Consider the following 72,089-nt stretch of genomic DNA (forward strand, 5'->3'; position numbering starts at 1 on the left):
AGTTCTCAAATTTGACATTCCCTTTTTCTTGATTTATTTAAGATTGATGGTTGTTGTATCAAATTTCTCTTTTTCTATATAATTTTGTTCGGTTTTATTAGTTGTATTGTGTTTATGTTAAAATTTCCTGTATATAAGTAAAGTTGTTGAATTTTAACCCATTCTCTTATATCAAAGAGTTTTATTAATGTTTCATTTGGATCCGAATATCTTCACTCAGATAGAAAAACAACTTTTTTTTTTTTTTTTTTATATTTGGATTGATTCAAATACAAAGACAGAAAAACAAAGATTTAAAGATTTGTGGGAGAGAAATAAGATCACCCCTATAAACACGGAAGAAAAGTTAAGAAAATTTTACATATTATAGTCAAAATTATTCTTATATTTTATACACATATAAAATAACACTTTATATATATTAAAATAAAAAATAAATAAAAATAAAATAATTAATTATAAACTTTATAATATATAATCAATTACGTTGTAATTTATTAGATATATAATATATTATAAATTTTATAAGATAATCAATGGATTGTAAATCATTCACTAATTTTTTTTTCTTAAAAAGATAATTTTTTTTAAGTTAAAAGAAATAATTATTTTATTAAGTTTATTTTCATGTTTCTGTTTTGTTCTCAGACTTCTTGTATAAAAGTCATTAATTTAAAGAGGTAAAAAATACTTAGAGAAGGAAACACAAAGATGAAGATGGAAACAAAAGTGTTTATTTATTTATTTATTTTCATCGACTCTTCTAAAGGAAGGAAAGAGATATTTATGAAAGATGATGCAATCATATATTTGTATTTGTTCAGATGTAACATTATTAGTGACACTAAAATTATTAAAATATTATTTCTCATTTGTCTATTTTATTAGACAAATTGATGAATTTAATTTTAATAAATCTTATTAAATATATAATAGATACATATAACCTCTTTTATTCAATTTTTAATATTAAACATAACTATATATAAATAATAAAATAAAGAATGAAATGCCATACAACTTTTTACTTTTAAGTAATTATTTTTATAAATTTAAATAATTACTATAATAAAAAATATCTATACAATAAAATAAAATATTTTTTTACAATTAATTTTAAAGAAATTCTTTTTATAATTTAATAATATATTTTTTATTTTAAATATTATACATTATATTGTATTATTTTGAATTAATTAATTAATAATTATACAAGTAATTATTTTTAATTAATTACTTGGGCATAGTATTTGAATGGTGTATGCAGACCAATACTCTTCATTTTCAGTTCCATCAAATAGTCTTTTGTAACATGAAAGATCTGTTGCAATGTTGTTGTTTTTATTTTCTATATTTATTTATTTTTACATTTTTCTTCTTCTCATTTTTAAGCATTAAGTGTAGCAATTGCATTAGTTTTTTTTTTAGGATTTTGCATTTAGGGTAGATAGATACTTCAATATTATTTGTGCGTTCAATATTAATTAATACTAATTGACTTTGATTTTTTTATAATTATGTCCTCTATTTTTTACTTGAAATTAACATGATTACATCATCAATAATAATAAAAATAAATACTAATTTATGTTTATAGATTCAACTTTTATGTTATTGTAGAGTTTAATTTTTTTTTCTTCATTTAAAAAAAAATTTAAACTAAACATTTTTAATTTATTACTTTTTTTTATTTTTATTTTGTAAAAAATTATTTATTTATTTATTCATTAATTATATTTCTAACTATTTTAAACATTAAAAATACTTATTTTTTAATGTATTCAAAAATTAAAATTATTAAATAAAATAAATTATTTATTTATTTATTTTTTGAAATGGTGTTAGATAGGGAAATAAAAAATAAAAGGGTGCTAGATAGGGAAATAAAAAATAAAAGGGTGCTAGATAGGGAAATAAAAACAAAAGAGTGCTAGATAGGAAAATAAAAACAAAAGGGTGCTAGATAGGAAAATAAAAGTGTAAATGATGCTAGATAGGGAATTGAACCTATTTGTATATGTATTTTCGCTAGAATTATATAAAAAATACAACTTTTTACTTTTAAGTAATAATTTTTATAAATTTAAATAATTACTATAATAAAAAATTATCTATACAATAAAAAATATTTACAATAAAATAAAATATTTTTTTTACAATTAATTTTAAAGAAATTATTTTTATAATTTAATAATATATTTTTTATTTTAAATATTATACATTATATTGTATTATTTTTAATTAATTACTTATAAAAATAATAAAATTATATATATATATATTAATATAAAATATGAATAGAAATGCATTTGTTTTGGTAAGACTAGAGAAAACATTGTACTAGTGTCATTTAAGAGAAGTATTGAATCATGTGTGTAAGTCCTCACTTATCCTCTTCCTGCAACTCTCTTCTCATTGGTTTTCTGTATTCTCTGCCTCATCCTATAACTCCAACTTTCCTTTTCCTAATTCATTCCCAATCCCATTTTTCAAGCATCACCACAAATTCTCTAAAATCATCGAATCAATCTAAAGTTAGAGGGCGCCAAAACCTTCAATCGATCATTCTAGGCGTTATATACAGCAATCAATGGCTTCTTCAATCCCTAAGCCGCCCTCCGCCTTGAATTGCCAGAGCTATGTTGGTCTCCGACCGCCGCAGAGGACCTTCAACTTTTGCCTTCCTCAAGCTGCCACAAAGTCGTTCCCTTCGCGCCTTTTCGTCGTGAGAGCCAGCGATTCCGATTTCGAAGCCGCCGTTGTCGCCGGAAAAATTCCGCAGGCGCCTCCCGTGCCGCCTAAACCTGCGGCTCCAGTTGGAACTCCAGTGGTCCCTTCGCTTGTGAGTGTATTCATTTTTTTTTGCGTTACTGAAACTAACTCCGCATTGCTTCGCAATGGTTTGATTGATTTGTTGGATTTTGTATCAGCCACTTCACCGGCGTCCTCGTCGGAACCGGAAGTCGCCTGCGATGCGGTCGGCTTTTCAGGAAACGAGTATTTCGCCTGCGAATTTTGTGTATCCGCTCTTCATTCACGAAGGTTGGTCTCTTTGCACAAGGTGATTTTTTATAACTTAGGACTTAATTGCTTATAAGCTATAAGCATTTTGCGTAATCACTGTTCTAGTTTCATTTCATTGTTCACATTCATTTGTACTAAAAATACTATAAAGGAACTGAGTTTTATAAATCAGAGACTAAATGAGAATTTTAATAAGTCAAGGACCGATGATTTTGCAAAAGCTTATTTTTTTATTTGTTTGTTTTTCGTTTTTCACTGTCATTTTTTGCTACAAATACTATTTTTTCATTTTGTATGTATTGGGTTCTAACATAGACTAGTATTCTCTTGATTATTTGAGTTTGGATCATGAGAACGTTTGAGTTTGAACATGCAGGCGAAGAAGATACTCCAATCGGAGCTATGCCTGGATGCTACAGGCTTGGGTGGAGGCATGGACTTGTAGAAGAGGTTGTATCTGCTACTGTTTATGTGTCTCTCACTGTTATGCATGACTTAAAATGAATCCCTTGTTTGCCTCAAGTTTTTTTATTTTATTTTTACGTTCCTCAATTTTAGTGCTGAAAGTCATAAAGTGAGTGGAATTTTAGGGATGTATTAGAGTGAATTACAGGTTAACAAAATCAAACCATTCACAATTAATAATGAGTCGGGGGTTAGAGATATCTCTCTACTTCTGTTTTAAAACCGGACTGGCTAATCAAAGCAGAAATCCGGTGAACCAGTCCATTAACCGGTTCAAATTAACTGCAAAGCCAGCCCCTAGAGAAACTGGTTAAAGAACCCAAAAACCCTGGTAAAAAAATAAGCAATTAAAAACCAACCTAAAATATGCCATTTAAAATAATTATTAAAAAAATAAAGACCAACCTAAAATATTTGTTATATTTTTATTCTGTCTAAACATTATTAATAAAGATTGATGTCTATCACTGAAATTTCAATTTAAGTATGATAACTTGTATTATTTGAAGTTTTATATACATTTTAAAGGTTGAGAACCTATAAATTTATGTTTTATTTTACTTTTTAGCATCAGAAAATTATGATCTTATGTTTTTTTAACATTGTTTTACATATTATTTAACTACTATAATAATTTTATTGATACTAGTCAATTTCTATTCAACTACGGTTGAATGTCTAAGTTGGTTCAGTGACCGGTTTTAAAGATATAATTTTCTACTTCTATGAGATGAGCATATTTAATTGGAGATTTATTAGACTTTCTTTTGATCGCACAAGTCTCAGAATTTTTCCTTTGCTTTAATGTCACTTCTATGATAATCAAGATAAAAATATTCTTTTGTACTCTACTACTTCTACGATTTAGAACTATAGGTCAACCCATTAAGAGCGATATCGAGGTAAATGGTCTGTCTTTGTACTTGATTAACGACAAATCTACAACATTGGTTGATCTATGTAGCCAACCCACCACGTGGGAAGAGACTTTGTTGTTGTGGTTGTGTATATGCTTATAGATCTGCTTCATTGTTTTGAGTACTGTTTTAGGTACTTTTTAGAAGTTCGAAGTTCTTTCAATTTGATCAAGGAGTTTTACTAGATTTTATTGTTCCTTTAAGTATCCGACCTATTTGAATAATGCCTTTCTGGGGAAGCTGGCAGATTTTGCTTGGGTACTTTTCTTATATAGTACTAACGGAAACACAAACGTTATTGCACCTGTTTGTCCACATTTTTTTTATTATATTATCATATTTTAGTTAAAACAATGTTGGAGAAGCAATATAGATTGCAGATTTGCATGAAAGAGGAAGAAAAAAAGACATAATTGTATTGTAGAGCAATGTTATATGCGGTTATTTTAAGTGGATGAATAGTTTATCCCTAGTATTTTTTCTTTTCTTTTTCTTTATTGTTGTACGCTGAACATAATAATAGTTGAGGTTCACAATATTGAAATTTAAACTATACTTAAGGGCAAATTAGGAATATGAAATGTATATACAAAATGGGGGTATCTCCATTATATATTGTTATAGATTTTAACTAAGGAGTAGAGACACACATGAACCCTTTTTGTTGTTTATATTCCTAAACTATGTGGGTGATGTTATTTTGACTATATCTTGTATAACTCATTAAAGTTTAGTAATTTTCAGTGGGCATTTTGTTCTTTAGGTTGCAAAAGCACGGGATGTTGGTGTTAATAGTATTGTGCTCTTCCCAAAAATTCCAGATGCTTTGAAGGTTTTATTCTCTCTCCTATAAACTATAGGTTTTCAGCAGGATAACTAGCACAATCTAATATAACAGCTTTCCCCCTTTAGTCTCCCACAGGAGATGAAGCATACAATGAAAATGGTTTAGTGCCTCGGACAATACGTTTGCTCAAGGATAAGTACCCAGACCTTGTAAGTGAACATGATTTCCATAGTTTGAAGATATATTTAGTGGTTCATGTAGAAAGTTAAGCCAATGACATTTCTCCTTCAATCTTTCTTCAGATTATCTATACAGATGTTGCATTAGATCCTTATTCATCAGATGGGCATGATGGCATAGTTAGAGAAGATGGTATGCAATCAAATTTGTCTTTTATACTCATAGTTGGAAACCTCTTGAGAAAAATGCAGAAAAGTATAGGTTTTTTAGTTGGTTCTCTTTATATTTGTATCAATTGTATCAATGTTGTTATTTCCCACACCATGTGGACCTAAAAAACATGGAGCATAATGGAATGCAGATCAAATAACAGAGACAATCAGCAAGAAAATGGATATCTCCTTTAGGATTCCTGAATCAGGTAACTAATACCGTGTATCTCAGCAGGAAAAATAAGGAAATCACAATCTAACAGTAATTGGTAGCAAGCTACCAATCCAGAGCCACAGGGCCTCTACAATTCACGTTTACAGTGAATCCACTTCTAACAGAATCCTCGATACTCTCTCTCTCCTCTAACCACCTATATATATTACTAATGCTTATACCCCTTATATCCTCCATACATATCAAGCCTGATTCAGGGCCACGTCATTCCTCTTAACCCCTCTCTTATTCTTCTTCTCATACACTCTCCAAATCTTGGGCTTAGGACCATATTCCTGGCCCAGTTGTACCTCAGCATTTCTATCAATGCCACCCACATCAGAAATGACCTTGTCCTCAAGGTTAAATTCTGGAAATTGACCCCTCAACACAGCATTGTCCTCCCATGTGACATCATCAATAGATTTATTCTTCCATTGGATCAAACTTTGAGGAATGGAAACTCCTTCCTGAACTGTTACTCTGAAGCCCAAAACCTTTACTGGATATATCTCTTCTTCAGCAACAACCTCTAATTCTTTAGACAATTCTCCCAGGATATGGTAGTTCCCAACTGCCTTCTTTAATAAGGATATGTGAAAAACGGGATGGATTTTGGAGTAGTCAGGTAGTTGAAGCTTATAAGCAACTTCTCCAACCTTCTCAATGATCTTGAAAGGACCATAAAAACGTGCTGCAAGTTTCTGATTTATCCTTCGGACAACTGATTGTTGCCTATGGGGCCTCAATTTTAAAAACACCCATTCACCAATCTCGAACTGCAAATCCCTCCTCTTCTTATTGGCATACACTGTCATTTGCTGCTGGGCTTTGAACAAGTGCTTCTTAAGTTGATCCAAAGCCTCATCTCTGTCTTTTAACTCCAAAGCAACTGCAGCTACCTTTGTTTCATTGCTCAAGTATCGCAGCAATTTAGGAGGTTGTCTCCCGTACACAACTTCAAAAGGGGACTTACCTATAGACACATGATAAGTAGTGTTGTACCAATATTCAGCCCATGGCACCCAATAGGCCCAAGTCTTGGGTTGATCAGCCGCAAAACACCGAAGATAGCTTTCAAGACACCTATTGATAACCTCGGTTTGCCCATCTGTTTCGGGATGATAGGCGGAGCTCATTTTGAGTGTCGTACCCTGCAATTTGAACAATTCCCTCCAGAAATGGCTCACAAACAAAGGATCTCTATCACTTACAATGGAACTAGGAATTCCATGAAGTCGCACCACCTCCTTAACAAAGACTTCTGCCACAGACTTGGCAGTATAAGGATGCTTCAATAAGATAAAATGACTATACTTGGATAGTCTGTCTACCACCACAAAAACCGCTTCAAAACCTCTGGATTTAGGCAAGCCAGTCACAAAGTCCATGGAAATATCCTCCCATACAGCATTGGGAATAGGTAGAGGTTGTAAAAAACCCCCTGGAGTAGTTGCATCATATTTCTGTCTTTGGCACACATCACATGCTCGTACATAATCCCGGATGGATTTCTGCATTCCCACCCAGTAAAGATTCTCTGCAATACGCCTATAAGTCCTCAAAAATCCAGAATGGCCGCCCATAGGAGTTTCATGAAATTCTTTCAACAATGAAGGAATAGAGGGAGATTTAGCACCCAATACCAAACGACCCTGGTACAATAAAACCCCTTGCTGCACACTATAACCCGGTTTAGCCATAGGATCTTTTATCACCTCCGCCATTACCTTCTGAACAGATTCATCATTCCTCACTTCTTGTAGTAGCAGATTACTCCCTAACCATATAGGAGTGTGCACCAGTGCAGAAAATGCACCCTCATCATAGCAACGAGACAAGGCATCAGCAACTTTGTTTTCGAAACCCGGTTTATAACGCACTTCAAATTGATAGCCTAACAACTTTGCCAACTAGCACTGTTGGTCAGGAGAGGAAATCCGCTGCTGTAAAAAATGCTTCAAACTCCTATGATCAGTGTACACAACAAACTCCTTGCCCAATAAATAATGCCTCCAATGTTGAATGGCAAGGACTAAAGCCATCAACTCCTTTTCATAAGCAGTTTTCATCAAGTTGTTGTCAGACAAAGCTTTGCTAAAATAAGCAATTGGTTGTCTGTTTTGCATCAACACAACACCTACTCCTCTCCCTGCAGCATCGCATTCAATTTCAAAGGGCACAGAGAAATTAGGCAGCAAAAGAACAGGAGATGTTGTCATAATTTTCTTTAACCTCTCAAAAGCTTCCTTAGCAGCCATACCCCAATTGAAACCATCTTTCTTTGTCAATTCGGTCAGAGGTTTGGCAATCTTGCCATAATCCTTGACGAACTTCCTGTAGTATCCAGTCAAACCCAAAAACCCACGCACTCCTTTAACATTCTTAGGTTCAGGCCACTCCAAGATGCATCTAACCTTTTCTGGATTCACAGAAACCCCTGCACCAGACCCAAGTAATCTACTTGCAAACATCCAAATTTACACTTAGCCATGTTAGCAACAAAACACTGATCCACTAACACCTGTAGCACTTGTTGAAGTTGCTGTATGTGCTCCTTTTCATCCTTGCTGTACACCAATATGTCATCGAAAAATACCAACACAAACTTTCTAAGAAATGGCCTAAAAATGTCGTTCATTGTGGCCTGAAAAGTGGCTGGTGCGTTCATCAATCCGAAAGGCATCACAAGATATTCGTAATGACCATTGTGAGTCCTAAACGCAGTTTTGTGCACATCATTCTCATGCACACGTATCTGATGATACCCTGATTTTAAATCAATCTTCGAAAAAATTGTTGACCCATGTAATTCATCCAACAATTCATCCACAATGGGTATAGGGTATTTATCCGGGATAGTTACTTTATTGAGAGCTCTATAATCCACACACATCCGCCATGTTTGATCCTTCTTCTTGACCAAAATGACTGGGCTAGAGAAAGCGCTCATATTGGGCTGAACAACCCCTGCCTGCAACAGCTCCGCTACTTGTCTCTCAATTTCAGATTTTTGGTGGTGAGGGTATTTGTATGGCCGCACATTGACTGGACCACAATTAGGTAACAAATTGATTCTATGCACCTGATCTCTTACTGGAGGTAGTGTTAACTTGTCTGTAAACACTGCAGGAAACCGCTCCAATACTTCCCGCACATTGTTTTGACCCAATTCCATTGCATGCTGCTTCTCTTCCAATTGAGTCCACCACCCTTCACCATTCCAGTCCCGCTCTTGGCCTGTCAAGAAGGAATTGAGACAGCCATGTCGAACCTGTCCTTTTCCTTGACCCTGTAATGTTACCAGCTCCCCATTATGCCAAAACTGCATAGATAAATTTTTCCAGTCCATTACCACTTTCCCCAATGTGCTCAACCATGATATACCGAGAACCACATCTAACCCTCCTAATTCCAACACCAGAGCATCTATTACAAAGAGCCTAGACCCCAGAAAAAGCTTAATTCCTTTACACGTGCCTTCGGACATAACCCGATGGCCATCCCCAAGCTTGATTCTCTTAACAGTAGTAGGGCTTACTGGTAGTCCCAAGGCGGAGGTCAATTCAGGTGAAATAAAATTGTGGCTAGCTCCACTATCGACCAACACCTCCACAACCACATCAGCTAATTGTGCCTCCAACTTCATGGTATTATATTCTCCCATCTTTCCCAGAACCCCAATAATTTTGCACTCCGCCTCTGGTTCTTCCTCCTCCTCGGCATCTTCTACCTCCAACGCTACTATTTCTCCATCTTCATTCACTGTTTCTCCTTCCCCCAATATCAACACACGTAGGGAGCGTTCAGGACATTTGTGCAAGGTTGGGTGATACTTACCACCGCACTTAAACAAAGCCCCTTTGCTCGCTGTTCCTCCATCTCCTCACTTCGCACTCCCCGCCACCGTTCCGAAGCTCTACCGCGGCGGTCGCCGTCGCTCTTCCGTCCCGTCGAGCTCAGCGATGAAGTTGGGTTCGCGTTCGACCCAAAAGAGCTCCCTGTTTTTGCCGGGTTGGGCCAACTTAAGTTTCCGGGTCTATTCATGTCCTTCTGGGTCGGGTTAAACCCACTACTGAACTTAAGCCCACTTTCTTCTCTTCGGCCCACAAACCTTTTCCCCACAGCTTTTTCACCCTCGGCCTCGTCTTCCTTAATCTCCTCCTCAACATCCTTAGCCATCCTCATCATCTGCATCCGATTAGAAGGATTCAGAGTTCTCACCCTTCGCCGGATCGGAGGTTTCAACCCACTCATGAAGTATCCTAAGTATTGCTCCTCCGGCAATCGACCCACCTGCGAGGAAAGCAATTCAAATGCTTCAACAAACTCTTCAACTCTTCCAGTTTGACGGAGCGTGGATAATTCTTCAAACGGGTTTTCCAATCTCCGGCCACCGTAACGTGCGATCAATGCCCTTTTGAGTTTTTCCCATGATAGCTGATCTTCCGTCTCCATCAGTAAATTGAACCAATGGATCGTGGGACCTTCCATGCTCAAACGTGAAAGCTTCACCCGCATATCCTCCGGTGTGTTCTGGACATCGAAATATATTTCCGCACGAGTTATCCAAGCCACTGGATCTTCGCCATCGAACAGTGGAAGCTTCGCCTTCTTCCCGGCGAGTCGAGACTCACTCGAAGGCAAATCACCACCCGAGTTTCCACTCGATGCCTCTCCTTCTCTATTTCCCTCCTTCAGTTTGCTTAGTTTCGCGAGAACTAGACTCTGCTGCTGCATCTGTTCGGACTGGAGCTGCATCTGTCGAACCAATGCGTCGAGCGTGGAGGTAACATGTCCCACTTGGGTCTCCAAAGCGTCAATCCGATCACCCATCTTAGGCATAGGTGGCTTCCTTGGCATCGACGGTCTTCTCCGGGCTGGGTCTTTATCCGGCAGGTCGGACCATTTAATGGAATGCAGATCAAATAACAGAGACAATCAGCAAGAAAATGGATATCTCCTTTAGGATTCCTGAATCAGGTAACTAATACCGTGTATCTCAGCAGGAAAAATAAGGAAATCACAATCTAACAGTAATTGGTAGCAAGCTACCAATCCAGAGCCACAGGGCCTCTACAATTCACGTTTACAGTGAATCCACTTCTAACAGAATCCTCGATACTCTCTCTCTCCTCTAACCACCTATATATATTACTAATGCTTATACCCCTTATATCCTCCATACATATCAAGCCTGATTCAGGGCCACGTCATTCCTCTTAACCCCTCTCTTATTCTTCCTCTCATACACTCTCCAAATCTTGGGCTTAGGACCATATTCTTGGCCCAGTTGTACCTCAACATTTCTATCAGAGCATGTGTCATATGGAGATATAAGTTTGGTTCGGTGGTAAAAGTTGAAGAGAGGAAAAGAAAGGGCATGGGTTCGAGGTCTTCTCACTAACCGAAACTAACATTTGTCAATAAAATATAATGTAATACTGAACATGATTTCTTGACTTAATTCATGAGAATTCTGTGAATTTGAGGCGTGCCTGCTAACTAAGAATATTCTTCAGAGATGATCTTGCTTTATGATGAGAAGTGGTCCTGAAAAAGTATCAAATTGCTCCCAATATTGTTACACTTATTCCTCTTGCTTCAAACCTATATAGATTTTGTAAGGATGTTGGATCACGAATTGCTCCAATTGCCTAACTACAACACACCTAAACATTGACCAAATTAGGTGTAGTGCCAGATTTCACCCATTTAAACCATGACAAAGCAGATCCCTCCTTGCCTTTGTAACTGCCTGTATCCTCTCCCTAACTGAATCCCCTTCAACTGACAATGCTTCCCATCCTTGTTAACTAGTTGTAGTAGGCATGTACTTCAGCAAACAGAGGAATATCTATTGTCTCTTGGGTCAACTTGCCTGTCTGCCTAAGGCCCATTTTTGAGTCTTCCATTTTCTGACTCCTGGTGATGCATTTCTCCCAAGTCCCAACCATACGTTTATTGAAGAAGCGGATAAGATTTTCAAGAAGGTGTTCAATCTTTTTCATTCTCGCTTTGTGTAGCTCACTGCAAGATTTCAAACTACTTCAAAGTTTCTAAACATCTCTCCCAAGAAATCTCTTGCTTTCATTCTTGTACAAAACGTGTACTGCTGTCCCTTGATCTTTTATTACTTTTGATAGAAACCTGGTTTCTTTTTACAAAGAATAAGGTAATCTCCCCTAATTATAGCGCTGCAGAACTTTGAGGGTCTGCACCTCCTCATACCCAAAGGCCCCAATTCTCTCACTAATTACAAAATGATATTTTTTTCTTAACTCTATTTATGTATGGCTACAAGTGATACCCTTCGCTGACTGAAAATAACTATGACTATGTTTTGTTTTTGTTTCGTTCTGGGTTAGCAGATAATTAGGATCACAAGAAGAGAATAGGTTTCTACTTTGGTATTTGAATCACCATCATATGTGTACCGTAAGTTTTATGGTAGAATGTCTACCTCCTTATAAGCTAACCTTAAGGTATTTTGGGATCACAAAATGAAATTATTTGGAATTGAAATGTGAATAGAATTAGGAAGGAACGGAGTTGCTTGGAATGGTAAGTATGTGCAATGAAAATATATATATCAATATAAATAAAGTTAGGCTATTCCAACATGGAATTATATACAAAATACAAGGTAAGAAAATCAGCATTGATTCATTTCATTTTGCAACAAATGGTTATTTGTGATTCTGTGGAATCAAGACTCGAGATTTTTTTCCCATACTACCCATGAAAAAGACGAATGGAATGTAGTGGTGACTTCTACTTTTAGTTTTGTACTTGTTGAATTTTTTTAGTATGTTTTTCCTTTATTCCAATAGTATTATTATTCAAGAAGAAAATATTCTTTCTTTAGAAATAATTGCTGTCGATCTAATGTGTGTAGTCTGTGGCTGTATTTGTTTCCTTGAATCAACTTTAGTATGTGACTTCTTCATTAATTAAATTATATATGCTTGATATCCTGTAGGAGTTATTATGAACGACGAAACAGTTCATCAGTTATGTAAACAAGCTGTAGCCCAGGTAATGACTGTGTCTTCTATGTTCTTTTTCAACTGTAAGCTGATACTAATTATTTTTTTTCAGATTTCCTAAGCACATGATATTATGTTCATTTACTTCCAAATAAGTGTCATTTGTTTCATCTATGGATGTGATATTGATTCTTGTAATTAATGTTCAACATGGTGGTGTCGAGATTATAAGAATAAAATAAAATAGGAAGGAACCAATGCTCTATGGATATTAATGGTTGATTATACTGAAAAGATCATCATATGCTTTTATGCTCCCAATCTCGATGGTTTCCTGACTACATTTCTCTATCACTTCACTAACATCATGTTTGTCTCTTTGTTTTTAATTTACTAAAAGGCCCAAGCTGGAGCAGATGTTGTCAGTCCTAGTGATATGATGGACGGTCGGGTAGGAGCACTGCGTGCAGCTCTTGATGCTGAAGGCTTTCAGCATGTTTCTATAATGTCCTATACGGCAAAGTAATTTTTACTTGCCATTTATTTTTCTCATCTCATTTTCTGTTTATACAAGCTTGCACTGGAAATTACTGAAAGCCTAGTCAGCAATGGAGATGTATAGATGCATCCAAATTAGAAATAACTCCAATGAAAATAAAAAAGATAATTTGAAAATTGAACTAAAAAATAACTAAAGATGTAGTATTGTATTTCATTGATCCATTATAACTTAGAAGAATGAGTTTATGGAGAATCTAGGGCTAGTATCAAACGATATCTATTATCTAGCATAGGTTATTCAAGAGATCCAAAATGTGTGGGATATTGATTCACCTTTTTATGTGAAACAGTCCATTTTGAACAAGCTGGTTTCTTTCTCATCCAACTTATAAGCAATTTTATCATTCTTACTGTAATGACCTATCTCACTATTTTTGCTAATTGTTAGAGTTTATTCATTGACAAACAGGTAAGAATATAAATTATACTTGACAAGATGGATTGGTAGAGGTTGTTATTGGCTTCATCCACCTCCTTTTTGTGTCTGGTACATAATTTGGTCTAAAACAATGCCATTTATCTATTGCCAACAGGTATGCAAGTTCTTTCTATGGTCCATTTAGAGAGGCACTTGACTCCAATCCCCGGTTCGGAGACAAGAAAACGTATGTATCATCTTGAAATTGAACTTACCATTCTATATCAATATTACATTACTGACTCCTGGTTTGTTCATAAATATGGCCTGGCTGAACAAAAGTTATCAGATGAACCCAGCTAATTACAGAGAAGCTCTGACTGAGATGCGGGAGGATGAATCTGAAGGAGCTGACATTCTCTTGGTTGGTTCTCTTTTTTTTGTGTGCACTTGGGCGCAATTTATGCTCACTTTTACAGATACTAACTTTACAAACATGAACAAATTGATTTGCAGGTGAAGCCGGGTCTTCCTTACTTGGATATTATAAGGTTGCTCAGGGATAATTCTCCTTTGCCAATTGCAGCATACCAGGTTCTTTTCTTTACCCATTCTAGCACTAAGCAAAATATTCTGATTAAAAGATTGATCAAATATTTAATAAATTTTATCCGGTGAATTCTGCATTAAGCTTGCTGCAAGCGACAGAAGACTATCTATATAGTAGACAAATATAAACGCCAATTAATCAAGCTGAGGCACAAGTTTCTGGGTGATTTAACAGCTATTTCTCTTTGGCCGATATGCTATTAGATGGCATCAAATTCTAAAAAAATGTTTGAATGGAAATTTGTTTCTATAATAGTATTATATCCGTGGCCTTTAATTCTGGCAATTTTGAAAATATGAAATCCTTGCCCTGTTAATTAAATTTTTAACTATCAACTAATGAAATGCTGGAAAATTAAGTTGAAGAAGAAATTTGTTTGATATGCTAGTTTATTGGCAGTTTATTTTCAACACTTATTAATTATAAATTACTCAGTCTACGTGTTCTGAAACGATTGTCCAACTTTTACTTGCTCTTCCCTGATCCCTCTGTGAGGTCTGGAACGTTGTTTGGACAGTGGAAAATGTATGAAAAGAAGATAAAATACAAAAAGCAGTTGGTGAAGAATGGAAGCTAGTGCAAACAGAATATGAATATTGTTCATCAAAGATTTAATGGATGCAGTTATTCTTGATAGTGATATCCTAAATTATCATGCCTTTAAAGCTGGGAATAAAAGGAAACCTCTGCATACTTTAATGTGAACGAAATGATTAGTTCTGAATAGTTTTAAAACAAGTTTGTTTTGCTTTATCATTTTCACCACCCTTTTTTCTTATAATTCTTAATTAATGAAACAGGTTTCTGGTGAATACGCAATGATAAAGGCTGCTGGTGCTCTCAAAATGATAGACGAAGAAAAAGTTATGATGGAGTCACTGATGTGCCTCCGAAGGGCCGGCGCGGATATCATCCTCACATATTCTGCTCTGCAAGCTGCCAGATGTTTATGTGGAGAGAAGAGGTGAGAAATTCTCCAATCATGTTAGGCATTGTTCACGGAGAGACAGATGAGATTCTCTAATTATGTAGAAGGCTGAAGGGACTCCCTAATAACAGCATGTTAAGCTGGAATTTTGTCAATAATGACTTTGGGGTATGCGTATAGCGCGATAGAGAGACATGTTCGTAATAAAATATTAATGATGTGGTTTGATTTATGTATTTAATAATCCAATTGGAATTTGTAGTAAAAGATAGCTGATAACACCATTAAGGTGGTTTTCTGAGATGCGGATGAACATTGCTTTTAAGAATTTAAATGCAATGTTGCACAAGCCTCTACAGTAAGATGTTCTTGGAAAGTACCGAGAAAGAAATCTATTTATAGAAAGTAAAGACTTAATTTACATGACGTAAATGTCAGAGACTTGGATCTCTTTATCACATACCCGAACGCCCTCTTTGTTTAGGGGGTGAGTCTTGTCTTGTATGCGATGAGGGATTTCTGGCTGACATTTGTGTTTAGATCAGGTGATCCGTAGGAAACAACCAAATTAACCTACCTGTAGTTGAAGAAAAGGTTATTGATTATATATTGATTATAATATGATAATAATAATAATAATATATAATAACATAAATTCATATAACAATAATGAAAAAAATTAATAATATTAGCAATAAAAATTAGCAATAATATCAATAAAATTATAAATAATAATCAAAATAAAATTATAAAATAATTCTAATAAAATTTTAAAATAGTAATAATAATCATCAAAATACATTTCTAAAATTATAACAATATTATTAATAATATTAATTTAATTTTAATTTTAATTATATTTTATTATTTTTTATATATTTTTAGATGTATTGAGAGTGGGAAATAATTTGTAGTTTGTTTCCATTGAGTTCATGAATTATGAGAGTACTATTTTGACCAAACTTCGTCATATCATTGTCTTTAAGTCATCATGTCATTGTCTTTATTCTCATTAGTTACTGTAATTTAGTCATCTTTCTTCATTATATAACATTGCATAATTCTATGTTTAATATTAACTAGTTCGATGTTGAATTTTTAAAATAATCTCAATTTATTTTATTGTTTTACAAAATTTTCACGATTATTTTTATTTTAATTTTATTTAGTTTGATCAAAATTTATTTTCAAAAGCATGTATTAACAATGTTAGATATTTTGTATCTTTTTCAACTAAGTTCACTGATCATGTTGTAATTACAAATTTTCATAAATTTTTTTTTTTTATTTTTTTATTTTTCACTTTTTACTCTCTTTACTTGAAAATTCATCATTTTCTTATTTTACAAATTCATCTCACAATCCAAACAAAGCATTAAGAAGAAGGATAATGGTTAAATCATGGTAGTGTTAGTGTTCACAAAATTTATCTCTTATTGAAAAAAAACCATTTTTAAATAATTTATTATGAGATTTACATTATGAATAAAATTGTTAGAAAATTTAGAATTTATTTTTTGAAATTGGTAGTGTTATGGTTTAGAGTTTAGAGTTTAAGTTCAAACTTATTCTTTTGGATTTGAATAATCTTTCCGGTGTGACAGTAACATGTAAGAGTAAGATAAAATAATTAAATTTATTTAATAGATGAATCTTAATAATAAGAATGAGATATCTAAACCATTTTAATAAGATAATGAGATTAAAATATGTGTAATTAATAATAAATATAATAAATAGATACTAAAAATAAGATTTTATAGGAATTCTAATGACGAGTGTGAGATAAACATATATTATATTAAAAGAAACAATGGAAAAAGAAAAAGGGATGAAATATTCTAGAAATACATATAGACTTTATGGCTACAACATTTTGGTCCCATCATCATGGAGCAAGTAATTTATCTAGCGCCATTTTGTAAAATGTGAGTTACAAGATGTACGATGGAAAATGAAGAAGAGGAAGAGGAGAAGACGACCAACTTTTTGCAAAATATGAGGGCAAAATAATGGAAGAGTAGTGCAGTCGAAAATGAAAAGAGGACAGATTATTATATCACAAACGATTTGCCAAACGCTCTCAAACAGTGTAAAAAACCGCCGCAAAGCTTGAACTAACATAAATGTGGTGTATGGGGTTGTTGCAGGTGAAGTGTGTGGGATTTTGGGTTTATTTATTTATTTACTTAAGAATAAAAACATCTTTTCACATAATATGCGGGTGCAAGAAGAAACAACACGTTTTTCCTATCGTGGGTCCATTTGGCTGGCCTAGCACTTTTGCCATTTACCACTCATCTTTCCTATATATGCACCATGTTGTTGACAAGTCGGGGCCAATTCGGCTGATCCAGAATTTTCTATTTGCCATTCTTTCTATTGGCAGTTTCTTCCTGGACCCGTACATTTTTCTTCCTGCACCCTCACATGTTTTGAACTGTCCGTATTATTTTTTTTAAAATCCTAAAATGCACTTCAACTATATTTACTTTTTTGCATTCTGGATTATGAAATTCAGAAAAATTTCGGATCCACCAATCCGTAACAAAAATATGCATTCTGGATTTAGAAATTCATAATTAAAGAAAAAAAACATTCCAGATCCACCAATCCGAAACAGGATTAGGATTTCGGATTCAACAATCTGAAAATCAATAATTCATGCAAAATTTTCTTCTAAAACACCCCCTCAATCGGAAAAAGAAATAATGCAGTTCCAGATTAATGAATCCGAATCACACTCCCACATCCTGATTTCCATTAACCACGGTGTCCTTTTTCAAATAAAAGATCAAAGCCAGTTTTGGGATTTAGAAAATTGTGAGGGTGCAGAAAGAAAAACGTAGGGGTGCAGGAAGAAGAAGCCCTTTCTATTTATACAATCATCAGCTTTTATTTTCTTTAAAAAGCTTGGGTCAGTTCACTAGGCCCAGTGTTTCTACTATTTACCACCTGTTTCTTACATATACAATCACCAGCTTTTTGTGGAAAATAAATAAAAATAAAAATATAATTTTTGTACACCTGAATAGATTTTAGAAACTTGTATGACCGCACACTTCAACTAGATATTTAAAAACATAAGTAATAGTAAATTTCTATTTAGTTTCAATTGTAAGTGTTTGGTCTTTTAACCCTTTGACTTGGCCGAATCTATAATTTAGTCCTTTAACTTTGTAAAATGGCTTTTAATTTAGCTTGTTTAAGAAGTTGGACTGGCATAAAAGACTAGGGAAAATGTTTAAATGTAAAAAATACTAAAGTGAAAACATTATATAAAGGTAGAGGATAGAGTAAAGATTTTATAAACTTAAACTAAAGTGACAAACACTTACAATATCACAAACTAAAGTGAGAATTTACTCCTGTAAGAAACATGAGAATAAGGGGTAAACTAGTGTGCCAATTTTGTACGAAGTTGAGAGGATGTGATGTGATGTGACAACAAGAGTAGGGCTTTCTCATGAGCCATGTTCAATGAGGTACCTCTCTGCAATAGTAGCATGTGTAGCAGCACCTATTGGTAGAACGTCTTCATCAATCATGAAATATGGAGAGTGTCCTGTATGAGTAGACCCCAATGTTTCATTCCTTATCCCTATGTAGAAGAAAGCTGAGGGAACCACCTCGGAGTAGAAGGAAAAATCTTCAGCACCCATCATAGGTGGAACTACCCTGAAATTCTTCTGTCCCAACAAATCAATAGACACCTTCTTCACATGCTCATACATTCGCTCATCATTTACTGTTGGAGGATAAATGGTGTACTCCTTTTCAAAGAAGTCTACTTCTGCAGAGCATCTATAAACACTGGCCTGTTCAACAATCACCTGTTTTGAAAAGATAACATTCTTCTGCTCAGTCCACTTTAATTATAGGTAAGACTTATTCAACTTGGCCCTTCAACATTCTTTTACAGATTTGCTTTATTTGTGATTGTGTAATTTTAGTCCATCTATAAATTTTTTATCCAACATTTAACTGAAATGGTAAAATGACACCATTAGCATTTTACTGGCACAACTGCATTTTTATATGTAAAGTTAACAAATAGACTAAATTTATACAATTAAAATAGAATAAGATAAGGGTCATTTGTAGTATACTTTTTGACAGTGAAATTCAAATGATAGGAAGATTAGAAGTGCAACTAAATCTAATAAAAATGGGGCAGTTGCTGACCTGTTCTATTCTTTCAAGTAACTGGTAAAAACTGGTGTTAGAGAAGGCTCTGAAAGTCCCACCAAGGATCACTTTGTCTGGTATCATGTCAAGATTGTTTCCTCCATTAAACGAAGTTACAGAGACAACCTAAAGTTGTAATTGGTTAGGAAGTTATGCAAAGACAGATAAGTGGAGAATGAAAAAAGGAAAAGAAGTTTGATATTGGTAGGATGCAAAACCTGAGAATCCAGAGGATTTGATTCGCGGGAGACAATACCCTGTAAGCTGATGACAGAAGCTGAAGCAGCCAAAACAGGATCAACGGAACGGTGAGGATGGGCAGCAAAACCCTTTTTGCCACTGATGATGGCTCTGAAAAACCCACAACCAGCCAGGAGGGGCCCAGGCCTTGACCCAATTATACCAGTTGGATGTTCATGGGATACATGGGCTGCAAATATTGCCTCCACGTCCTCCAAAGCACCATCTTGCATCATTCTTTTTGCTCCATTACCAGCTTCTTCAGCTGGCTGGAATATCAAAATTACAGTTCCCTGTGATGGACAGAACAACAGTTGAGATAATCATCATTTTTCTTTGTTTTCTTATCTATTTTTCATAGAATGTAGACATGAAACATTTTTTTATTAATTAAGATTAATTAAGGCTAACCAGGTTGGGTTTATGAGATGTTGAGACACAATACTTCCATGCATCAGGTTTGTTTACATTGAAATTGGAATAATAATGTAGAGTCTTACTATGAATGGGGATTCAAGACAATTAATTTTTCTTTCACACAAAATATAAAAATATATGCTTCATAAATTTGTTATTTCTTTGCATTAGACCACAAATTTTCCTAAACAGTGTAGTTATCTATAACTATAAATTATGTCAGTATGGTAAATTCTAGTTTCTATTTAGAAACTCGCCAGTTACTGATCTATCACACTCCTCAGTGAGACAGAGATCCAAGTATTTTTTAAAAAATTTGTACAAGAACATGAAATATGGAATTCCGAGTTTGTGTGTTTTGTTTGCATTAGAAAGTTTAAATTTGGAAGTAGATTTAAAATGATTTGAAAGAAAAATTTAAAAGAAAGTTAATTTTTTTGGATTAAGTAAATAAAGTAGAAAGTATGAAAAAAAGTTTATAAAAATTTGTGAGTGATGTGATGGATGTAATTGAATTTATATTTTTCTAATTTATAAAAATCTAAGTTTATAAATTTATCTTTATATTTAAAAATAATTAAAAAATTAATTTGAATAATTTATTTATAAATTATAATTATTTTTAATTAAAATATTATTTAAAATATTTATAATTATAAAATATTTGATAAAAACTTATTTTATGTTAAAATTATTATTTTTATCTTTACTTTCTACTTTATGTTAAATTTATCTTTTTTTTTATTATTAAAAAAATATTTATTTTTTTGTTATTTATATTTATAATTTATTTTATATAATATGATTAATTTTTTTATAATAACTTTTTTTTTTATAATTTTGATTATATTTTTTTATTTAAATGTTAATTTTATTTTAAATAAATAATAATAATTTAAATTTAAAATAAAAAAATAAAAGATAAATTATAATTAATTATATATATATATATATATATATATATATATAACTTTCTTTGCATATTTAGTCTTCTACGGTTTCTCTTGCATACAGTAAATATACACCCTTCCAGTATACTATGTTATGTCATTTTCACCTTGAAAAGTGAGCTTAATATCTCTTATTGGTATTAATCATTATTTCAGCTAACAATTCATGGTAAAAAAAATAAACTTTGAACATGAAAACAAAACATAAAAAGAAAAAAAAAACTAAGAAAATATAAAAAAAAGAACACATGAAGAATACAAATTAAGTACTAAAATAAAGAATTAAAGAGGAAAAGATATTAATTTATGACATTATCAATAATTGTGAAAGAGATAATACTCACAAGAAGATTCATTGGACAATGACCTTGCATTTAAGAAATAGGGTATTGATTTTAGGTTACACGAATATAAAGATTGGAAAAGACATCACATCTGGCCTTCTAAAAATTTCAACTTTCCTGTCATCTCACTTTCAACTTCCATCTGTAACTTCCAACCCAACTGCCACTCATGCCTACCACCATTGCCCCATCATTTTAATTACATTTTTCTCTTTTATTCTTTCCCTTCTTCCTAAACACATGTAATTAGGTTCAAATAAAGATAAAATCTAATTTTAAAAATACTATTACTCATTTTTTCTATTTTTCTTCTTCTTTAAACCTACTTAATTTACTATACTTTATGGATGGTGAAGGATTGATTTGAAATTATTTGAAAAGAAAGTAAATAAAAAGTAAAATGGTTTGGTTTAATGAAAAGATAATATATTTGAGTAGAAAAAATTTATTGGTATGTACCATTGATTTGTTTAAAAGAATCAAGATTGATAAATTATTTTTCCTTATAAGATATATAAAAAAATATACAAAATCAAATAAAGTTTTCCCTCGTGTAAGCGGTAACTCTCTCAACCAAAGAGAGTGCAGCTCTGTAGTTATTTACTTCTATCTTAAATATGTTTCTATATTTTTTCAAACATGGTCTTATATTAGGACTAGACATTTATGTTCAAACAAAAAGTAGAAAAGGCGTCTGAATTGTTAGTAATAGGATGGGCCCTAGTGCTATTACATCCTCGTAACAGGGTAGTCCCTATTGCTACCCTAAAGTTTGTGGTCAATTATTGTAAGTTTAGATGTCTCATCAGTGTCCATTTTTTTACTGAAAGGGTAAAGGGTAATTTTTTAGGTCAAACATCTCTACACTTTCTTTGCTACCTATAAAGTACTATTGTTGTAAGTCAGAGTCCTATCGTACATTATCCAGAATATCCAAAATGATTGTTGTCTATTGTTGTTTAGATATTTAAATTAACATAATATATATATATATCAATTTTCTTATTTTCATTCTAATCAATCAAATATATTTTTATGTATTTCTCTTTTTCATCTAAATTAAATGGTTTCATTTTCTACTTTGCTTTCATTTTATGTATCTCTCTCATTTTACATAACTATTCAAAACAATCCAGAAAGGAAAAAAGGTAATTTTCCTTTATCTTTAATGGAGAAAAAACTCTATGATAGAGCTATTGAAGCATGTGGCCAGGTTTATACACGGCAAAGCAAACTTTATTTGTAAGAACCACTTCTTACATTGCTTCAGAACAGGTCCTTTAATAGCAATGTGGCAGTGATGGGGTAGTTTATTTGCTTGGTGATTTTAAATATTAAACTTATGTTTGTTCACAATCTGTGGAATAACTCTTAAATAGTTTATTTTATCAGAACCTTATTTTAAATAATTTTTATTTTAGTTACATTTTAATTTATTTTTACTTTTTATTATTTTAAAAACTGGAACAAACGGATAAAGCTAACAAATATTTTTATTTTACTTTGAGTTATTAAAACATCGTATTGTTTTTATTTATTTTTTGTTTTTGCAAATTTGTATAAGAAAAACAAAATAAGATAAAAGAGAGCTATTTCTACAATTTCTTGTACAAAAATACAAAAATATAATATATTTTTTATTAAAATATATTTTATTAATTGAAGATTTTCTTAAATAGAAAATGTTACGAAGCCTTGAAGTTAGAATTTCTCCACTACCTAACTAAACCCACCCGAAATCTAAACCAATATTTTCATCGGAATGAAAATTTGATATTCGATCTTGATCAAGCTTAATAGGTCTGCAATGCATAGATCCAGTCAAATTTGGTTCTAATTTGACTGCTCCAACTTAATCCAAATTTATTATTTTAAACTTTTATCTGACTATTTATCTTGTTGAATTGGTTGGATATAGATTATTCTTTGTTTATTTATGTTTGACTTATATTGAATCAAACCTTTTCTTTTATAAAACAAAGTAATGCTTTTATTTTACTTTTGAGTGACAAGGTTTCAATAGAATAAAGCATTGATGGATTTCAAAACTTATATCTAAATCTCATATTTTTACACATATGAACTTCATTTTGTTAATTTAAAATCTCACTTATATATTACTCAATTATTATTATGGGACTATAAATTTATAAGTAATTTGATACCATCATAATAAATTCAACAAACTTTCACTAAAATTTTGAATGATTATAATATTATATTTAGAAGTAAATTTTAAATTTAACCTAATTTTATAAAATTAATTTATAAGGTGAAGATTTGCACCTACATATATAATATAAAATGTTTTGATATCTAATTGGGATCTTAAACAAATTTTATATATAATTAAGTATATTTTAAATTAAATAAACATAAAAATAAAAATCTTTAAAAAAATAATTAAGTATATAAATATTTTTTTATTAAAATTTAGAATATTTTTCTCCCATGACATCATAGTCTTGTAAGATGAAAGGGCAAGTTAAAAAATAGCCTAGACAAGCATGTGAACATGGTTTTGAATAGTTTGTGAGAGAAGGTCAAATTTATGACTTAAGACAACATACCCACATTTAGTTGTCAAACCTGCCCACACAACCCTACCTTGTCTCACATTCTTATAAATCATAAATATGAAAAGTAAAATAAATAAATAAAACTGTTGGTTACATGATCTCCTAAACACCACATTTTAAAAAGAAAACTATTCTCTTCTTTCTTATAATATGCTATATATACGGTTCAATAATAATATGAAATTATATTATCATCTAATAGTAAAATGATGCATAATATAAAAATTTATCAACTATTATAATAACTAATTTTAAAATTATAATTAAAATAATTTCTAATTACCTGACAGTATGAAAATCTATAAAAAAAATATTTACCCTCACAAAGCATGAAATAATTAAAATAATTATATAGTTATTAGTAGAGACACCAAAAGTTGCTAGAAGATCTATTATTTCATACATAGTATATTAATTTTGTAAATAATATTTTCAAGAACTGTAATTTGAAATATTTTGTTGGTTTTGAATGACAAATACATATATCTATAAATATATATGGGTTTTTTTTGTCTTGAAAATGGATAAAATCTTAGAGTGTTACAAATATACGTGTATGTTAAGGTAAAAGGGCAGATGGTGCAAAGTTATATATTTAGAATGATTTTTTTTATGTAAGTTATTAGAACTTTCCGATTAAGTTTTTCCACTGTCTGTCCTTGCAGGAGACATTAACTGATAGCCGCAATATATCTTAACCCACATAGAGTAAAAAGATTGTGTCTTCCACAGAAAAGTGCAGTGGATTTGTTAGAGGCAAAGGAAGTGTAGTGGACTTCACTTTTAGGACGAAGTGTCGTCCCAATAAAGTTATACCATTATAAAGGAGGCATGCTATCAGGATAAGGATGCCAACCTCTCTCCCTTTTATTTATTTATTTATATATTAATGTTAAAATGGAAAACTTACATACAGTGTGTGAAAGTAACTTCTATTCCTTACGCTAATTCAACACTTGAAAATTGGGAAGAATCAAAACATAAAACTTCTAATTGGGCAATAAAATGTAAAGAAGGAAGCAAATACACTCAAATTCCATATATTCCATTGCCTTGTAATTAAGGTAAATTATATAAGATTTCTTGCTCTAAATGTAAGTATGAGGTGAAGTTGGTGTTAATTATGTCTGAATGTAGTTGATTGAGAAATGTGGATGATATAAAGAGGAAGTGTCCAAAAATAATTCTAAGTCTTGGAATACTATGTTGATTAGTATTAAGAGATAAGGAAAGAACAAACCTTTAATAAATGCTCTCGACTTTTCAAGATCTTGGCAGCGCCAACAAGCATAGCGACGTGTGCGTCGTGCCCACAAGCATGCATTTTACCGGCAACTTTAGACCTGTGCTCCCACTTCACAGCTTCCTACAACGAATCCCAAGTAGTCATGAGATGGAATTTTGTTTTATGAAAAATAAATTATTATTAATTAGGCACTTCAAACACAGTTTGCCAGATGCTAATCACTATTAAAGATTATTTCTTATTGCTAAGAGGTAAGTGTAAAGTTAAGTGCTTTTTTTACACTATTGGATGCATAAAAAATAAATCAATAGTCAACGGTAGTAAAGTAGGGCAAAAGTAGTGAAAAAAAAAGACATAAATCTTTATTTGGTACAAAAGCAAAGATGAAACTTCGTGAAAGCAAAATATTACATTACATTATCTTCAAAAACTACTCCTTTATAAGAAAACTTATTAAGAATTAATTTTTTTCTTTTCAACACATGACAAAAAAATATTTTTTTTCTTTTATACAAAATTAATTTTATTTTTCTATTAATTTTATTTAAATATTTAAAATATAACTTTTTTTTTATTGTCATACATAAAGTACCAAACATTTAAACATCTAACTTTTTAGTAGTTGTCAGTGACATAGAGTACTAAATATCTGACATAGAGTACTAAATATCTGAACAAATCAGATATATCTAAAGTTTTATTCTTAATATACACAAGATAAAGACAACTCAAAGATTAATATATATCATATAAAGACAAATCAAAGATCTCAACACGTGTACCGTGTCGGACTAATAAAAGAATAATTATAGATCTTTATCTTAAAAAAATATTTAAATATAAACTTTCATTTCATTATTTCATTATTGAAAATGTTAAATAAATTTACATAAAAAAACATTTTTTGTTGTGCTTTTAAAATTGTTGCAAAAAGTTAAGAAAAATAGCATTAGGTTAGGGATAAATACCATTGTAGGCAACTAAGAAAGGAGAAGGAGTCCAATAAGAGTGCAACTATTTGATTATTTTATTATAATATTATATTAGTAGTTTTGGGGGAATTGATTTTGGTTTTAGGTTTTGAAGAAGAGAACATGGAAAATTGGAGAATAAAAAATAGTGGATGGTGGAAGGAAGAGTAGGGAGGAGGCGGAAACCTGGATGGGAAGTGCGTCCATGTCAGCTCTGATTGCAACAAAAGGAGGACCACCAGTGCCGATCCAGGCTCGAATACCGGTCTTCGCGAGAGGGTACCGATAACTAACTTCCATCAGATCCAACTCCTCTCTCACCAAACGACTTGTCTCGATTTCCTCAAACGCCAACTCAGGATTTGCGTGGATCTTCCGCCGAATCCCTCTCAGCCACTCCACCGTCTCCGACCGCCTCACCACACTCAGCACCGCCTCCGAACACGCCTCGCTCCACACCTCGCACTCAGCCGCCGCCGCTGACGTGCCGCGCCGTGTGCTGTTCTCCGACACCGGCCTCTGGCATCGCCGGTCCGGAAACAGAACGTGGTCGTATGCGGCGGAGGGAGTGGGCTCCGCGACAGAAGTCGCCGCCGAGAGTGCGAGAAGGATTGACTGAAGCAGGCTCCAGTAACCGAATTTCATACTCTGCTTTTGTTTTAGTGGAAACAGAGTTGAGAGAGCGAAGAACAGAGGAGCGGCGTAAAATAGAAGGGGAGAATGGGATGAGAGAGAAGAAAGATGAGAATTTAAACACGTGGTGGTAAAGAAAAGTATAAAAAATGAAGGTGACAGAATTTTGTTTATCTTGTATGCTTTTGGTCCTGAGATAGCAGTTGAAGAATTGGAGCACGTGGTAAGACGGACGGATGAATTTACTTGTACTTAATCCAATGCAATAATACTCTGATTGGAATAATACTTCTGCCGCACCAAGCAACCAGTCAAATATTTTAATCCACTAAATTATTTATAAATATACTCTAACTTCCAACTTTAATACATTAACACAGACATAAGGTTGTCGGAGGGAATCATTAATAAATTGTACTATGGTCATAATGATCGAACAAATTTAAATATTTAAATTAGATTTTAAATATAAGTTCACTTCTTTTATAAAAATAATTTAGATTTTTATAAATCCGAACCTACATATTTGAATTAGATTTTAAATTCAAATTTATATTTTTATTAAAAAAATGTTAAATTGAATTTTAAATCTAAATTCATATTTAAAAAAATTAACATAATATTAATATAATAATATATAAAAAAAAGTTTAATATTATATAAATATTAAAAAATATAATAAAATTATAATTTAATAATACCAAAAAATTAAAAATAACATAATACATAATTTTTAACCTTCAAAATACATCTATCTATAATATTTTAATTAAACTTCAACTTGTTTATGAAGAATTTATTTTTATTAAAGCATTTAGGTTCTGCTTGAAAGTGTAACTAACATGTTTGTGTAATTGTTTCCTTGAAGAAAAAAAAATACTGACTCAGAAATTAATTTTTGTATAAAACATTTGTTGCTTGAACTGAAAATGTGTATTTGTTTCGTGTTTGATCTGTAAAATGTATGTTATATTGGTTCGTCAAGTGTTAGGAGTACCGACTCATTTGATTGGTTTGTCACGCATAAGAAGTAACTTGTGGATTTGCAGGTTAGTTTGTATAAATTTTTTATTTCAAAAATTAAAATTTTATTAATTATAAAAAAACTTATTCTTATTACTAAAAAATTAAAATTTTATTTGTGTTTAAATTTATTTAAGATAAAAATATAAATTCAATTATAAGGATTATTATTAGAATTAATTGAAAATTTACTTTGTATATATTTTTTTTCTATATATGTATGTAAATGCATAAGAGTATCTTATCAAAGTTTTGCTACAAAATATTTTAATGAAGATGACTAATTTTTAACTATTCTATTAAAATCTCTTATTTATATTATTTATTTTTTTAACAAATTTTAAATATAATACTTTACTTAAAACTAAATTAACTCATTTAGATGATTAAAATAAAATATTAAATTTTTTAATATATTAAATTTATTTTCTTAAATAAAATAAAATAAATGTCATCCTATAATTATGGATGAATAAAGTATGATTATTTTTCTTAAAAAAAATAATTTTTTTTTTACACAGACCAGCTGACCAATTCGTTCACTCCATCCTTTTTGGTAGCAGAACGTGAATCAGACCCGCATAACTCAGCTTTACATTTCCACCTCTAATACGGACATCAAAACAAAACTTTTGATTATTCATTGTAACTATATTTTTGAAATTTTAATTTAAGACCCAACAATTTAAAATGTTAAACATAAATTGTAATAAATAAAAGTATATAAATATTTATTAGATTTTTAAACTCAATACACTTATTAAAGAACATTCAATAAATATAAAACATTACTGAATTTGAATTAAAATTTAGAACATTTTAAAAAGACAAACACCAATAAATATAAAACCAAAGTACGCTTATATTTTAAAAGAATAAAGTTAATTAATAAATAAGTAAACCATTAATGGGTACATTTGGCATTACAAGAATAACGTCATTATTCATTTTCTTAACGAGATTTATAGAAATTATTGTACAAGAGTAACACTGGAAAAGAAGTTTGAGCATAATATTTGAGCTTAATTAATAATATATAGTCTTCATCTTTAATATTAATTTAAAAATTAATATTATTCATATTCAATTTAAAAATTTGATTTGCGAATTCTGGTGCTTGGTTACTAATTGGACATAGCTTTTATAGCTTTTTTGGTACAAATTTTTGGTGTTGTTTAGTGATAATTGGAGTTGTTTTAGTGAGCAACTGTTTTCAATTTCAATTTGGTTTTGAAGAGAATCTGTTTTAGGATTGAAATTCAGTTTTTTTTTAATTTTTAAAATGTACTAAAAAATATGTATAAACAATATCAAATTTTGATATGAAAAATTATAAAATATACATAAAAATAAAATTATATTTAAATAAATAGATTTTTAATTGATTAGTGAAGTGAAAAGTGTAACAGTTTGTCTATTACTTTACGAATCAAATTAACTTTTTATTTTATATAGAAATATCTTTTATCACTTTCACATAAATGAAATATCATAAAAAAGAGCGGGAAGAGAATAAAAAATTTGTATGAGATTGATATTATAAAAAAATAATTTTTATTTTTTATTTTAATATTATATTTTTTATTTATTTTATGATAATATTAATAAAAAATAAAAAATATAATGGATTATATCATTATATATATGAGATATAAATGAATGCATACATTTTGTCTTAAATCTTGGTATATATGCGAATAATGTTACCTTATCTCAAATTCTGGAAGTATTTTTTTGTTTTTCACAATTTCTATCTTCTTGCACAATAAATTTATGTGTTTTATTCCCTAAAAAAATCTGTAAGTTACTTACTTATAATTTAAATTTATAGATAAATAAAATTTTATATACTAATTTTACTTACGGATTATTATGTTTGCATAAAATCGAGTTCCTTACAAATTATTTTGTACTAACAGAAAAATAGTTTTGGCGGCAAAAAAGTAAAAAATAAAAATTATGTATAATTTTGACAGGTTGCAACTAATTTTTTTTTCCATATGTAATGGTATTTGAATTTCTAAATAAGTAAATTCATGTGTCACATACTCATTTTACAAACAAGTTATAAAAAATAATTTCTTAAAAAAATAAAATTGATATTAATATGATTATTAAAATTATTAATATTAATAAAATTTAATAATATTAGTAATTTTATTAATGATATTAAAAAAATATAATAAAAATAATGAATTAGTGTCAGTAAGGAATTATCCTAATGAATAATAAAATATTATCGAAAGAAAACAATATAGAAAGAATATAATTATCTTTATTTTATTATTTATTGTAAAAACGTAGACGCCTTTATGTGACGATAAAAAAAAGAAAAAGATATGTACAATTTTTTTTTTAACATAATACCGAAGAGAATAAGTTTCCAAATATACTAAAATAAAGAATGAAATTATTTATTATAAATAATATCAAACCATTACATGAATTGTAAGATCACATAAATGTATTAATAAAAATTTATACAACAAAATCATAAAAATAATCCAAACTCAATTATTTTTTATATTCCAATTGAACTTCATATAATTTATGTGATATATATATATATATATATATATATATATATATATATAATTCAACGTTAAACAAGAAGGCAAAAAATATACCAATAACATCATATTAAAAACTACTAATATTTATTTCTTTCACAACAATGAAAAATATATATGCATAAAAATGAGAATAAAAAAAAAATCTTAAATTTTGTTTAAATATTTTTTTGTAAGTATAGTCTGATTTAGACAAAAAGGTAACATACAATAAAGATATTAAAAGAAGAATGTTTATCTAGTATTTTTATATTGGTCGTCTAATTCTTAGTTAACCAGACAAGTTTCACTACAAGTCACCCCAATTAAATATTTTTTTTCACAAGTTACTCCTAGTTTAATCAAGTAAGTAATAATTAATGTTAGAAATAAACTGAAGTGGATGAGACTTAAAGTCAAATTTCTTGAATGATCAAAGAAGTTTTAATCATTACAACAAATAAGTTTTATTGTCATCTTATGATTATTACTATACTTATTAGTATGATTATCAATATTAATATTATTCATAATATAATCATTATTAATATCATTAATATTATTATTAATATCATTAATATTATTAATTATGAATATTATTATCTTAATATTATTAATTTTACAACTTTAATAGTATGCATACCTATCAACTTTAGTGTGTAGATAATATCCACCAATTTCAATTTGTAGGTAATGCTCACTAACTCTAATTTGTAGGTAATACCAAAAATTTCAGTGTGTAGATATTATCTACCAACTAGGTGATGACTTTTTACGGCAAGTGCACCGCGTTTGTCAAAAGTAATAATTGTCCCTAATGACGGATATCGATCCCACAAGGAACAGTGAGCTAAATATAAAAACAGAACAATTAAAAGAGTTTTGAATTAATTGTGTTGGCACTGATGAATAAGAAAACAAACAAAGAATTAGTTGTTTCAATTGGAAAAATAAGGATTAGTTTCATCTCTCTCACTCTCAAGTATTTTGATTAGCATGTCAATATTAAGTTCTTTGATTGAAATTGATGCCCGTATAAAAATCATTTATATCGATTCCTCGCATATAAAATCCTTAAGAATGTCCCCTAACTATCGATCCCTCGCATAATTATAAGAACAACTTAGAACGAAGCTCAGACGTTTAATAGCAATTAACATTTCAAGTCTATTCCTAGCACTCAAATATGTTAAGTATTGTTGTTTAGGTCCGAACCCTAAAAATACCTCCCGGTCAGATTTAATATTCTCAATTTGTCACGGAAAATTAAAAGTAAAACAACAATACCAATAATCAATCAAGAACTGAATATTAATATATAAAATATCACCTCAATACATAAGAGTTTGAGCAGATTACTCCCAATCCCAAAGGGTAGAATTAGCCACGCATACTTCTATCACCTTCCATTCTCCTAATTGGGTTACAATTCACTCTATGGTGTTTTCCTCTCAATCTGGCACCCTAAGGTTGAGCCTCTAGCCCTCTATTTATCCTAGTTTTCTAGGGTTAGGCTAACGGACTAAATGATAAAACATAAAAAAGGCCCAATCTTCATTTGTATCTTTTTCCATTCTGGGACCTTCTATCTTTATCTTTTTAGTTCAAATCATTCATCTTTAATCCAAATCTCCAATCTTCCTTAGAAATCTGCAATTAACACCAAATTTGGGAATAAAATACTCTTGTTCAAATAAAGATCATAAAAAATGTAAAAAGGTATAAATTCATAAATTAGGGATTATTTTTTATGTAAATTAGCAATAAATCCTCATAAGTGTCTATATTTTAATATGAAATATTACTGAAATTAGACACTTATCACTAGGGTCCGTAGGCAATATGCATCAACTTGAGTCTGTAGGTAATACGCACCATTTTGAGTCCATAAGTAATTTTGCACATTTTGAGTTCTATTGGTCCAGCCTACTATGAGGATCCCGTATCCAACAACCCAATCTAAAGGAAAAAAAAAAGGCCTTTTTCTAGGTTGGAGCTATGAAGCTGACCCTCATATTATGAAAAGGCCTTTCATTCACGGGCTTACTTAGTGCTTGTGCGGTTCGTTTTGAGCTTGACCTAAACAACAGCTAACGAGCCCCTGAAAAAACCCCCTTGGTAGGTAAAGTCAAGTGTGTTAGCTTTTTGAAGTGAAGGCGCACATCCTCTTGCTGGGAGAGGGGCTAATGCCACCCCCTAATGAATAAAGAAACAAGAAAAGGGTCTTGCTTACTTGTTAGAGTCAAGGGAAAGGGTTTTTGAAGCTGGTGCGCATTAGCGCACTTCCGTGTTCCCTTTACTAGTAGGGGGTCCCGTGGTTCCTATACCGACGTGTTTCCCAGTCCTTTTCTTTTAGTGCTTCGACCCGAAGCGATAACTTCTAGCTAGTTCAGTGGACAAGATTGTTGCGCTCCAACTCATTCAAGAATGGGACGACAATGGTCTGTCGACAAGTTTTGATCTTGGACGTAGTACATTAGAATCCTGAAGCACCACCATGAACGCTACCGCGCGTTCACCTGTTGTGCGATAAGGCACCACCCTGTTGTGCCAGCAGCCAACTTCGACGTGTCAGCTTAGTTATCCTCATAAAGCCACTGACTTACTTGATGTCTAGCTTGCCAACTGGTAGACGATTTCTTTTCCCCCAGATCAATGAATACAAGAGAAGTCAGTGGATTCTTCCGAAGAACCAGAAGTGAAACGCTATGCCGGGGCAGGGGGACGAGGAAAGGAACGACTCCGAAGAAAGAAATGGAGGTTCCTAATTCTTCTCCACGCCCAACGAGATGTGCCAACCTCGGGATGCTTTACTCCTAACCCCACAAGATTCTGAGACAGAGCTTAACCAAAGTCTCGGTTAAGAACGACGAGATGATCTACGTTTAACACGGCGCACGATTCTATGGATAGTTTCATTCGACATCGTGATGGAGGACATAACTTACGATCATCGGCTTTGATCATGCCACTGTGGATTTTATTAGGACATTGCCAAATTATCTACATACTTTGTCGCATTTCTTCAATACGGATACACTAACGATCATAACGATCTCTTCTGGTACCTACTGGTACGTCAGGATCCGATTGGTCATGAACATCGTAAAGTGCTGCTCTTCGCAAATCCTAGCATACCTTTGGTTGGAATGGGTAGGCCCACCACTTCACTTTCACTTAGGCTTGGGCCAAATTTGTGGGAGAACCCTGTCGGGCTCCACCCCCCCCCCTCCCCTAAAAAAAACACAAACTGTACGGGCGTGGGACGTTTGCGGAGTTCGTGCCTTCCGTACCACCACAGGACTGGTCGTTCTTGGGCAGATCCTGCTCCTCAACACAAGGGATATGGGGAAGGTTGTTAGGCCTAGCATATCAAAAGAAAAGGGTTGTAAAAAGAGAACCTGACTACTTATTTCATTTGACGTTCCGCCCAATTTGACTGACTTTTTGATAACAAGAAGGCGGCGAACTTATTTGCTTTGATCAAGGAAAAACTCCAGTTAGCCACCAACTCGATGCAGGTCACGTGACCTACAGCTCAACCTTCGTTTGCTTTTTGAGACTTCCTCTACCCACATCTTTTTATGCCCGCAACACTTCCATATGGAAAAAAGATAAACTTACCATGTTCCATCAATAGCACCTAACCTATGCCGATTTTGGCAGACTGTGCTCCACCCCGATGAACTCGTGCTTTTTTTACGTGCCTAGAGGCCAGAGGCGAATCCATTCACAATCTGTAGGACCAACACCATTTGAAGGTGGGTGGCCCGCCCCGCCTAGAATAGTCATGTTTGACTGGGCTTACACACATTCGCTCACTTATGTTCTCCCCCCTCAGCTCACCCTAGCCCCCCCCCAGGCCATTTGCTCTTCTAGCGTAAGCTCCATGGCTTCACACCAGTCTTCGCTGCCATAATATGCATGCTTAAGTAGGGTCAGGGAGAACCATTGTTGCCTGATGGGGACTCCCCCCATATTGCTATCAATGTCTTCTTGTCACACGACCTCTTAACATTACACCATTGAATCCCCAATCCTTTGTTTGTTATGCAGTGACAGTACCAATACATATATGTGTGTATGTTTCGGTTATGTATTTGTATTTTTATTAGAAAATCAATATATATGATTATCTAAGTAATTTGAAAATTGATATTATTAAATTTATATTAGCTATGTTTATTTTGATTAATATATTGAGTAATGATTTTTTTTAAAATAATGCGTTATGTTTTTAGAGAATTTCAATTTTAAAGGTGCATTTGATTTAAGGGATAAAATTATATTTTAAGCCAGTTGAAAGATTATGATATAAATTATTCAATTTGATGACTAATGGTGTTTGTTTTGAAAACTTTTTGCTTACATGTGAGAATGAGTTGAAAATAAATATCATATCACTTATAATCAATGTGTAAGGATCTAAAAAATAACCTTAGAGTAAAAGTGGTATAAATATAAATGACACTTGAATATTTTATTATTAAAATGAAAATAACATATAAATAGAAAATTCAGTTATTCAGATTTTATTTTAAAAGAACTACCATTTCTCTAGAAGTTTCCCTTTTCATTTTATCTCTCTTCTCTCTAAGATTCTGACCCCTCGCTTATCAATTTGACAATCAAAGTCCACCATTATACTTCTGGGAGCGAAGACTACAAGACTGTCCGATGAGAATCTCTTATAAAGTAAGTTCATTTTTGCTTTTCTCCTTGAGTCCATTTTGAACTTGTTAGGTTTATCTCAGTCTATTCTTTTCATGTGACTGTTTTAGTTTCAGGGTTAATCTTTGTTAGCTCAGAGTCCTAGTGTTATAGTTAGATTTTTTATCAATACTCTATGGTGCAGATTAAATTACCTTTAAGCTTTTGGTAGATTTGGAGCTCTTAGTGAACATCTGCTCAAGTTCAGGTGAGGGAAGCTAGTCTTATTCTTTTCAATAAAACCATAGGTTAGAAGATATGGATGTGGGGGTGACGTGGTCATCAATTTCAACTTTTGCTTGCAGGACTGTCTATTTTAAGATTAAATTAATATATGAATTGAAATGGTTGATTTTGAATTTATATATTGATTTAAGGCAAATACGTTATTGAAAGTATTTGTGATTGACAATTGAAAGTGTTTGGATGGTAATACAGGTGAATTGAATTGAATTTGTATAGTTTGTTGAATTACTTAAAATGTGATGTTTGATGAGAATTGGTTGTTTGATTTTAAATGATGATTGACTTAGAAAGCTTACATGAGTAAGAACTGTTAATTTAATGTGTAGATTATTAAAATTATGAGTTGAATGACATTTGTTTTAGCAATATAACAATAGCAATATTAACATATTTATGTAGATGTTTATGCATATCTCGCTCAAGCGAGTATAGAGTAAAAAATAAGGTGCTCTCGGGTCCCTTCTCAATCAAGCAAGAAGGAATCTCGCTCGGGTGGGTCTATGATGAAATTTTGGGTGCTCTCAATTGAATCTCGCTCAAGCGAGAGAATTTTAACTTGGACGAGATCCATTCTTGCTCAAGCTAGACTCTTTGTAAAAAAAAAAACTTAAAATTTTTATTTTGGCTTTTGAAAGCATAGTTTATTAATTCTTATTGTTTTTCGGTGAACATTCTAAATTTTATTTAAAAATATGATTAAAGGAACTTAGTTATGTGTTTAAATGAATTTTGAGAGATATATTTGGATTATTTTGAAAATTTAAATTATGATGTGATTGAATGGTGTATTGATATGCTACATGAGATATGATATGATGTGAAAGTGTGATCAAAAGATAGTATTTTTAGGAAATGAAATACCATGTTAAGATTGTTATTATGGTGTATTGATTTATCAGGTCCCAATCTAATGAGACGATCATGACTCTACTGATATAATGGAATCACATAGATGAAGTTATTCAGTTGGTAAGAGTCGAAGGAGATTCATATGACTTTGTCTACGGTTTGAAATATAATCTAGTCTTTCGAGTCATATGAATTTACATTGTCATACGAGATGATCAGATATTGAGATGTTTATGCGCATGACTGTGTGGATTCACAACGAGTAGTATAACAGGTGCAAGTTTTAGGATTCTAATTTCAATACACGAGTATTCTGGAAGTAGAGTCAAGTGCCTGTATGTTATGAATCAGTAGAAGTCTGACATGTGAAAGATGAATTATAATTTTAATAAACACTTGATGATTTGAGAAATTATATGAGACTTGATGAATTATGTTTATTAATTTGAAATTGAAATTATATAAAAAAAAATTATATAGCTAGCTTACCTTGTTCTCTATTTGTGGTTGCTTTCTTTAATTTATGATGATCGTGTAATTACACGGAAATATACAAGGTTGCACATAATAGAGATCATCAGTGGACAACCAGAGGATGAGATGTTTTTAATTTGAATGTTTTGTTTTGTTTTAAAGCTTTTGTGTATATATTAAAATTCATATGATGAGAGAAATTTTTTTGAAATACAGTTATGAGATAGTTGTATTTATTTATATTTGAATTAGATATTGCTTGTTTTTTATTTTATTAAATTTAAATAAAATTAAGATATCAGACAACGTACCTAGATACAATTGTAATCATTAAACATCAAAAAATTTAAGAATCTAAGTTATAATAATTCTATATTGATTGTATATTGGAATGTAAGAAAAAGACCACGTCACTTGTAATTAATGTATGTAGATCAAATTATAATATATGTACATTAGATGATTTGAGAATCTAATGTATGTAATTAATGTATGTAGAAAACGAAATTATTTAAGAATTTGTATTTTCACGTAGTGTTTGCACTTACAACTTTATTAGAACAAAAACGTTTCCCTCATTATTCATGATTTTCTCTTTTTGTGTGTGTGAAATATTGAAAGCAAGTCTCACGCTAGAATTTTTATCTAGTTTTAGTGTACGTAAAAATGTATCATTTTTTTTACAAATATTAATAGAGAAGTTTATTTAAATAAATTATAAAATCTACAATTAATTTAAGACAAAAATAGTGAATTACATGTTTATATTTGTAAAACTTCAAAAACATATTATATAAAAAAAAATGAGATTACTTTAATAATATTCGCTACTTTTAGCATGTGTTAATTTAATATATAGTTATTTTAATCTAGATAGGAAGGAAGTATACCATTAATCAAATTAATCTTTAAAACACGTGATAATAATTGATTGTAATAAAAACATATATGAATCTTCCCAATTTTGGTATTGATATTTTAAACCTTATCTTTTGGCTAAATTCATACTATTCTTACTAGGAATCTACTCCATTAAGTCATCATGATGAAGTTGACACAAGAGGAAAAGCAAAAACTTAAGATCTATCTAGATTTAGTTTAAAGATGTTGCGTATAGAAAATGTTTATCAAAACTATGAAATTTTTGCTCAATGGCTCGTTTATAACTAAAATTCAATACATATTCCATTAACTAAACTTGTCAATTTCATCACATAAAATCAAACAAATACATTACCTGGATTCACAATACGTGTTTATGAATTATCTAATTTTTGCTAACATGAAGCCATAAGATAATAAAGTACTCATTAACTTCTTTATTCTATTTTAAAGTGTTCCATAAATATGAATGGCTTAAAGTAATCATTCAATACAGGCTTTCTTTACACTTTGTTATGGGCACATTTTAACAATTATTAAAAACTATTTTTTAACAAGTTTTTGTATTTATTAAGTGAGAGATTAAGTTATAATTAAAAAACATGAATTTTTAATATTTATTCTATTTTTTATTTTAATAATATATTCTCACTTTACTCTAAGATAATCTATCACACATATAAAAAATTATTAAATGAAAAATAATTTTAAAAATAATTAATTATTATATTAATTAAATTAAATATTATTTTAAAAATTAAAAAAATTATTAGTATTTAAAATAATTTTTATTATTAATAAAATTTATAAACTAACTTTTAAATTGATATCTAATTAATAAAAAAAATTTAACAAATACGTTGATAACTTGGTAGCTATTAAAATTTAAAAACTAGTTTATATTAATAATAAAAATAATTTATTTTAGTTTCTAAAATAATATTTAATTTAGTTAATATAATGATTAATTAATTTTTATCTTTAAAAATATTTTATTTAATAATTTTTTTATATCAAGTGAGATATTTATATGTAAATTAAACTTAAAAATATAGTGATATATTTTCAGATCAATATTATAACAGAAATAGAAACAAAATAATTAATCTAATTTTTATTTAGAAATGATTATGAATTTATGTAATTTTTTTAATTTTGTTAAAAGAATATCTTAATAGACCCATGAAAAAGAAAAAAAAATAGAGTTATAAATGGAAAAATAGTATAAAAATTACAATTAGTATAAAAGTTACTCCATCATAAGACAATTTTTTTTTATTTCAAGCTAAATATGCTCTAAGAACTAAATTTGTAAGACATGATAACAATTAATATTTTCAACGATTTAATAGAAACAACCCATAATATTTAGTGAAAACTGAGCATAATAATTTATGTAACTATACAAGTGAGTTATTATAGTTTTAATTATGATAAACGCTAATAAGAAAAATGATATTATAAAAAGACTATGAAGGTATTATTTTAATTTAATTAATCTTATATAAAGATGATATGTGATGAATAAAAGTATTGAAGATAATGAGGAAGTTTGTGTTTTGGGACATTTGAAAAATGTGGTTTGGAAAGTGTCAATTGCTAAGTGGGGTGAGCAGTGACAAGTGAGAGGTAGTTGTGTTGTGTGGCTCAAAGGCTAGAATTTTGGGTGTTTGAGAAGACACAGGATTTCGGCTGAATCAAAATTGCAAGAAAACCGGCATACGTACCGGCCTAGTCTACGACCCTATGTCCTAAACCCTACAACTTTACTGTAACCTATCATCAATAGCGCATGTTTTTAAAACATTACTCACACTGCAGTGGAAACCTGAATGTACACACAACAATTAAAACACTCTTTTTTTCTTCAGTCAAATATTCAGATGATATAAATTAGGGATGTATTTTTTTAAAAAAATTATTAAAAAACTTTTTAATTTATCCTTCCAAAACAAAGAAATATAAATTAACTATTTATTATTTTATAAATAAAATAAAATTTGTTCTAACCTTAAGTTTGTGCATTTGAGATATTGTGAATCTATTTTAAAATTTGAAATTTTATGTTAAAAATTTCAGATCAATTAAAGATTAAAATATTTCATAATATATAAATGAGTGTAAATTTTATCTTATAACTCAATTTTATAAAATTGAATTAAGTTTTATCCTAATTAAAGTTTGTTTAACTTATTTGATTACCTTCTATCAATCTATTATTAGATAATCTGTAAATATATGATAGTTTCACACCTGAATTATATAATATTTTATAAGATATATAAATTTTATTTAATAAATTAATTTTTTAAAATTAAATGAAACTTAAAATTCATTTCTTAATATTTAATTATGTATCAAATAGATATAAACTATCTCTATTATTATATTATTATGTTATATAATAAAAAAATTTTATAAGTTAATTTAGCTTTAAATTTAGAAATGGTTTAGGCCGTACTCACGTTGGTATGACTAATAGTCAAAGTTATCATAATAATACATTTTCTTTCTTAATTATGAAAGATGATTGACCACGACTAGGAATAAAACTGAGTGTTGTATGTAGTCATTAGCTGTGTGAATCTCACTGAGACTTCTTTATGAAGGTTTACAAAAAATTCTGTGGAAATTTATGAATATTTAGAAAATAAAAAAACATTTAAGCTTTTCGTTTTCATAAAAAATGAAATATCAGCCCAAAACATATATTTAAATACAAATAGGTCTATTTAAAACATATTTAGTTATTTCTCACCTTCTTATATTTATGTTTAAAGAAAAACTTTTTGACATGTAATTAAACTGAAAACTCATTTAAAAATAGAAGACTAAACTATTTAAGACACGTATACTTAAGTAAGTCAAAGTTAATTAAGTTGAAGTAACAAAAACAAGTACGGACGATTTTGACTATCAGAGCTGGATATTTAAAAGTGTATGCACTGCCAGCTGTTCATGAACTGAGGATTTGTACTTTTAAGTTAAAGATTTATGTTTTCTTTAAATTAGAAATTAATTTTGAAATAATTTATAGAAAAAATGTGAAGAAATTGAGATTATTTTGATTGAGATAAATAGAATAAAATGTGTTGAGAAAGTTTACGAGGTATATAATTAAAATTATATTTTTTAATTAATAAAAATGTAAATTTACAAAATTATTTTTATATTTAAAAATTGTTGAAGAATTAATTTGATTGATTTATCTGTAAATTATAATTATTTTTAATTAAAATGTTATTTCTAGTAATTAAAATATTAAATTTTTGAAATATATAAAATTTGATAAAAATATTTTTTTAAAATATTTGATAAAAATTTATTTTTATATTTAATAACATTATTATTTTAATCTTTATTTTTTTATAATTAATATAATTATTATATACATTTATTATTATTATTATTATTTGTAATTATAATTTTATAATAATTATTATATATTTTAAAATAAATTTATTTAACATTTAACATTTTAAATTTTATTTTATCAATTATACTATATTATATTTAATTATGTAATTTTATTTTAAATAAAAATAATAATATTTGAGTTTAAAATAAATAAATAAAATATAAGAAAGTAAATTACAAATAATTAATTATATAAATATATATTTATAAAAAAAAATCCAAATCTCTCCAAAGAAACAAATAAAGTCTGAATCTCAAAATATTATCGCTTTCTGTGCTTTTTTATTTCTTATTCTCTTAATTTTCAGATTTTCTTTATATACCGTAAATCTTTTCATTTTTCACTACTAAAACAAACAGTACATTAAAATCAATGTATTATCCGTATTGGATTTTACCTATAGAGTTTGATGTTATGCATATAAAAGAAGTCTAATATAGTTTAACACGTTAGATTTTTAGTTTTTCGATGTTAGGTTTAAGTCTATATGTTTTTCTAATTAAACGTTTAATAATGATGGAGTACAATTAACTTCCTTATTTCACTCTGATTCATATTGAACTTCCACATTTCATTTGGAAATAATTATCACATTCATATCTCAAAAGAGGGTTTTTAAATTTATCTCTGATTTGAAGATCAAACTTATTGTTCAAAATGTGTTCCAACGCTTCAATTCTAACCGGAAACTCTTTAATTTATTTAGTACAAGGTTGTAAAGAAATAACCATATAAATCTATTTTTTTTTTATATAATTAATGATTAATCTTCACTTTCTCAAGTATGAAGAGGGAGGCGTGTTTTTTTTATGTTTGTTTAAGTGAAAAAGTGAATAATAAATAAATACACTTAACATTGTAAAATATTAATATTTTAATTGTTTTTAACTTTTATTTTAATTTAAAATATTACTATTTGTAGTATCAAAGAAAAGTTTTCCCTTTTTTTCTCTCTCCCCAGCTCTTCAATTTGTTCTCTCTATAAGAAACAATTCTTCCTTTCTCATCTTTAATTCAGTATTTCTTCTTCCTCTCTTCAGTCATATTTTAGCTTTTTTTTTATCTATAATAATATACAATAGATATTCTTTTATATGGGATTCACAAACTATTTTATTGTAAAATATATAAAATTAAAATTAATATGAATATTGAAAGTTTCATCCTTAAAATAAAATAACATGATAGAGTATTAGAATAAAGTTTTGGACGGTGTATATATGTTACATTTTTATTAGTTTTTTCATATTTTGAAATTAATTTCTACAAATGGTGTTTTTTGTTTTAGTTTGGGAGAAAGTAACAAATAGAGACTGAGAGAAAATGTATAATATATCTTTAAAGGTATTAAATTTATTTTTGAATTTACTTTTATCATAAAATTTGTTTAATATAAAAATTCTTTTAAAAATTTCAATTTAATTTTTATGTATTTCATTGTTTCACTTCACTTATAAGATACTTGTTCAATTTTTATTTCAATATAATTTTTTTATAAGATTCACAAATTTCTTAATACTTTATTTGATTGTTAATAAAAGTATATATTTTTTAAGAAAAAATAATTTTTTATATCATATCAATATATTTTAATAATTTTTTTATTAAAAACCGGATTTTAATCTTATTATCGAGTAAATATAATCTAATAAAAAAATTGAACAAAATTAATATTGTGGATAAATAAAAGAGTCGGTAGGTAGCAATATTTTTATAATTGAAAGGATCTTCTTTTTAAGCATGATTGTGAAAGAGAGGGACAATACGATTTGTGTGGCATGGCAGGGATGATATTGTTCCTTAGATGCTGTGTATGATCAATAATGAATAATAAGGTGCACGAAGCACACTATAGTCATTTATAATTTTTTTCAGTGAATACAATAGTTTTACATCGGAGTTAAGACATTTCTCTTCATTCAATTTTTTTTATATTTTTTAAAGATAAAATTGCGATGAAATTTTGAATTTTAAAAAAGTCAGTCAATATTTATTATTAATTTTAATAATATTATCCCAACAGATTCTAATAAGATAATAAGTCTTGAAAGTTAAAATAAAAACTTTATAAATTCTTAATATTTTAAAAAAATTAGGAGTTTAAATAAAATATTGTTTATAACTTTTAAAATAATAATGACAACATATTATAAAAAAATACACTCTATAATATATATATATATATATAATGTATGACTTTGTTGTGCATAGTGAGTGACTGTGGTTCCGGCAAGATGATTGGTGGAGGACGGTGGTGATTTGAGTTATGTAACGTTATTTTTGAGCCTCACATTCCTTGAATTGAATTGCTTTGGTGAAAGGTGCCAATAATTCCTTCACCTTTCATATATAGTAAAGTCCCTCTCACATATTTACATCATAAAAAGCCTTTCATTTTCTTTATGGTTCTTACTATTATTATTTGGTGACATTCATGATGATAGAGCTTACTTGGTTCTGTCATTCTGCAATGATTCAGTCTTGTATATCTTGTAAGGGTCTAACCACTTTTGTTACCGGTTCGACATTTATTCTTATTTTCCTTCATATTATATATTTTTTGTTTTCAGCTTTTTTATCGGGAGTAGTCAATATAATAATAAATACGCACGTTACTTTCTATAACATATTTATTATTTATAAAGTTTGTATTAAACTATATTACCCATAAACCATATTATATAATATGTATTGTTTTAATGTATTTATTTAATGTATTTAGAGTAATTGATCGAACAACCTTTAATACCGAATATTATCGAATCGTAATAAATATATTCATTATTTCAAACAATATTTTGCATTAGTCATAAAAAATTAATCCTTCAAACAAAATTTGAAACTAGTTACCACGTTTCCACAACCAAATCTTTTAGTATGGTGTTTTATTAAAAATTTAAACTAGATTCCCTTACTTGAATTTTAGCAAATACTCGTTAGGAGTTCCAAATCTACCAAAAGCTTAAAGGTAACTTGCACCACAGAGTCTTAACAAAAATCTAACTATACCACTAGGAACTTGAGTTAAGAGAGACTATTCTGAAGATAAAAGCAACACATGTAAGCTTAAACTAAAGGCAAACCTAACTCAAAGGAGAATGAGCCAATAATAAACTTACTTTATCTGAGATTTTGATCAAACAATTTTGCAGAGTTCACTGTCAGGAGTCCAATGACGAATTCAGAATCTTAGATAGAAAGTAGAGGAAAAGAAACAAGAAGATTTTAGAAAGGTGATAATTCTTTTAAAATGAAACCTGAATAACTCAATTTCCATTTATATGCTCTTTTAACTTTAATAATAAATATCTAAGTGTCATTTTAATTATACCATTTCTACTTAAACTATTTTTCTCGGTCCTAACAATTTTATTCAACTTGTTATATTAAAGTATTTCAGAGAGAAGAGAAAAAGATTAATAGTAGAATAGGAGATTAATTTTCAATTAACTTTCACTTTAAAATTTAATGAGATGTTATTTCTATTCATATTTTTTTTCTCTCGAACAGGGTTGAAACCAAGAGAACGATTGAACCACCCGTCACTCGGTTGGCCGTCTACACCTCACTCCTTCCTCTCGAACTCACTCCTGCAACTACCGCTCTTCCATTCCTCCTCTCATTGAACTTCAGCCTCAGATGGTACCTGCAAAAAAAGCTTTGACGCTCAAGTCAAACTTCGACACCCAACACTTAGTATTTAGTATTAGATGATTGTGTACCTCATCCTTTGAGATTTGTGCTTAATTATATAATTATTGTGGGTCATTTGTCGTTAATGGATATAATAAAAGTAGATTAACAAATGTTGGGTCATTAATCAGTTTTATTGTTGGTCATATCGATTGGTCTAAAGTGTGTCGGGTCAGAGTTTCAATCATGTGGACCCTATCGATATAATTTTTTTTCTTTTATCTTACTAAATCTTCCGTTATAAAATAACTTAATCCTAGTTAATTTAATTAAATCAATCACATATATCAATAAATATTCAAATTAATTTTATTATCTTTTAATTAAATTAAATCACGACACTTTTATTAAATTTCTCTTAAAATTACAGTCATTTACTATTTTACTCATCAATAAAAAAATATTAAAAAAATAAATGTAAAGAAATCCGAAAGACAAAAAAGAAAGAGGAAATGATCTGATGAGATAGAAAAGAAGATAAAGAAAAAAAAATCATAAATGTTTTTTTTATAGACTAAATAAAAGTAGAAGAAAAATAACTTTGAATTTAATGTAATTAATTATGTTGTATAAAATAATTATTTTGTTATAAAATATAATTGGTTTTTAATTACATAATTCATTACACTTTCACTTTATCACTCTATTTTTATCTCTGTTTTTATTGTTTTATAAATGATATATAATCGATTATATTTTATTGATTTATAAATAATATATAATTGATTATGAATTTCTAACACAGTAGCTTATGTTTTCATATTTTTTATTTTCAAGTTATGTTTTTTATTATTTTAATACTCATAAATAATAATAATCATATATTAATAATGTAAATAAATAAAAATAATTTATGTTAATATTAAAATTAAATAACTCTAAAAATTAATTTATAATTTTATTTATTTTTCATTCCAACAATATTTCTGTTTATTATGTATTCTTTTACACGTGTGTTATGATTTTTTATATTTTTAATGAGATTGTGTTTTTCTATGTTTGGGTTAAGGTTTTTCTTTTTTTTTTTTTCCTTTTTTACATCGTGTAATAAGGCTTTTTGCTTTAAAGCCTAAAATGTTTTGGATTTTTAATTTCTAAGATTTTAAAATTTAAAATTTATTATTTTTTAAATATTTTGTTTTAAATGTGAATATAACAATTAATTATTTTTTATTTCTAAAATTATTTTTTATTTAATAATATTTTTTTAATGTATGTACTGAACTATTTTATTTATTTATATTATTTAATTTATCTCTGGTTAATCTGTTTTATTTAATTATATTTATATCACTTATATTGTTTCTTGCAGATAAATAATAATTTTTTTAAATATATATATATATATATATATATTATTGAAGTGGTGGAATGGATTAGTTATGTACTGAAGCATTATATTTATTTATATTATTGAATTTATCTGTAGTTAGTTTGTTTTATTTAATTATATTTATATCACTAATATTATATCCTTATTTATTATTATGTCAAGGATGACAAATTTTATTTATCTCGATTAGTTACTAAAAAAATAATTTAAATATTTTTAATTATAAAATAAAATAGATTATATTAATATAATTGTAAAAAGTTGATTTGAATATTGTTTTTGTATGATATTATTTCACATTATACATAGGTTTCTTTTTCAAAATTCATATAAGTTTTATTCTCTTTATCCTTGTACTTTACTATCTCCTAGTTTATACTCTAAACATTTTACGTACTAGTTCATGCCATCAAAGATTTCTTCTTTCACAAGTGTTCTTCCACAAAGTTTATGGCCGCTCTTATTCAACGAATAAGCTTATGGGAGAGCATGGACTTATGAGTCATTTTTTATTTCAGTAAGGGGAAAATAAACTTTTCACCTAAATTATGGAGGTGAAGGAGAAATAATAGAGGTGCATGTAGAACCTCCATTTTATCACTTTTCAAGGAATAAGCCTATCAATCTTTACATTTCTTCTCATATAAGCCTCAATTATCTTAAAAGAATCAATAGTAATTAACTTTTAGATTTTCTCCACCATCCATAATTTATTAATCAATATATTTTCACGATAAATAAAATAGTAACACGAAGAAATGAAGAAATTATTGATAAATAAACCTCTCATTTCTCTTTAAACATAAGCAAACATGCATGTGGAGTAGAAAAATATAATGTAAAATTTTAAAATTATATATATTTACCTCATATCTTGCTTTTATCAAGATTTAGTAAAAAATATTTACCTCTAAAAATATAATTATATTAATAATATGATTATATCAGACAAAAAAAAGGTGTTACAGATACGAGAGCCACGTTTTATATGAGACCTTGGAAATTTGACTTAGTTGAATATAAATATAGAATATGTAGAATATAGATTTAATGAAAAAAGTTGACGTAGTTGAAGTAACATGGGTTAAAGATCCGGAGATGAAACACACCCCACCTCATGCTAAAAAGCAAAAAGAAAAATCAAGTTTATGGAAATTTAAAATATTAACAATCACCATAATTAAAATCAATCAATCATGCACTACATGGAATAATAATACTAACACACGAATTGACGTATAAGTTCGTTTATTTAAATTTACATTAAAAATATTGTGATTAATTTTTAAATATAATTTTTGAACGATTTAAAAAAATTATATAACTTTTTAGGAAAACCATACTTAGTTTGATATTTGAAAAAAAAAATACTCAAACCAGTTTTTAAAGAAGAAAAATATCACCAAATAACATTGCAATAATACAAGCGTATACACTTTCGTACTTATTTTTTTATTTATTTTTTATCTACTTTAATTTTAATTTAATACGTAATTATTCTTTAGAGTGGTGAATGTGCACTAATTAATTCATTAAAAATATCTGACCTACATTCATCCCTAAAATACTAACTAAAATACTAAGTAAAACGGCTGAAGGATTAAAATGTCCCATATTTATAATCCTTAGAGAATATTCAATCTCTCTTCTCTCTTTCATAAAATAAATCAGGTTAAGTGATTTTTTTCCGGAATTAAATTAAATATTTACTCTTTTCTAATTAATAAAACTTTTTATAAATTGTAGTTAGTTTATGAAGTGTGACAAAAGAAACTCTAAAAAACAATCTTCAAATTAGATTATCAGACTTATTTAAAATTTATTCTAACGAAAATTTGTTAAACTTACTAGATTACTCACGGTTTGATTACTATCAGATTACTCACAAAGATATTACGTGACAGATGTGTTTGAGATCCCACAAATATCATTAGTGCAAAATTATGATTTTATGATGACTTATTATGACAGTTATAATTCATCAACCATAATAAATTAGATAGTGAGAGAATCGTAAATAACATAGGATATTTATTAATTAGTTAAAGTAAAACTATCATAATTTTTTTTTTATATCTTCCTATGATACCTGTACTCTATCCATCTTAATAATAAATTAGATTATAATATTTATTATATCACTTACAATATTTAACAGATATAATATCTTTTTCACTTTTCAAAGTTTTCTCTCCTTTTCTCACTACACATTTTTTTATCTTTAATAACATTTTGATAGTTATATTTTTTTTAAAATACTACATTACATAAATTTCAATTATTATAGTAACTTTTTCTACATAAATGTTACTATAAATAAAATAAATATAATTATTGTTACATATTTATAAATAAATTTAAACTAACATATATATATAGTATATTTTTCTAAAATGTTACTAAAAGATGATTTTTTTAATTAAATAAAAAATAATAAAAAAATTGGTTTCTATTTTCTAGAATTATTATTCCACCAAAAAACATAAACATAGATTGAGTTAGAAAAAAATTTAGTCATTATATTTATTAAATTAACACTATTAAGAATACGTACATTTTAGTAATTGTTTTTTAATTTTTTTTCTTATGAAAAATATTTATAAATTTTACTATCAATAATAATTTCCAATAAATTTTTAATATTTTATTTATTTATTTAAGTTTGTATATTAAAAAAATCAAAATGAGATACAAGATCTTAGAAGCTTTATATATATATATATATATATATATATATATTAGATAAAATATTTTTTTTTAATATTTCAATAAAGTTTTCTAATATTCTACACCATTGATAAAAAAAAAATCATGGTTTTTTCATGTTGTAACCTTCCTCTACTCTGTTTTTTTTTTCCTTAGAATATTGAATGTATCTAATCAACCTCATATAACTATAAATTAAATTCACATAACTTTTTGTTTCTATGCTAGCCTTGTAACGATATCATTACTCGTCCTTACCGATCATATTTGGATATATAGGTTGTCTTATACACATCTTCACTTTTTACTTAAATTTTTTTTTTTATATCCGAATCTCATGTCTACTTGGAAAATATTGATGTTTCATACAACTTGATCCATCATACCATCATCTCTCATTAGTCTCGTTTATCTTTCAAAAATCCACACATAATCTAGATTCCTCATCTTTCTTCTTTACCGACAATATTGATATTCCTCATGGTAGCATACTCGACCCAACAATCTATTTTCTCCAATTTTTTTTTTTTTTTTTTTTTTTTTTTTTTTAACTTTACTACTTAGATGAAGACATTTTATAATGTGTCATTAACGCCAACTTTGCTCAAGCACCAGACCAAAGAAAATTCCACTTTTATCTTTGAAGACAAACTTGACACTTGATCCTGCCGACAACTCGAGCGTGGAGGAATTGCCTTGTCGCTTGGTTGACCCGCCTCTGGCAACTGTGCTATCTGCAAGAACACTCTTAGAACCTCCTCCTTGGGAACTTCGAACGCAACCTGCAAAACACACAGACGGCGCCTCTAGCGGCCGTTTGCACTCCGACGCTCAAGTTAGGTCACAGAATCACTAGAAAGTAATGTGTGTAAAAAACAGTGTGTGTGTATTTCTCTCTGATTCTCTTTTTATCCCCCTCTGTGTCTGTGCCTAACAGAATTCTGCTACGCTGTCCTCTGCGCGTGTCAGAATTCTGTTATGCTTTTGTACGAAAACGTACCACAGTCAGGGTCGTGGGTGTCTGGGTTTTCTGTCTGTACCTTTCACGACACGGAGTGCACCTTTATCTGGGTCGCGCCCCTCTCAGACAGTGACACGTGGAGGCATGCAACTCGCATCTAACCGTTCGCGTGCCACCACCTGAAGGGCTCTAGCGCATCTCTTTGTGCGCCTAAGTTATTCCCTTGCGGAGTAACTTAGCGCGTTTCTTCCATCTGGGTGAAATCGCACATTCCCAGGAGAACGCCAGGTGTGGCTGGACTATGCACACTCACCAAGCATTGCTCTCTGCATACACGATTTCCCCTTCACGATGCCATGCACGTAATGGGTTGAGAGAGTAACCAATCACTGACCGGTTTACTGACTCCCTCAGGCCACTCTCGTGCACGACTATACCGACGAGGAGCTCTTCTTTCTCTGAGGTATGATCATGCGAGGTCCATGCGTAACGCTCTCGCTGGGAATCTCAGTCCCAGTTTAACTGCGTGTAACACGAAACCCCGATGACCATGCGCCCGATGACTGATTGGTGCTCTATTGCTTCTCGCGTTCTCCCCCGGGTGTTTATCTTGGAACTGATCTGTCGGTGGCCACTAGGTTACTGACCACCGATCTCCATACCGGGGAATCTCCTCCATGACTACTCTGCCACCTGATCCACGTGTCACCCGTTTATCTTGGAACTGATCTGTCGATGGCCACTCGGTTACTGACCACCGATAACCATACCGGGTGATCTCCTCCCCGATTTCTCTGCCACCTGATCCACGTGTCACCGTGCGAGTGGTCCACGTGGTTATCTGCTGCTGACGTCATCGACTACCGATGACCGACCGAATCAACACTTATTATGGAAAACTGTGTATAAAACTCCACTATGCCAAAGTACTACTTATTTAACCGGTATTATTTATCTCTATTTGAAGTTGCATTATGAAACAAGTTGCCCTAATTCATGACACATTCCATACTCGTTGTGCAACTACTCATTCCATATTCTCTCAGTTTGAAGATGTGATGTTTCTATTCATCATAATTAAAATGAAAGTGATCGGCATAAAGTCAATTCATCCCAAAAGATTATATTTAGGTCCTCCAAAGACAGACATCTCAAACTCACTTAGAATTTGAGTTCATCGGTAATAACAACCACCTACCTTATATATAAAAAAAAAATACTACACTAAAACAAATTGTTGGTGTAAAACTATATGCTGAAATTACTACTTTAAAACTTACAACCAAACACTTACACTAATTAAATTTATTTCTTAAAATAAACTTGTGTTCAATATCAACTTAATATAATATAGAAATAACCATCCCAAAATATATAAAAAAGTATACTATAATTTTAGAATTAAGATAGAAAATCATCTTGATTTAGTCATGAGTGTGCACCCTCACCACTTTATCAAGATTCTTTTCGTCCTTAATACTATCATCTTTATTTATAACAACCAGTTTGACTCAAACACAAAAAAGATTTCAAACAACAACTTTGTTAAACATCCTATTAGAAACTTTTAATTAAGTCTTAAAGCTAGACTTAAACAAAAATCTACACGCAGGAGAAACACAATAAACCCACTACCCTCAAGTCATCCTAAGGATGAACCGCTCTGATACCATTTAATGTAACACCCCAGAAAATAATGTTTAACTATTACAATACAAGTTCTACGTATTTCTATACAGGCTTAGATTTTTTCAAAACGTTCCTAATACATGATTAGGACATATAGAAATACAAATATTTATAATATAAGTTTCAAAATCAGCACCCTAAAGTTCTTTAGACCCTTTGACACCTGTAAGATCATCTGCTCGTGTACATAGTACAGTCATAGCAATTCAAACACAATAAGAAAAGCAAGGGTAAGCTAGTGAAAATAGAATTTTATAATATACACAATTAAATCAAACTAGAAAACAAAATTACATGATCAATTTCTCAGTTATTCAATCTTCTTCAAATCTCAACAATAAAACAATCACATGGATCTACACATCCAGAATATTCAACAAACAACGTCTTCCAGAAGACCCGTATTAAGTAAGTCCTACCAGAGACTAACACCTGATCCAAAGATTACCAGCGAATCCAACAGAAAGGATCAGGGTAAGTTCAATACAACCCAAGCCGTGCATCTCATATGTCACGGTGTGCATGAACTCCCCCATCAGCTTCTCACCACCTGATATCTTAGTCTATGTGACTTAGATCATCAGTGAAGCTCAGAGATCTCTGTTACCACATAGGCATCAATACTTAATACACAACAAACATCAGTCCATACATTATCTCGACATCAATACTTAATACACAACAAACATTAGTCCATACATTATCCCAAATGTATGAATTCAATTCCACACCATTTCATCAAACAATATCATTCCAAACATGATCCACAATATTCAAAAGCGTAATTAACATAAAAAACTACACCTTAAATATTAAACCATCAAAATCTAATATTTTTACAAATTTAAATAATATATAAACAATTAACATCCCTGCAAGAGAAATTGAATATTGGGACCACGTCTCTTCCGCATTCAGATCTTCTATCCTAGGGTGCTATTAAAAATTAAATTTAGCTTCCCTTACCTTAATTGTTTGCTTTCCAAGCAACTTTTAGAATTTTATTCCCCACAGTCTGGATAAGCTTAAAGATTTACAGGTTCTGTTTGAAAATCTGATTGGGTAAAAATGTATCCTGATTCCTCAGTTACACCATGGCATAACCAAATTTTTGAATAGATGAAATATGGGAGAGAAATTGAAGAGAGAGAAGAGAGAGGGAGAGAGAACGGGATGAATATGGGTCTGTGGCTTCTTATTTTATCTTCGTTTTTGTTTTATGTTATTTCATTTAGAACTTTTTAAACACAAATATCAACATCAGCACTTACATATCCTTGGGGATAACATTGGAGTAATGCTGAATTAATTAATTAAACCAAACCAATCATGACCGTTGCTACACTGCATGCCAATCAATTTTTATTTTTTTATAATAGAGAAATTTATCAGTCTTTTCATTTAGTTTACTTTATGTTTGTTACACTATCTCTTTATGACGAGTCTAAAATTAATATAAAAAATTTATTTTAATAGTGAATACTAAAAATAATATTATTTTATAATATATAAATAAGTATAAACTTTATTTTATGAATTGATTTTATAAAATTGAATTAAAGTTAAAATTTATTATTATATTTATTAATAATTTAAGGTAATTAAACGTGATTATTCAACAAATATGATGATAGCTTGGGTATCTTAATTAATTTTCTTTTGACTTCTATAGTTTTACTTGTCTAAACAAATTTGAGAAAATAAAAGTAACTTTTTTTCTGAATCGATGATGTTTTTTTTTTAAATATTGAATCGTGGGAAGAAAAAAAGAAGAGTAGTTGGGCATAAGTTCTGTTTGTTTGTTTGTTTGTTTTTTATTTTTTTTATTTCATAATCGTCACATCAGCTAAAGCAGATGAATATGGAAGACACTGTTTGTTTGGTTAGTATTTAGAATCATATATTTAATGCCACTGCTCATGTTTTCTCATACACAACATCTTTTTAAGAGCATCTACACACAATATTTTATGTTTCTTAATAATACCACATAATATTTATTATATTGACCAATATTTTATAAATATTTTTCAAATATTTATTAGATGGACCTCATAATCTATTTTTAACAAGTGAAATCGAAAAGATAGAAAGAACAGATACTCCATTAAATACGTATTTATTTTCTGAATTCAATAATCTATGAAATTTTACATAAGTTATTCGTATGACATAAAATAAGAGATAAACTCTTATTCGAGTTGTTGTAAGAATTTAGAATCTTGCAACTTCTGTCCTCATCTGTTATCTAATGAGTAACTAGATATCATCCTTATTATGGGCAATATCTTACAATATTCTGTTCTTATCTAGTAAGTAATATAATATTCTTTTATATTAAATTTTAAATAATTTATTAGAAAATAATTCTAAGAAAATTGTATTTGATATTTTAAAGGTGTAATGTAACTAATATTTTCTCAAATTAATAACAATAAAAAACTATAAAATTGTATTGTAAAAAAAAATACTATTATTCATTTTTGTCGAGCAAATCCTTTTACTACGTAAACTAGTTTTTCTTTTAGATAATTGAAAAATTATAATTTATCTTCTTTTTCCTATTTTTATAATATAAATGTCCATAAATGACGTAAATCTGAATGAAAGTATAAAGACTTGTTTAATTATTAAAATATAAGATAAGATATGAATATGATAGTTATCATCATATTTTTTTAATTATTCAATTATTTATTTATAAAATCTCACCATCACTTTAATCATGTTTTTTAAAATTCTCTCACCTCTAAGATTATAAGATCATTTATCATATTTTCTCTTATTAATAATTATTTTCTCTTATTAGTAATTGTTGCTGAAAATATAATAGATATTAGAAAAATTTAAATGGACTATATCGAAATTCTTATTTAAAATTTTTATTAAATAATAACTAATTTTAAAAATAATAATAAAATTATTATTTTGATTAAATTAGATACTCTGTAAAGTCTAAAAAATTATTAATATTTAAGGTGATTTATGTTATTAATAAAAATTATAAAATGGAATAGCACATTTTATCATAATCTTTAATACAATCCTTAAAATATGTTTAATTTATATTTACTCATTCTTTGATTAATACATTTTTATGTAATTAGTTAACAAAACCTATCAAAATTTGTCTTCTAAAATTTATTTTTACTTATCTTTTATTATAAAAAGTATATCCACAAGAGTTCTAACTTTTCACACTGATTTGATTCACAAGAAAAATATTTCTCTTATTCTTTTTTCCAGATCATTTTATCTTATAGAAAACGTATAATAACCCAATTTAGCAATTACAAGATGTAAAATGTTATGTATTAATTTGAAATATTTCTGCAACCCCTTATTTATAAAATATATAGAGTGGTAAATTTGAGTATTTTAATTTCTAAAAACAGTAAATGCTTTTTTTAAATAATATTTTCTTTATCAAATACTAAATAAAATTTATAAGAGAATATATTAAAACATACAACATTACTCTAAAAATAATCTAATTAATAAATTGTGTCTTTTTCCTTTTCGGCTTTTTGAGAAAATTATATGTTATGCAAGGTTTTCATTTATCGATATGTTATGTTGCTTTCATGTCATTCTGTGTGAAAGGTCATCACTCACCTACACGATCACGATTGATGAACAAAATATTGATGGTGATGATAGCATTTATAATGGATAGGAAATAAATACTATTTAATTGAGTATTTAAGGACAACATAAGTAAATACATCCTACATTTAAAGAGGAATGTAAATATTCTTGTACAGAAATTTAACTATTATAATTTATTGATTTTTGTTTGGACATGTTATTGTAATGTCGGATTTTCTTAATTTTTTTAGAGTTATAGGATTAAATTATTTTAATTTATGGACTTTTGTATGAAATTATAAGATTGAAGTATTTTTTAGTATTTAAAATTAGTTTATGAATTAAATGACTCGATTAATATAATCGTGTAAAAGATAGAAATAATTTAGTTTGATAATTAAGCGATCAAATAAATAAATTATTTATTATTTTTTAAAAATTTAAATAAATATTCACAGATATATGGCCCTTTCCGTATCATGTTTTTTTAGGGTCATTATAAATGGTGGACCCAGTTAAAATTAAATTGTGCTGAGTTTTTTTTTTTATCACTATTATGTTCTTCAATTAATTGATAAACTCTTTTTTTTCTTCTGAATCTCACTATCATAACTAGTTTCATATTTTATATGTATGGGAGGAGAATCTTTCAACTTTCATGAATTCCTTTTGCTACTTTTTCAATTAACAAAGGCCAAACGCATGAGAAAGTGAATGATAGAAATAATATTCAAGATGAAAAAAAAAGAAGACTAATCCATTTCGTCATATGAAATGTAACTTCTACTAAAATTAAGTATACATATTAGTTGTAACTTAATATTTCCAAAACTTAAATTATAAGTACATTATCAAACAATTAGGAAAATTATAAATAATCTTCCCAGTTTCTAGTATAAAGTATGATTATAAGACATCATATAGGATAAATTAATTTTTAAAAAAATCATATACATATATTAATCACGTGAGTTTCTTAACATAAGAAATTAATAATGAATTATAATTGGATCATTTTCAACTAAGAATATACAAATATTTAAATTCATATAATAATAACATATTTCACATTTTAAAGTCTTATATATATATATGTGATTAGATTATTATTAAAACATATAATATCTCATTTAATTAATAAATTTCATGATTAATACTACAATCTTTGTGTCATAATACCATCTCATGTATCCTCAACACTCACCTATAAATTGAATTTTATAACCATAAGTGGCAACACACACATAGAGGGTCATACCAATGAAGGCAACATATCATATAAATATCACATACAATAAACAACTCAATGCATATTATATCAATACACTTATTTCATCGTCACCATTAATAAATATATCCAAACATGCATATTACAAATCAATCTTATATATATAAATCATCTCACCATCAATATAGGCATCCCTTGAGCGATCTTACTTCCTTAAACTAAGAAAGACTTATGCAACTTCATACCACTTAAGTAATACAACTTTAGAGGGAAAAAATAATAATCTTGTCTCATCCTTACTCAAATACTCTTTCATTGCTTGAGCAACCATCACTTAAGTGTCATATTAACATTTAAGTAATGCACTTATTGTGATACAAGTTCAGTTGTCGAGGAGAGATTAAAGCACACACTTCTATTTAGAGTTTATCTTGTTTAGTTATTTAAATTAGAAATATGGTGAAACTTAGTATATATTATCATTGGACACAAATTTAACCCGAGGAGAGTTATATAAGTGTGAAAGCGCTCTTCAAAGAGTGTAAAGGAAAAAGAAACACACAATAGTAGACATATCATTGGCGAAAAAGAAAGAAAACCATAGAAGAGTATAAAGATCAAGATATAATGAATGGAATAAAAGAAAAAGATGAGTAGAAAGAGCTTATGGAGTGGAAGCAACAAAAGAAGTCACAACACTTAGAGTTCACACCAATATGAGTGAAAAAGGAGCCACTACTTAAATTTAGAACTCAAGATAAGACTCACAAGTAGAGAATTCTTCTCTCACAAATCAAGTATAATAACTTTACTCTCAAGGGACATTTGAAATTCAAATTATTCCTTATGGGTTCCTAATATGATGCGTAAAAAGATGGATATAAGAAGGGAGTCAAACTCTACACATGTGATTAATGTGTTAAGTGTGAGTGGATGTGCCTAAAGAGAGGACTCTAGCGTGTTAGGGTTTGTTCTATGTCATGCTCCCGATAATCCTTTTATGAGGCTAGGGTTGGTTAGTCGGTGTTAGGCTACTCACAGATTCATCATGTTGTGTCATCCAACATGTTTCAAAAACATTCTTTACACTATTTCACCAACATTTGAGTGAACACATTATTAGTTAAACATCAACATGTCACAATATGGTTTTACTCATTCCAAAACCTAATGCACATTGTCAATTCATTATGCTTGAGTGTTATTTATTCCCTAGTAGTGAGAGTTGTTTGATCTCTTTCTCGCTTAAGTTTCAAGCCATCACTTAGACACTCAAGCTAACATTTAAGCAATGATGAGTAATGCATTTATTCATAACTCACCTCTTAAGTATCACTCGAATGGTAGTCCGCAACTTAAGAGATATCAACTTAGAAACACGAAAAAAAATCACAAATAAAACATGTACATATCAATTCTCCCAATTCATTGTTAGAATAAATTACTTTCAAAATATAGATTTTAACATTAAACCAAAATATATCACCATTCAAAATCATACTTTGAATCTCCAAAATAAAAATAAAATAAAATAATAAAATTATATATATATATATAATCATGCTCATATTTATATATCCATACACATTTTACATTTCACATATACACTCAAGGATTCAATTAAATTTGCTAATTCCATAGATTTCAATCCAAAAGTAATGAAGATAAATTACAAATTAAATCTACTCAACAAATTTTATTGTGCTAAACAAAAGTACAATTTTTCCATCCACATGTTTAATTTACTCCTATGATTCTAAATTTATTATGAATGAGTATAAATAAATATTCCATATATTGATTTGAAAATTATATATATGGAAGGACATGTCGATGTAATTGTTTATTAGAAGTATTAATTATAAAATCTATATGGAAAAGAGATGTTTTTGCTTTAATATAGTCTAAATAATAATATAAATTAAGACAACATGTAATGAAGTGTTAAAATAGAAGTATCGCTTATATAAAAAATATAACATCCATTAATAGAATTCTAATATCATTTTTTAAATATCTCCAACCCATCATTGTAACTTCTTTAACAACTGGACATACAAGAAAGAGGAAGTGGAGTTTGTAGTAGAAACCATCATCTTTTATTTATCTCTAATTCTGAAAGGATTTTAGTACTAAATTTTAATTTTTCAAAAATAAATAATAAATCATAAAAAATATAATGAATTTTAAAAAATATTTTTAAATTTTTTACTTTTTATTTTTTATTTCTTTTATAAAAAATTTTATATTAAATATCATTATGTAACTTGAAATCTTAACTAACAACAATAATTTGTTACCATATCATCGGTTATCATATTAAAAAAGTTTTATAAAAAAAAATGAAAAACTTTCCAGTGTTACCATATTCATATAATTTTTAAATTTTGTTTATATCTTCTTGGTTTTCTTTAGTAATGGGATTAATTAGACGTTGAATGTCTTTTTCCAGTGCCCACCTCTCTTTTTTTTCAGAGAGATCTTGGAGTTGAACAGTGACAAGAGATGTCCTAGGAAGAAGGATGACTTTGATCTTAATGCCTAGCATCATAGTCAGTTTACTTCAACTTAGAGAGAGAAATGCAACTTAATTGAATTTTAAAATTAATTTCAAACAATTTTATTAAATTAAATAATAATTTAAATGATTTTTAAACAATTTAGTTTTTAATACCATTTATTTCAATTTTATTCATTTTCCTCCTAGTGATATAATTGATCTCCAATAAGTGTTCTGTTTATTTTCACCTTTTCATAATTCGTCCATTATTTAATTAAAGATATTACATCTTAATTAATAAAATAAAACATAAAAACTTCTATTATATATGTTGAGGGTGTACAAATGTGGTTTAATGTATAATACAATGTTGTTATTGTTTGTTAAATGTCTGAAAAGGGTTAGGATATGAGAGAAGTACTAACATGTTCTAGAAATAGTAAGACTTATGGAAGTTGTAAAGTATAAAAGAATATAAAATGTCAAAAAAGTATTTGAGTGACCTTTTACACTTTCTATATATGTATACATAAAAAGAGTTAGCTAGGATAAAATAGTTTGGTATAAAAACTGTTGGTCAAAGTTGATTTGTGTAGTTGTTGCTAACTCATATTTCCATTTAGGTGTAACTTATGTTGTCCCATCTGAACACTCAATAATAACATTGCTTGTGTCAAACTTCTACATAATGAAGCTTTCCACCGACAATATGACAGTTTATTCCCTTATCACTACACAATCATTGTTTTTTCTGTCTTAGTGTCTACAAAAGAAAACCACACCAACCACAAGATACTATGGACACACAAACCTTCCAACCATCTGATGATATTTGAGACATATTTGCTGCCTGTTTACTGTTCCAAAGTAAGATATACAAACTCTAGAGAGTGTTATTTGTTCACAAACCTAAAACAAAGAAAACTTAAAATGAGAAAAAATAATCTGCACTATATTATAATTAAAAGAATGAATGTTTTTTGGTATATTATAGATAAAAAGCTAAATATTTTTTAATTGAAATATGGATTGCACTGAGAATACATATATCATAATTATAAACTCACATCATTTTTTACTGTGTAAACTAACCTCTTTCAATATACAATTTAATATTTTCTAATAAAAAAATAGTTCACTAATATATATATATAAGTTAGGTGGACTGATTTTTTGGAAATTTATGTATGGATCACTCTTTTTTATGAAAAAATAAGAAAGCGGACATTGGCAAAAACACATTTTTACTTATATAAATTGATACTGTATATAGTATTTGAAATGGATTGCAAAATTGTTGAGGTGTTGATTGTTTTTTTTTTCTTCAATATTTTATTCTTTTAAATTTCAAAGTTTATTTTTTTAGTTTTTTGACATTCGATCGGATTTGATGTTTAAAAGATGATTCAACAATTAAGTAAGTATTAAGTGAAAAATATATAATAAATTGATTAAAAATATATTTTACTTTATTATAGAGAATTTATTTATAACCTTGAATCATGAATCATTTAAGGCAAATGCTTCTCACACCCAATCATTTTTAACTTGCACTCAACATATTTTTTTAATTTCCAAAAATATCCTTAATTTTTGAAATAAAAATTCGGAATTGAAAATAATATATTCCAGAAAAATAAATCTGGAAGTGGTTATTGAGTTTTGGAAATAAAAATCCGGAAACAAAAAATTAAAATTCTATTTTGGAAAAAAAATCTGAAATTGAAAATAATACATTTCGAAAAAAAAATCTTGAAAAGAGATTATTGTGTTTCAGAAATGAAAATCTAGAAACAAAAATGAAAAATCCATTCTGAATAAAAAAAAATTCATAATATAAAATTTCGTTCCAGAAAAAAAAATCCAAAACACATTTTGAAATTTTTTTAAGACAGTTTCGTCTTTTCTGCTGAAATCGGGTGCTGTGATATGGCTGAAATCGGGTGCTGTGATATGGTGCAGGAAGCAATTGCCATCATTTAAATGATGACCGAATTTCTGCTTTAAATATGTTTGGTATCTGAATGATACAACACTAAAGGGTGTCTCGATATTATGAGAGAAGATAATTAGAATTGCATGCATCTTCAAGAAAGACAAAACTACATTTTTTTTTCACTATTCATGTCATTTCTTTTTGTAATGTGCATGGTAGAAATTTCTTACTATGCATACGTGATTACCGGAGTCGGTTTGCAGGTAAATAGGTAAAAGTGTAAAAAAAAAAGATGAATTTCAAAGTTTATATAACACATATAATCATAACTTAAACAAATAATGGATAGGTTTGATTATATAATATAATATAAAATAATATAATATAGTACTAAATAATATTAAAAATAAAATAAATAATAATAATAAACATTAAATAAATAATAATAACATAAATAAATTTATTTAATAAAATAAATAAATAAAAATAGTTAATAGTAATAAAATTATAATAATAATATCATTATTTATAAAATAAAAATAAATAATAATATTAATTATAATGAGAAAAATTAATATAAATATATATATTAATAAAATTAAATTTAAAATTAATTATTTAATTATTTATAATACTAAAGATAATTTAATCATTTATAAATATATTATTTAAAAAAATATTTTAAAATAATAATAAACATAAAAATACTAATAATATTATAATATTAAAAAAAAAATTATAGAATAATGACAGTAATTAAAAAAAAAAATCAAAATAAATCCATAAATAATAATAATATAAAAAATAATATTCTTTATTTTAATTTTAGTTTTATTTTATGAAAATAGTTTTTCTACATTTTAGATGTATTAATAGTGTTATATAATTCATGATTCTTTCAAGAAAAAATGCTTTAACCAAATGTGGATAATATGTATAAATAACTTATCATTCATTCTTAATTCAATGGTCAAGAACTTTAGAAAAAGAGAAAAAAACTTGAATTTGACATTGCACGGGCAAAAGTGAGTTTTGAGCATTTGATAACCATAATTAATTTCTTTCTCAAATTTCGATTCTAAAACTATTTATAAATAGTGAATATTGTTTTAAATAAATTTATATTTTACCATATGTAACTATTGCATCATCAACCTCACACCTACATTTATATATTTTTGTTGGGCACTTATCTTTTGTATCTATTCTTATGTTTGGGCTCCATTTTTTAGTCTATGCCTGAATGGTTAAAAGATGGATAGTTTGTTCCGGCATTTTCATATATTTTTGTGTCCCTCCCACCCAATAACAAAAAAAAATATATCTTTTTATCTTTTTTTTCCACCTTGTAGATTTATAAAATTTTAAAAAATTATATATATGTATATATTAATATTGACTTCGAAAATAGCTTATAAATTATGTAATCTTAAATATATTTTTAATGGTGTTATGGAAAATAGTTTTTGAATTATATAATTCGAAATATACTTTTAAAAAAATGGTATTTCAGATTATATAATTAAAAAAAATTGAATTATGTAATTTGAAAATGAAACCATGCATATGAAAAAAAGCTTTCATATTACATAAGCTAATCTCATGTCTCATATTAAAAAAAACTGTCTCATATTAGAAAAAACTTATGAATTATATAATTCAAAAACTAATCACGTATTTAAAAAAAGACTTATGGATTACATAATTCATAAGCTAATTACAACTTTGAAAAAAAACTTTCTGATTACGTAATCTAAAATATTATAAAAAAATATTTTTGAAATACAAAAATTTACGGAGGTGAGAGAAAAACATGTAAAGATGTAGGAAGAAGCAGTCCAAAATATGTTCAAAGGCCCAAGCCCAAAAAGAATAACAAAGTAGGGCTCAAGCAGCCCAGGATCCTTCTTCCTGTACCTCCACATGTACTGTCTCCGATAATAAATATGAAAATACGATTTTGCCCTTTAGTAAAAAAATAAAACAACAAAATTCCAAAGACTTTCTCACCTTTTTCCTTCTTTTTATTTTGCTAAGCCTCTCAGCCCCAAGCACCCAAACACTCATTTGACATTGTTGAAGGTTTTCAAGGTGGTTCTTTATGTATTTGGGGAGGATTTTGCAGTATTTTTTTTATAGTTATGTAGTGGAATGTATTATTTTTTTGAGTTATATTTTATTGTTCTCGTTCATCGATTTATAACTGTGTCTTTTATCATTTCGTTTTTCATAGTTTATAAATATTTCACACAAAATGTTTATTTGACAACCGTGTTCTACCCTACAATTCAATAAATATTAATATTTTAATTATTTATAGAAATTTATAATTTTTTAAATTTTAAAAAAATTGAATTGTATTTTTATTAAATAAGTTTTTTCTTTAATTTTTTAAAAAAAAATATTAATAGTTATTGTGGTTATAGGGTGAAACTTCAAAATATCATAACCCTATTTCAGATTATGCATATTTAAAGAAGTCATTTTATTATCCCAAATTGATCACCAGATTTAAATAATACAAAAGTAATTTTTCAAAAATATATTTTCAAACTATATAAACTGAAAACTACTTTTGAATATATTATTCATTTTTAATTTATATAATCTAGAATATATTTTAAAAAATTATTTCCAAATTTAATATTAGTTTCCGGTTTATCTAATCTAAAACATATTTCTATATAATCCAAATATACCTTTGCCTTACAAATTACCTAATTCAAAGCATTTTTCTAGATCCAATTATAAGTTGATTCTTCAATGCAAAAACTATTCTACCCTTTCAATGAATGCCGCAAGAATACATACAAATTCGCTCCTCCTTCAAACATTTAACTTATTTACATAAGGGTATTTCTAAAATTATACAAATTAAGAGGGTGCTGGAAAAGCATATGGAGGTACAGGAAGAAGTAGCCAGCAGCCCATAGCTAACCATATTCCACACGGGACACAAGACCCACTTACAATTTCAATCTTTGTGGATTCAAATACTGGCAATTGCTTTCTGCACCATATCACATTGCACCCAATTTCTGTGGAAAAGACGAAAGTTCTCCCGGAAAGAGCTTTTGATTTTTTTTTTCAGATTTTTATTTCGGAAAAAAAAAATCTTTCGGATCTATTTTTTCATAATATATTATTTTCAGTTCTGAATTTTTATTTTTGAAATAAAGGGTATTTTCGGAAATTTAAAATTATATTGGGTGTAAGAAGAATTTTCCTGAAATACATTATATATATTTTGCTTATTATGAACTTTTAAAAAGATAAGTAAATTCTGCACAATAAGTTTGTAATCTAACAGGATTTCTCAATGCACAGGTATAGTGTAAATGATCTTATAAAAATGGTCAAAAAAATATTCTATTTTTTATTTAAAAAATTAAATGTAGCGCATTTTTTTACTGTAGTGAATTGTTTTTACACACATAAACTAAACTATTTTAACAATATGGTAAAAATTTACGCGGCTGGTATTTTTCAATAAAAATATTAATTTTGATATTTGTTATTGGAAATTTTTTTATGAAAAAATTAAATATAGTCTTCAAAATAACTATTTAAAAAGTCAATATTTTAAATTGTATAAATTAATAAAATGGGCAATGATTTTAATTAAAATTTAAGATAACATATATTTTAAAATTTGATTTTTATGGCATTCTAAAATTTGATATAAATAGGTTTTTTAAAAGTTCAACATATTTAGAGAAATTTCAAAATAATTAATGATGAAATGACGGTAAGTATGTTCTAATTAAATCCCTGAATAAGATACATTTTTTTAAAATTTCATATAAGTAAGGTTTTAAAAATTGAGCATTTAAAAAATATATATATAAAAAGATTTAAATAATAACTTACAAGAAATGTGATAATTTTTTTTTTAAACTTGAGCTATGTAACACAGATACGGACACTGACACGGACATGGACACGAAGATACGTGTAATCTCTAAAATGTAGAACACGGATCTATATATTATATAATTATGAATTATATAAATTAATAATAAATATTTGTGTTCACAAGTATGTTTCAGATTTTTAAGAGAAGGAAGATTTTTTTTTCATAACTTGTTCAAAAGAATTTGTTTCTTATTTTTATAATCACACTAAAAATTTATACAATAAATTTAAATTTTTAAAAAATTATTGTATTTATCTTTTTTAAAATTGTGTTAAAATCATACAAAATTTTCAAAAATTTAATAAATAACTTTTAGTTAAACACTTCACCAATAAATGTCCTATAATTATCATACGAATATCGACACCGATATACGTATCCGTACGCCAAAGAAGGGTTATAGGGTTATGGAACTTGAGCAATGTATCTAGACGCATTTAGTGAATACGTAATATTTGTTAAAATTACTACAACCATAGAATGGGATGTCACGTGTCAGTTTCAGGCTTCAGTATAAAGGGACCCGCCATAAATTAGGGGCGCGTACACTTCGTACCTGGCCTACGTCGATACGACATCGTTTCGATGTGTTCTTCTGTTCTGCAATTGTTACCCAACCCATTCCCGTCCTTCGTCTTTCTTCTCAATTTGTCTGAGAAATTCGAGAAGGAACCTCCTGCTACATTCATCCATGGCTTCTGGTTCTGGTAAACTTGGATTTTCTCTCCCCACACAATTAATTATTCTTATTTATCATTTTTTAATACCCATTGTTGTCATGTATTTTCTTAATTTTGGTTGTGTTTTTGAAATTTTGGTCAAGTGAGAATTAAAGATTGGCGATTCAGCTGAATAATTAAGTTCATTTGGTGTGATGAGATTGTTTTGTTTTATGAACGAGTGATCAAACTCGAGTGTTTGTTTGTATTTTCCTTCTTCTACAGATTTTGCTTTGGCGGTTTCCTCTGAACTCGAGTCGGTTTTGAGGTTGAAGACCGTTGACTATTTTATTACGAGGAGGCCATGGCTTGGTATGTTCCACGCTGCTACAATGGTTACTTGGTTTCTTTTTTGTCTTCCTCTTATTCCAAAATTTCTATTGTAGGGTTGAATCAGTTGTTCTGTATAACTGGGTGGTGTAATTCACTTCTTTTTGTTGTTATGCATTTTGTTTCAGATCTTTATGGAGTTAATGTTAGACCTGTTGCGCCATTTGGGAGTGCAAGTAGGAGGCCTTACGTGGATCCAGCACTTATACATCGCTCCTTGCCTGATGAGCTGCTTTTTGAAGTATTTCACGCATCAACTTATATTTTTTATCATTGATTTAATGGTGGTTCTTGATGGTGGAAGTACATTATGTGAAAGTGGCAATATGAGTAGTTACTATCTGCTGTGTGCTACTACTTCAGATCAGTCGTGTGTAGTCTAAGTGTTTGATCTGGGACAGTTTGGTCATGTTTACGAACTCAGTTTTTGCTCTCTCTCTCTCTCTCTCTCTTTCTCTCTCACACCTACACACACTCAGTCGCCCAAATACCTCTTTTGAAAACTTGATAGTAGATTTTGCCTTGTCGATGGTAAGCTTTGAGCTCAGGAAATGTTCTTAAAATAAGAACCAGAATATCCGTGGCCTAATTCTTTCAGTTGTTTGAAACCTTTATAAAAACTCTTTGTCATTTTCTCCAATTTTTTTATATGCCCGGAAATTCATATTCTAAAAAGTCTATCTTTGTATACAAGAAAAACCGAGAGATTTACTGAATACATTTTATAGGTCTTTACTCGAATGACTCCATATGACTTGGGGAAGGCATCTTGTGTATGTCGAAAATGGAAGTACACAATTCGTAATCCTGTATTTTGGCGCAATGCATGCTTGAAGGCTTGGCAGGTAAACTCAGAAGAAGGTTTTGAATATAGAATTCCTACTGCTTAAAAATCACATTTCTGATTATAGAGTCCCTTTTACGAAGCTATCTGGGATTGTGGAAAACTACAAGATACTTCAGTCAAAATATTATGGCTCTTGGCGGAAAATGTGGCTGTTACGACCAAGGTTGCGGACTGATGGTAAGAACAACTGTCTTTTATTGCATAACTTTATTTTCTGCTCCTCATACTTATTGACAATGGTGTGTGATGGTTAATTTTTTTTATTCTGATCTGAAAATATGCTTGGGAATTCTCATTATTAGAAATGGACTGGGCCTAACTCAGCCCTACCTATTTTAAAAAGGAAGGATTGTCCTAGCCCTATTAGGAGTATTTTGGCCATATTTCTTTTCTCTAATCAATGTTTTACATCTTAACTCTCCCTCCTTGCCTGATACTGGAGGTTTGGAGCTTGAAGTTCACACGACTAAATTTTGCAAGTATCCCAACATTTAGAGTTGATAGACTATGGTTTTTTTTTATTGTAAATGAACTGGAACCCCAAAAGCTAACTCAAGGTAGAGGATTGCTCTAACCATATGAGAACTATTCTGACATATTGCTAGCGAATGTGGGACATCTTAGCATTCACATTTATTACCCTCCCCTCCTCCACAACCAAAGGTAAAAAGAGAAGAAGAAAAATAAGAAAATGAACTTAATTTAAATCCAATCTATAATGAAATGCACACTATTTTCCTCTTCCTTTTATGTTGCATTTTTAGTTAGGTCCGTTTGTCTTACTATGCTTCCATGACTCAGGTCTTTATGTGAGTAGAAATACCTATATTCGAGCTGGGGTTGCTGAGTGGAAAATCACTAATCCCGTACACGTGGTATGCATCAATATCTTCTTGTATTGCTAGTCAATAGACATTTTTTTTTGCTTTTTTTAATATTTGCTAATGTCATTAAGTAGCATTTTATTAACTGGGTTTTCGTCAACTATTTTTCAATATCTTATTTTGGGGAATAAGATGTGTGTAGTAGACTATTACTTTGGAAGTATCAGAAGGTATTTGCTTTATTTTCCGTTTTCATTCTCAGCTCATACATTTTCATGAATAACTCGAGTTCTTTCTCTAAAACTTGAAGACAAGAAAGAAAAGGAATACAAGATGACAATTTTGCCATTTTAAATGAAAACTTATCAGCTGAAAATAAAGACAGAAACCAAACTAAACCAAACAGCCCTTAGTGTTCCTCACTTAAGAAATCTGGCATCATCAGTTTATAATGTCCACTGTTTTTAAGAGTTAGAAACACTTGTTACTTGAAACCGTAAAATTGTATGTGAATTTATAAAGGCTAAACAATACGGAATCCTAGCATTTTCATGTGAGGAACCTTGTTCTGTAAGATTTTTAACACAATATGCTTGAATGAAACTGTAAGTCTATAAGCCTGCAAATCATACGCATACCTTTTGATGTCCTGTCCGGGTAACCTCAAAAATTAGATGATAGCTGCTAGCACCTCTTGTTGTCCCTCGACAATTAAAACTTTAAGAATGATATTTGTCTCGGTCATACAAATTCAAGCAGCAAGTGAATCATTGTTCTAATTCAGTTTCTATTTGTGATTGACATATGATAATCCCCATTAATGAAACTTATTGTTGTAACCTTAAATGTTTCAGTCAGATCCTCTTGAGAGTGTGAAAAACCTGAGTGTAGGGATGCACCTTTGGGTATTATTTTTAGTCTTCTTGGTACTGTAACCATTTAGCGCTATAGTATTTGAATAGGATATTTCTCCTTATAAACCGTTATAATTGTTGGAGAAGACTGGTGAGTGTATTGTATTATCCTTGGTATGATGGAATGCTTTTGAAGTTTGTATTGCCTTTTTAGTACTCTCAGCACTGGAGGGTTTTAATGTAAAATTTGATTACCTTCCCCCGGTAGGTGTGTTCTACGCATTTATTTTATGCATTGGTGGTTGCTTGGTCTGGATATACAGGATACTACATGATGCCTCTTTTTTTCTCTTGTAAAATTTTAAAAAATAATTGTTAAGCAGTGCATCTAGGATGATTCCCTGAACCATTTATAAGTGTATAGGAATGTGAGTTCTATTTATATTGGTCCTCAAGTTTCAGTGAAAGACACTGTTAAAGCAAGTTGTGCATAATTCTTGTTTAGCTTTCATTATTTACCTATTTATTTTTTGTAAGTAAACTTTCTCTATGTTCTGCAGGTCTGCTATTTCCGGTACATGAGATTTTTTCCATCTGGGCGATTCCTTTACAAGGTTATAATTCAGTAATGTCTGAATCCATTTAATGTGTATACTTTCTTCTATCTGATTGTATGAGAAGTTATTTTTGTTTTATGTAGAATTCATCACTGAAGATCAAGGATGTGGTGAAGTGTATGAATTTTCGATCATCTAAAGCAGACTGTGTTTTTGGTGGTCACTACACATTGTCAGATGACAAGGTTATGTTCTTATGTTTGTCAAATTATGTAGTTGATTTTTTCCTGATACTTCTGCCTCCTTTTAATCTTAATTATTTAAAGATCTGAGTGGACATTCTCTTCTTGGACATTTATTGCATAAATTAGTATTTATATTTCTTTTTATGGATTTTGAGGCATTGACGATTGATATTATCACGGCAGGTTGAAGCTGCAGTCTTATATCCAGGCATGCGACCTACTGTTTTGAGGATACGCTTAAGGTATTTGATGGGTTTGCCTGATTAGCATACATGTCTAGTTGAACAGTAAAGCTAACATCAAGAACGAGAAATTAAATCTTTTCCTGTTCTCTATCTTTTTAGATTGGGATTTGATGGGCCATTTATACTTTTGTTATTTTAGAAAATAGATCAAATATTCGTCAAAATTATCTTCAACTGGTGGAGGATGAGGTGTTGAATTTAGAGAAATTTTTTCAGTATAATAAGTTATTAAAGGTTGTTTGGAGTTCACTGGTCCAATGGATGCCTCAAAACAACTCCCTCCCTTCTCCATGCCAGATAAAAAATAAATCTAGAAAGCAGTATATCCTTTTCAACATGGATCATAGAATAAGGAGGCATCGTTGTTGATGCTTGTGAAGGGAGCCAAAACAGGGATGGAATAATTTGTTGTCATTGGAGAAAAATGACCTGAGCAAAGGATATTTTATATATGGGTTCTATTCTAGTAAGCCCAACACCCCAACCATTCAATTTATCACCCGCGTCTTAAGTAAATTTAACAGGGTTCCACTGACATATTAGGTGCTAATCACATGTCACTGTTACTGACTTCTGATCCACATAATTGACAATAAAATGGGATACTAGAAAAGTGGCAATCGAGAACACCTAGTCAGGCAAAATTAGTTACAATGTTGGCTGATAATCCAAAATTGGAGTTAATTTAACCTTGTTTTAGCAAGGAAGTTAGATTCCCCTTCACAATGGTATTAGAACCTAGTCCAAGTCCATTCTTGGGCCACCTTAATGTATTTGTCGCACTCCAAGCTGTTGGTAGACCACTTTAATTAGCCCGTCTTAGTTGCGGCCTTTCTAGGGTTGTGCTAATTGTAGTCTCGAGAGTCATGGTTCAATTTCACATCAAATAGAGATATGATTTAAATAGAATTTATAAAACTTGGAAAGTTCTCATTGCCTCAAGAGTGGTGGTTCAATTTCACATCATTTAAATAAAGCTTATAAAAATTTGGATAGTTCTCATTTTAGAAGTCGATGTTACGGGGTTGAGTTAAAAGTTTTTAAAATCTTATCTCACTAGGTGAGGATGGCTACATGGATCACATAGAAGCAAAAATGAATGTGTTTTATCACTATAAATAAAATAGAAGAGATAATATAACATAAAGTGAGTGGGGATCTACTTACTCCTAGAATGATACCACATAATTTTTAATGGACGATGAATTTCATTAGTCTCCCAGGAGATTAAATGTTCCCATTAAGTACATTATGTTTGCAAAGTTCCATACTACGTAAAAGCTACCTTCTAATTCATCTTGGGAATATATTTTAGCATATAATATATTTTTTAAATTAAATTCAATGTTAACTATGAAATTGCCTTACCGGTGAATATTTATCTAAAATTTGGTATGATTAATATCACGATTTAGTAATTAAATTTGTTAAATTTTGGAGAAAAAGTTATAAAATGGTACAAGTGCCTTCATACTTCTACAATAGGCGAGTTCTTTCGGATGTAAGATAACATCCTATATAACCGTATGAGAATTAGAATAAAATCATCAATGCAAAATATAATTAAAATTGGTCTTTGTGTTACATCACTTTGAAATGTCCGCTAGGCTCTTGAAAGTTACTGAAGATCATTGGTTTTAACAGTTCTATACTGAAAAGTAGAATATAGAAACAGAAAAGAAGTTTTGTATCATGTAAAATTAGCTTGGATTTTGATAAAGAGAAGAGAAATTATGCTAATTTCTTTATTCTTATTTTTTTTTAAATTAATATTTACTGACAGTATGAAATGGACTTTCCTTTTGCAATATGCTTCTGTTGATCTGCGTGTGGTATAGGATAAGGGGAACTACAACAGGGGCTAACAATCGGATGGATTTGATGTCACTTGTCACTAGTGGTGTAAACAGTAGTGAGGCAAGTGTACCTGAGGAGGACATTCTTGGAGTTGTTGAAGGATGGCAGGATGATGAAACACACAACCCAGATGTACCAGCTGTCTCACATAAGAGGGGCATGACTCCCTTTGTCTTTGTTCCATTTGAAGAGGTACATTTTTGTCATATGATCCTTTTTTAATTATAAGCCTTCAGCTGCTAAATTGAGTAATAAACATTTTAATGATGCCCTGGATTCAATGAGAATTACATCTTGGTTTTTGTTATGTCTAATATTGTCTCAAACGTTGTAAAGTAATCAAATCCCCTAAATTATAGGTTAGATTATGCTATAATTTTAATAAAGCGATAAAGTTCAAAGTTCATTCATTTTGTAATTTAGTCAATTGAGAAAGAACTTTCTATAATGGAAGGTTCGTAGCTTAACGTTGTTGAAAAAGATCATCCATTAGCTACTAGCATATATGTAGGTGGCATTGGATGACATTAATATTACTCATGTTTGTTTCTCATTTTTCAAAATTACTTTTCTCTCTTGTTTATGGAGGAGCATGTTGACACTTTAACATAGGTAATAATACAAGAAAAGCCAACAATTAATTATCGGAAGAGATTATTTGTCTTATCGTTTCACATTACGTCTCTAATCACACCTCTTTCTGAAATCTTAGTACTCCTTAATTTCTCCCCCTTTTGTACAGGCGGAGACATCTGTTTTGAATCTTCCGGTGGAGAAAATGGATTATTTTGTGCCTGGTTGAATTGTTCGGATGCCTCGGAATAGAATTGGCTCATTTGTAAATAATACACATCTTGAAGTCACTAAATTTGTATATATGTATCTATGTGTAACAGTGTTGTGATGAGATGGATTTGGTTCGTTTTGCAGAATTATTCCTTTATTTATGCACCTGCATAACGGTAATAATTGTAGCTTTTAGCAAATCATGGATTCGGAGATATGATATAAAACTATAAAAAGAATTCTGTTTGACGTGTTCACGAATTTTTCACCCACTATAAAAAGAATTGTTCTTTTAGCATGTAGATAATGTT

The 72,089-nt window shown here is 29.2% G+C and overlaps 3 protein-coding genes and 1 long non-coding RNA gene across 4 annotated transcripts; 3 read left to right on the forward strand and 1 right to left on the reverse strand.

The window, feature by feature from the left end:
* Nucleotides 1-2,314: 2,314 nt before the first annotated feature.
* On the forward strand, nucleotides 2,315-15,546 carry LOC137820075 (delta-aminolevulinic acid dehydratase, chloroplastic). Its single transcript, XM_068623859.1, has 12 exons — nucleotides 2,315-2,842; nucleotides 2,931-3,042; nucleotides 3,401-3,474; nucleotides 5,170-5,238; nucleotides 5,319-5,402; nucleotides 5,496-5,565; nucleotides 12,782-12,837; nucleotides 13,189-13,310; nucleotides 13,883-13,954; nucleotides 14,050-14,131; nucleotides 14,224-14,301; nucleotides 15,118-15,546. The coding sequence occupies exons 1-12, from the start codon at nucleotides 2,591-2,593 to the stop codon at nucleotides 15,283-15,285; spliced, it is 1,239 nt and encodes a 412-aa protein (XP_068479960.1). The 5' UTR covers nucleotides 2,315-2,590; the 3' UTR covers nucleotides 15,286-15,546.
* Nucleotides 15,547-18,488: 2,942 nt separating this feature from the next.
* On the reverse strand, nucleotides 18,489-27,033 carry LOC137821016 (IAA-amino acid hydrolase ILR1-like 6). Its single transcript, XM_068625404.1, has 5 exons — nucleotides 26,367-27,033; nucleotides 25,204-25,329; nucleotides 19,652-19,966; nucleotides 19,431-19,559; nucleotides 18,489-19,078 (listed from the first exon to the last, which is right to left on the reverse strand). Exons 1-5 carry the CDS (start codon nucleotides 26,823-26,825, stop codon nucleotides 18,710-18,712), a joined length of 1,398 nt encoding a protein of 465 aa, XP_068481505.1. The 5' UTR covers nucleotides 26,826-27,033; the 3' UTR covers nucleotides 18,489-18,709.
* Nucleotides 18,990-20,102, forward strand: LOC137821017 (uncharacterized). The gene is made up of 2 exons (XR_011082730.1): nucleotides 18,990-19,126; nucleotides 19,382-20,102. It is a non-coding gene; the product is annotated as an uncharacterized lncRNA (long non-coding RNA).
* Nucleotides 27,034-65,017: 37,984 nt separating the features above from the next.
* On the forward strand, nucleotides 65,018-72,035 carry LOC137820352 (F-box protein 7). Its single transcript, XM_068624397.1, has 11 exons — nucleotides 65,018-65,221; nucleotides 65,459-65,545; nucleotides 65,692-65,804; nucleotides 66,292-66,408; nucleotides 66,491-66,587; nucleotides 67,212-67,285; nucleotides 68,649-68,702; nucleotides 68,789-68,890; nucleotides 69,074-69,132; nucleotides 70,974-71,184; nucleotides 71,735-72,035. Exons 1-11 carry the CDS (start codon nucleotides 65,206-65,208, stop codon nucleotides 71,792-71,794), a joined length of 990 nt encoding a protein of 329 aa, XP_068480498.1. The 5' UTR covers nucleotides 65,018-65,205; the 3' UTR covers nucleotides 71,795-72,035.
* Nucleotides 72,036-72,089: the final 54 nt, after the last annotated feature.

The sequence above is a fragment of the Phaseolus vulgaris genome, chromosome 9 (genome assembly GCF_000499845.2).
Source record: "Phaseolus vulgaris cultivar G19833 chromosome 9, P. vulgaris v2.0, whole genome shotgun sequence".
Classification (NCBI taxonomy): Eukaryota; Viridiplantae; Streptophyta; class Magnoliopsida; order Fabales; family Fabaceae; genus Phaseolus; species Phaseolus vulgaris.

Bases quoted from the DNA above. Each gene is read 5' to 3' on its own strand.
- LOC137820075 (XM_068623859.1), top strand. From the start codon at position 2,591: ATGGCTTCTTCAATCCCTAAGCCGCCCTCCGCCTTGAATTGCCAGAGC. The intron at 5,566-12,781 runs GTATGCAATCAA...GATATCCTGTAG, and splicing joins TGGCATAGTTAGAGAAGATG to GAGTTATTATGAACGACGAA. The intron at 14,302-15,117 runs GTTCTTTTCTTT...TTAATGAAACAG, and splicing joins TGCCAATTGCAGCATACCAG to GTTTCTGGTGAATACGCAAT.
- LOC137821016 (XM_068625404.1), bottom strand. From the start codon at position 26,825: ATGAAATTCGGTTACTGGAGCCTGCTTCAGTCAATCCTTCTCGCACTC. The intron at 25,330-26,366 runs GTTTCCGCCTCC...GATTCGTTGTAG, and splicing joins TGGACGCACTTCCCATCCAG to GAAGCTGTGAAGTGGGAGCA. The intron at 19,967-25,203 runs GTTTGTTCTTTC...TGTCCATCACAG, and splicing joins GTCGAGAGCATTTATTAAAG to GGAACTGTAATTTTGATATT.
- LOC137820352 (XM_068624397.1), top strand. The intron at 67,286-68,648 runs GTATGCATCAAT...TATGTTCTGCAG, and splicing joins TCACTAATCCCGTACACGTG to GTCTGCTATTTCCGGTACAT. The intron at 68,891-69,073 runs GTTATGTTCTTA...TTATCACGGCAG, and splicing joins ACACATTGTCAGATGACAAG to GTTGAAGCTGCAGTCTTATA.